The 60948-nt window shown below is 34.0% G+C and overlaps 3 protein-coding genes and 1 pseudogene across 3 annotated transcripts in view; 2 read left to right on the plus strand and 2 right to left on the minus strand.

Moving 5' to 3' along the window:
- The window catches only part of LOC142617522 (putative pre-mRNA-splicing factor ATP-dependent RNA helicase DEAH2), a 2478-nt gene extending 1766 nt beyond the window's left edge, over nucleotides 1-712 (plus strand). Inside the window, exon 1 of the mRNA XM_075790412.1 lies at nucleotides 1-712. This exon is cut by the window's left edge and continues 1766 nt beyond it. Coding sequence (XP_075646527.1) covers nucleotides 1-382 — 382 coding nt within the window. The 3' untranslated portion in view covers nucleotides 383-712.
- Nucleotides 713-4435: 3723 nt separating this feature from the next.
- On the plus strand, nucleotides 4436-6992 carry LOC142617537 (putative pre-mRNA-splicing factor ATP-dependent RNA helicase DEAH2). Its single transcript, XM_075790435.1, has one exon. The coding sequence runs from the start codon at nucleotides 4436-4438 to the stop codon at nucleotides 6581-6583; it is 2148 nt and encodes a 715-aa protein (XP_075646550.1). The 3' UTR covers nucleotides 6584-6992.
- A 4366-nt stretch (nucleotides 6993-11358) lies between these two features.
- Nucleotides 11359-47767, minus strand: LOC142614507 (uncharacterized). The gene is made up of 12 exons (XM_075787032.1): nucleotides 47617-47767; nucleotides 25191-25242; nucleotides 17751-17905; nucleotides 17310-17487; nucleotides 15886-16419; nucleotides 14283-15512; nucleotides 13865-14189; nucleotides 13462-13720; nucleotides 13153-13369; nucleotides 12600-12964; nucleotides 12107-12241; nucleotides 11359-11422 (listed from the first exon to the last, which is right to left on the minus strand). Exons 3-12 carry the CDS (start codon nucleotides 17858-17860, stop codon nucleotides 11359-11361), a joined length of 3417 nt encoding a protein of 1138 aa, XP_075643147.1. The 5' UTR covers nucleotides 17861-17905; nucleotides 25191-25242; nucleotides 47617-47767.
- Nucleotides 47768-50777: 3010 nt separating this feature from the next.
- On the minus strand, nucleotides 50778-52694 carry LOC142616226 (putative ATP-dependent helicase C29A10.10c; annotated as a pseudogene).
- Between the last annotated feature and the right edge of the window lie 8254 nt (nucleotides 52695-60948).

A 60948-nucleotide genomic window follows, 5' to 3' on the forward strand; every position in this document is an offset into this window, starting at 1 on the left:
GGCCAGGTTTAACCTCAGGTTGTGCAGCACTGATTTCAACAGCCGTGATTACTACATCAACATAAGGAAGGCTATGGTAGCAGGATATTTCATGCAGGTAGCTCACCTGGAACGTACTGGACACTACTTGACAGTGAAGGACAACCAAGTGGTGCACTTGCATCCATCGAATTGCTTGGATCACAAGCCGGAGTGGGTCATTTATAATGAAGATGTTCAAACAAATAGTAATTACATTCGGACGGTGACATATATTCGTGGTGAATGGATAATTGATATAGCACCACATTATTATGACCTGACGAACTTCCCCCTGTGTGAGGCTAAGCGTGTTCTTGAGAAGCTTTACAAGAAGCGGAAGAAGGAGAGCAGGAACTGTTGAAAGAAAATATGAAGCAAAGATCACGGCAAGGTTTTATTGTTGGAAAGTGCAATGAAGAGGCAAGCACTGATGCTGCAACTAGGAAATGCTGTGAGAAAGTAAACATGAGAGAAGCAGCCTTGGCAAGTGCAGAATTGTTAGAAGTAATTCCATGAACAATTCATACACTGACTTGGAGTTTTGTTGGCAGGTGGATTAGAATTAGAGATTAGTTATAGCTTTAAGTCCAAGTGTGTTAATTGAGTAGGATTAGTTTCTTATAACAGATTTTCCCTCCAAAACAGGGAGTTAGTTACATAGTTTTTTTGCTTACATCATGTATATATATTAGCCAATCCTTTATTTATATTAGCCATTGTGTAACTCTCAGGAGGGCCAGCTTGGCAGTGAAATCGGTGGAAATTTGGCAATGTATCATAAAATAGTGCAAGTTTTAGTGAACTATAATTTTCTATAGTTTTAGTGATACTATCTAATTGAAATACTTTCTAATGCTTACGATATCTAAAATATAGAATTGCAGCATAGGGAAGATGCCATTGCACACAATTTTGGCCAGTATTATATCAGCCTCTTAACTTGTTAGGATTATGCACAAGACAATCTTGAAAGCTGTTCCAGAATTTGCATTTCTTGTGTCCCATTTCTTAGAGTTTTCATTATTTCAAAAAAAAAAAATGAGAATAAGAAATAGGAACAAATGTGCATAGACTGTAGTTAAAATCTGCATGAAATGTATAACTTGTAAGAAGCATTTCAGGCTGGTGATGGTTATAACCTTCCTTTGAGGCATCACTGCTGCCAAAAGCCTGCATCCAAATAGAACAAGAAGTGAGAATTATAAATGTCTCCAAGAAAGCTAGAATCCAAGATATAATTTGGATTGTAATTAAATTAAAATTTTTATCTATTATAGGATAAGATAAAAACAAAAAATCATATTTATTTATTTATTTTTAAATCTATAAAAAATTTTGCAAGCGCAACCACAGTTTCTAAGCTCAAATTTTATTATATAATAATATATGATTTCTCAAATGAAAAGGCTCTTTTGGGGGGGTGGGGGAGTTTTTAAATGTTAATGTGACAGTAAGTTAGGTAGCTATATCTTTCTCAAAAAAAAAAAAAAAAAACTTACGTAACCATAAGGCATAATAAAAAGTGGTCAATAAAAAATCAAATGTTTCGACTTTTAGTTACTACTAGTGTTATAGCTATGCAATGCACAACTTAATAGAAAGAGAAATGATATATTCACAACATTTTCACAACAAATTCTAAGTGGCAGGTTGTTACTGGTTGTTGTTATTGGGGCAAAAAAGTAATCTTAGTGTTAAGTTCAAATTTAAACCAATAGCAACTAACCACCTGTGATTTGTTGTGAAAATATTGTAGATGTAGCATCTCTCTAATAGAAAAGTATATGTAAATTAAACAAATTATTTCAATAATATAATTAAATTACTTATTTTAAAAAATTAAATTAAAAATTTTGAACTTATAAAGGAGATTTTGACTCTCTGATAGTAATACTACACACAATTAAGGACAAATTTAATACACTGAGATGATGATTATATGTGACTAAAAATGATTACTTTAAGAAAGACAAAATGTTAGAATGGAATAACTAATCATATAATGAATATACAACAATTTTCATTAAAGAAAAAATTATAAGTAGAGTTAATAGAGAAAAAAAATTATTTAAATGGGAATTGAATGGTTGTCCTTAAGAGTGAGAATTATATCTAAATTTACCTTATTTTTCCAAGAGGGTAATTGAAAGTTTAGAATAAAAAAAATAACCAAAAAAAAAAAAAGAGAGTCTAACAACATACATAACATTTAGAAAAAGAAAAGGAAAATAAGCATGATTGAAACTAACTCCTGAAAGTCAATAGAGGATTTGGCCTGAGATTTATTCCTTGTACTCTAAATCTCCTCTGGGCTAATGTTAAACAAAATAGCATCATAAACACATAAGCTCTTGTTGTGTCTTATTGCATGATTGCACATCTTGTAAAGTTGCTTGATTGCATCTTGTGAAGTCGTTTATTTTCTATTAGCTTATATATATGGTAGATAAATATACATAATAGATTACCCATTTACTCTAATTAGGAATTACTATTATACTATAACTCACTCACAATGAAGATCGGTTTTATCTCAATAATCAAATAGATATAAGTATATAACTCTCCAACTCATGCACATGTCTAACTCTTCCTAACTATGCACATTGGTTTTTTTTTTTTTACTTTAAAATTTCGTGAGATAGCATTAGCAAGTATGTAAAAAATTGTTGTTATTTTTATTTAAAAATTAGTGTTAAAGCAATAGTTGATAAGAACAAATAAGAAGTTGTTTTTATCTATAAATTAATGTGTGTAAGTGTGAAGCTAAAATCTAAATATAAAAAATAAGTAGCATGTGAAGAGAAAATCCAAAAAAAAGGAAAAAAAGTAACGTTGCTGTTTATTTTTACGTGTAGTAATATAATTTAAGTAAAAAAAAATAGTAAAAAATATATTTATAATAAAAGGATTAGAATTCTATATTCGTATGATAGTTTTAAATTTTCATTTCTATAATATCAACTTTGTAACATTTGACGTGTTTTGTCTGTAGCTTAATAAGATCGCCATCATTTTTAATGGTGAAATAAGTATATATCTATTAGGAACATTATATATAGCGTTTAGGTTAATAGAGCTATAGAAGTCTAATGTTATAAGAAGTATTCGTTAAAAAAAAAAAGTAAAAAATAGATTAATAAATTAAGTAAAAAAATAGTAAAAAATAAATTCATAATAAAAAGATTAGAATTTGCATTATAATCCAATTAAAATTTTTATAAACTTAGAAATTATAAGAGAAAAAGATAAGAACAAAATATATATATATATATATATATATCTATTTTTTTTTTAAATTTAAAAAATTTTCTGCAGTTTGGCAACTTGGCGTAACCACAACTTCTAAGCCTAACTTTTATTATATAATATATGAAACGATATAATATATAGATATAGATTTAGATATAGATAAGACAATATATCATCAATTATGTTTGTTGACCATTTTATAAACGTGTTGTTTCCATTGAATCTATATGTTATAATTTTTTTTTTTTTGTTAATCCATATGTTATAATTGAAGTGTTTTATATGTTGTGGTTTATATGAAGACATACCAAGATTGAAATCCTTTAATGAAATTTATTCTTAATGAAATTAGGATTTTGTTTTCAAGGGTTTCTAGCATTATTAGGATTTTGGAACTTAGGGCCCATTTGAATAGGGCTTATTGCTGAAAACTGAAAACACTGTAACAAAATAATTTTTAAATATGTGAATAGTACCGTAGGACTCATTTTTAATAAAAAATTTCAAAAAGTGAAGTTTGTGGGTCCCTTGAACAGTACACGGGACCCACAGATATACTGAAAAATGATGAAAAGTCAACAAAGTGTAGCTACTGTTCATGAACAGTAACATGAATAGTAGCATTTGTCCCCCTGACCCGTGCAGCAACAGAAGAAGAAAAAAAGAGAGTAAAAAACGCAAAACACTCAAAACGTTAGACGCCTTCAGCTATCCAAACTCAGCCTTTAATCTTGAACCCTTGATTTATAAATTTTAATTTATTAAATCAAAAGGTATTTTTTATGGAAAATAATAAATTATTCTTACTATTAAAATCCTGTTTATCCACGTAGAAAAAGGAATCCCAATATGATTTGGATTGGAAGTTAATTAGTGGATTGAACCGTACGGTCATGTTTTTATTTTTTGAGCAAAGAACGATTAAGTCGGTTACTCTATCTCTCACCGTAAGTCGGTCATGTTCTTATATATACCACAAGGCGAAGTTGCGAAATAGAAGTAGATACATACTTTCATTCCTATAGGATAACTCTCTCTCACTCTCACCCTAAGTTCTCTCGCTCTAAAATCTCATAGCTAGGGTTTTTTTTTTTTGGCTTCGAATTCGAATCGGAGCAATAGAGTTCTGTGCGGTCCGTACTGTTAGGATTAGTGTTTATTGATGGGAATGGAGAGGAAGAGGAAGGTGAGCTTGTTGGACGTGGTGGACAAGTCGAAGATCACCAAAATAAACAGCGGCGGCTTCTCGTCCTCTGGGATCAATAGCTGGACGGGGAGGCCGTACTCGCAGAGATACTATGAGATTTTGGTGAAGCGGAGAGACTTGCCTGTTTGGCACCAAAAAGAAGAGTTCTGGCAAGTTTTCAAGTCTAACCAGACTGTCATCCTAGTCAGCGAGACTGGTAGTGGCAAAACCACTCAGATTCCTCAGTTCGTTTTGGAAGCGATCGATATAAAAACAACTCCAAATAAGCGCAAGAAGATGATGGTTGCGTGCACTCAGCCTCGTAGGGTGGCCGCTATGTCTGTTTCTCGCCGTGTTGCCGAAGAGATGGACGTACCTATCGGAGAAGAGGTTGGTTATAGCATCCGTTTCGAAGACTGCAGCAGTGCAAGAACAGTTTTGAAGTATTTAACAGATGGTATGCTTTTAAGAGAAGCAATGACAGATCCGCTTTTGGAACGCTACAAGGTCATAATTCTTGATGAGGCTCACGAAAGAACGTTGGCAACTGATGTTCTGTTTGGACTTCTGAAGCAAGTGTCGAAAAATAGACCTGACCTGAAGCTAGTTGTAATGAGTGCTACTCTTGAGGCTGAAAAATTTCAGAGTTATTTTGATGCACCACTTATGAAAGTTCCTGGGAGGCTTCATCCGGTGGAAATATTTTACACTGAAGAGCCTGAAAGTGACTACCTGGATGCAGCAATCCAAACAGTTGTGCAAATTCATACGAGGGAAACTCCTGGAGATGTACTTGTGTTCCTCACTGGCGAGGAGGAGATAGAAGATGCATGTCGAAAAATAACGAAAAAAGTAGCAAAGATGGGTGACAAGGTGGGACCTGTCAAAGTAGTGCCTTTGTATTCTTCTCTTTCTCCGGCTATGCAGCAGAAGATATTTGAACCGGCTCCGCCTCCCGTGAAAGAGGGTGGTCCTGCTGGAAGGAAGATTGTGGTGTCAACAAACATTGCCGAAACTTCTTTGACCATTGATGGTATAGTGTATGTAGTTGACCCTGGGTTTGCAAAACAAAAAGTTTATAACCCACGAGTGCGTGTAGAATCGTTGTTGGTATCCCCAATCTCTAAGGCTAGTGCACACCAGAGATCAGGGCGTGCTGGAAGAACTCAGCCTGGAAAATGCTTTAGACTTTACACCGAGAAAAGTTTCCAGAATGATCTTCAACCACAGACCTATCCAGAAATGTTGAGATCAAACCTTGCAAATACGGTTCTTACTTTGAAGAAAATGGGGATAAATGATCTAGTGCATTTTGATTTTATGGATGCCCCTGCTCCAGAGACATTGATGCGGGCTTTAGAGGCTTTGAATTACCTGGGAGCGATAGATGATGATGGAAATCTGACAAAGCTTGGCGAAATTATGAGTGAATTTCCATTGGATCCTCAGATGTCAAAGATGCTCGTAGTTAGCCCTGAGTTCAACTGTTCAAACGAAATTCTATCAATTTCTGCCATGCTTTCAGTACCCAATTGCTTTGTCAGGCCTAGGGAGGCTAAGAAAGCTGCTGATGAAGCAAAAGCTAGGTTTGAGCACATCGATGGAGATCACCTCACGCTGTTGAATGTATACCATGCATACAAGCAAAACAACGAGGACCCATTATGGTGCTATGAGAACTTCGTCAACCAAAGGGTGTTGAAGGCTGCTGATAATGTTAGACAACAGCTCGTGCGTATCATGGCCAGGTTTAACCTCAGGTTGTGCAGCACTGATTTCAACAGCCGTGATTACTACATCAACATAAGGAAGGCTATGGTAGCAGGATATTTCATGCAGGTAGCTCACCTGGAACGTACTGGACACTACTTGACAGTGAAGGACAACCAAGTGGTGCACTTGCATCCATCGAATTGCTTGGATCACAAGCCGGAGTGGGTCATTTATGATGAAGATGTTCAAACAAATAGTAATTACATTCGGACGGTGACAGATATTCGTGGTGAATGGATAATTGATATAGCACCACATTATTATGATCTGATGAACTTCCCCCTGTGTGAGGCTAAGCGTGTTCTTGAGAAGCTTTACAAGAAGCGGAAGAAGGAGAGCAGGAACTGTTGAAAGAAAATATGAAGCAAAGATCACGGCAAGGTTTTATTGTTGGAAAGTGCAATGAAGAGGCAAGCATTGATGCTGCAACTAGGAAATGCAGTGAGCAAGTAAACATGATAGAAACAGCCTTGGCAAGTGCAGAATTGTAAGAAGTAATTCCATGAACAATTCATACACTGACTTGGAGTTTTGTTGGCAGGTGGATTAGAATTAGAGATTAGTTATAGCTTTAAGTCCAAGTGTGTTAATTGAGTAGGATTAGTTTCTTATAACAGATTTTCCCTCCAAAACAGGGAGTTAGTTACATAGTTTTTTTTCTTACATCATGTATATATATATTAGCCAATTCTTTCGTTATATTAGCCATTGTGTAACTCTCAGGAGGGCCAGCTTGGCAGTGAAATCGGTGGAAATTTGGCAATGTATCATAAACTAGTGCTAGTTTTAGTGAAGTATAATTTTCTATTGTATTGATTATCTTAATTTATTCTGGATTTGATGGTTTCAAAAGAAAAAAAAAAGCCTGATTGGGGTTCTTGTTTTTTTTTTTTTTAAAGAATGATTGGGGTTCAAAGTTTTCTAGTTGACAACAAAGATTCATTCAACAACTAATGAACACAACTAACTAGTACCAGCAACAGATATAAATTTACTTTCTAGTTGAAAGTAATTTTATTTTCTTATTTACGAGGGCCTTTGATAGTTGCCTGTAGCAATTGTTCAAACAGATTTTTTTCAAGGGCCATTGATAGTTTTGTTTTCTAGGTGTAAAATTCAAGTCATTCAAGTTGAACCTGAAAAAAAATTGCAGAGGACAGTGATACTACCTAATTGAAATACTTTCTAATGCCTACGATATTTAAAATATAGAATTGCAGCATAGGGAAGATGCCATTGAACACAATTTTGGCCAGTATTTTATCAGCCTCATAACTTGTTAGGATTATGCACAAGATAATCTTGAAAGCTGTTCTAGAATTTGCATTTCTTGTGTCCCATTTCTTAGAGTTTTTCATTACTTCAGAACAAGAAACGAGAATAAGAAATAGGAACAAATGTGCATGGACTGTAGTTAAGATCTGCATGAAATGTATAATTGGGGTTCTCAGTTTTCTAGTTGAGAGCAAAGATTCATTCAACAACTAATGAACACAACTAACTAGTACCAGCAACATGCGCAAGTCTTTTACGTCATCCTTATCCTTAATTTAACACCTCAACGTCATATGGAAGTTCTAGATAAAAATTAAATCACATCTTCCACAATTAAGGAAAAAGGTGACTAAAAGCTAATTGACAAGCGTGAATTCAAATAAATGCATACCCAGTGAGACTTTTGTGTTTGCAGCAATTCACCTTATTCAATGTGTAATTCTCAAATAAGACATCAAGATGATTTGCCAGTATTGGCATTTCAGATAATAGCAAAATGTCCTAGACCTTCAAAATCTGAATGTAATATGAATTCTCCTCAAGTATGTCAATCGTTCAAAGAAGATTTAGCAACCCATTGACCTTGTACTGCTCAAATAATCGGAAAAAAGTTCCATGATGGTAAAAGCGTTTTTTCATTCTGAGAGATTGATGCCAACTATTTGCAAGATTTTCCAACAAAGTAAGCACCTTTTTGCAAATCTCAGCATTTTTCACTCTCGACATTGCTTTCAAAAAATCATTGCTGAAACTAAATAAAAGAAGATAAAAGGAAAGAGTAAGAGTGAGATCAAAGTAGAAAGTTTGGGGATATGAAAAGGTAAAGAAAAGGAGAAATGTTGGAGAAAGTGTAAATGTTAAAAAAAATTAGTACAATTTGATGAACACAATTTTCTTTTATTTGAATTTAAGTAAAATATTACATTTTTTAATTTTTTAAGACAAAAAGAGAGAAAATATAAATAATTTAATGATAAGAAGGATGTGGTTGAATTTCAATATTGAGTAAAATAGAAGAGAAGAAAAAAATAAGACAAATTAAAAGATATAACAACAAACACTAAACTATCCAAATTATGCTATGTAATGGAATATTATTTTATTTTTATCTGCTATCTTTAATTTTTTATAATGTAATCAGATAAAATTTAACAATCGAAGAGCGAAATAATAATAATAATAACTTAAAACACAAAGCTATATCATATCAACTTAAATTTAGAGTTTTTAAAAATACAAAAATTTATCAACCTAAAGTGGAGATGCAATAAAAAATAATAATCCACCAAAACATTGTGAGAGAAAGAGAGAGAACCTTTTTGTGAGAGAAAACTATGCAAAGAATGGAAAAGAGTGACAAATTTATAGTAAGGGGGAAGGGATAAGAAGAGATAAATAAAAGAAGACGAAGGGAAAGATGAATAACAATATTAAAGTAGAGGGTTGTGGGGATATGAAAAGGTAATGGAAGAAGAAAGGTTGAAGAAAGTGTAAATATTTAAAAAATAAGTGAATGTAAAAAAAAATTATAGGAAAATTGGAAATAAAAAAGAAATATATATAAATGTTAAAACCGACAAAGATGAATATGTAAAGTCAATAATCTATTTATATATATATATATATATATATATATATATATATATATATATATATATATATATATTGTAGGATTATTGGGCCCAATAATTTATAAAGGATGGCCCAAAGTATCTCTTGGGCTAAAAGCCCAATCCGAGGACATCAAATAATCTAGAGGTGTGTGAATGTACCTCGTAAAGAAAATGCTATGTAAAGATGTGATAACGTATGAATAATTATGTCCGAAGAAGGCTTTGTCCTCGGATAGTAAAGCCGAGGTAATAGAAAGAGAGGTTTAATATCCCCAGGCTATGTTATAGAAATTTCTATGGCTACGGGAAGACACAGTACACGTGGAGGACAATAGAAATGGCGGTGGAATATCTAAGGTAAAGCTGCTACCACCGCCCACACATTAAAGACTCTGCAATTGATATACTGACTGCATTAATGGAGAAATGAGACCTGAGCATGAGGTTTGGAACTTGATCCCTGACCCTAGAGGACTTAAGGGAAATTTGATGAGACAAGTATCTAAAACCAGCGTTATAACCATGAGGTGGAAGATGAGAAGGGGAGGAAGAGGAAGTATAAATAAGAGAAGTGACCTTCGGAAGAGGGGAGACTTTTTCTTTGAAAAGAGAAAGAATAGTATATGATAATCTGACGATCCACAATTGTAATCAACCTTAAGAAGCAATATTATAAACTATCCTCGGATTGTATCTGAGGAGAAGCTTTTATTCATATTCTTACAGATAACTCCTTATTTGTGCCATTGGGCCCAAAACCCGTTCTTTCTTTATTATTTAAACCACCTTTGAAATCTAGATTTTAAGCCCACTTTCTACAAATTTATTGTAAAAAGGTCTTTCAAGCCCTTTCCCTTTTGATTGTGGATCGGGAGTTCGAACTGTGTCCTTACAGATATATATTAAAAATAGAAATAAATAATAAATAATAATTGTGTGGCGAATGATGTGGCGATGATGTGGCATGACAGGAGCTTAACAACAATTAATGTCACACTTTGGCTTTTAGTAATATATAATATAGATATAGATATAGATATAGATTATTACCTTTCAAATATATGAACAGAATTTGAGGCTTCCTAAAATAATTTTTATTATGTACAAGATGAAGACCACAAATTTTTTTTTTTTTCTAAAAGGGGCTTGCGAGCATGTGATTGTGCCAAACATAAAATCTCCTAAGTCACAATTTTATTTATATAAAAAAAAAAGGTGTGCACTACACAGATGCTCTAGCTAGGATGGGAGCTAAGCACCAGATGGACTTTGTTTTGCTTGATTCCCTGCATCTAGGGGTTGTGGATATTTTAATTCTGACTTAAGCTTTGTAAGAGGAGATAACCCACTTATCTTGTGAGAACATGATTTAGTTATAAAATTTCAACTTTACATAAGCCATAGTTGAAGAGGAAGAATAAGTATATGGCACTGAAGTTGGATACGGAGAAGGTATATTGTTAAAATGGAGTAGTCTTTCCTTGTTTAGGTTCTACAATGTGGCTTTTTCTTAAAGAATAAGAAGAGTCGGATGAACTTGAATAGAATTTAACTTTAATTCATTTATCCAGTTAAGCATTGAAAGTAATTTTATTTTCTTACTTACAAGGACCTTTGATAGTTTCCGGTAGCAATTGTTCGAACAGATATTTTCAAGGGCCTTTGATAGTTTTGTTTTCTGGGTGTAAAATTTAAGTCATTCAGGTTGAACCTGAAGAAAATATTGCAGAGGACAGTGATACTACCTAATTGAAATACTTTCTAATGCTTACGATATTTAAAATATAGAATTGCAGCATTGAGTTTTTCATTACTTAAGACAAAGAAATGAGAATAAGAAAGAAGAACAAATGTATGTGCATAGACTGTAGTTAAGATCTGCATGAAACGTATAACTTGTAAGAAGCATTTCAGGCTGGTGATGGTTATAACCTTCCTCTGAGGCATCACTGCCGCTAAAAGCCTGCATCCAAATAGAACAAGAAGTGAGAATTATAGATGTCTCCAAGAAAGCAGGAATCCAAGATATTAAAAGTTAAAGATTGAAGGCACTCATTCTCAAAATTTCAAACTTCATTTTAAATTCCATTACTAACGGAATGATTGATTAGTAAATATTTGTTTAAAGTTAAAGATAAAAGGCTCTTAACATTTTCAAACTTCTTTTTTAATTCCAATATTGACAGAATGATTAATTAGTAAATATATGTTAAAAATAAAGAATGTAAACCTACCTCATTACTTGTTAGGCAACTTTCTTTGCCATTTCCTAACAACACCTCTCCCCATAGTAGAGTTATTTCTGAATATCATTCATAGGAGAAACCGTTAGTCCTTCAAACCAGCCTTCAATTAAATATGCATATCTTGTCTTCATAGGAAGGAAAGTAACAAAAAAATGACACAAAGTTCTGATTATGCATATTGAAACCTCAAAATATCATTTGCAAAATAGGGATATAAAGAGAAAAAATTATAATGTTGCACACCAAAGTAGTAGTAGTAATAATAACAATAGTAATCACTGATGATATTTAGATTTGTCACAAATTTGGAATTATATTGATAATGAGAAAGCTATTATGAAAAGTATTTAGTGAATCTAATACTGTGTAACCTAGAGAATTTCCAATTGGCCAAGTTCCACAAAACAAGTTAAAGGAAAGAAAACCCCTAGTATTTAAACATATGTAAGTCCTCTGTAGGGATATCTGCAAATACCAGCATGACACACGGATATGATGTGTCATGATATATATAGTAAAGGGGGATTATGGGACTATAATTAAATCCACTAGCAATTGTTGGTCACAATATTTTCGGTGTCATTATTTTGGCAAGTAGCAGAGCTAGTTCACATTACTCCAACAGCATGGTAACTCCCATTTGATAATCTAATGCATACTCTTTGTTTTAATTTGTTTAAGCTATTCTTAAGAAAAGTTGACTAATTAATAATATTTGAAAATTTGAAATTGTTACTTACATATCAGTTGTAGATGATGATTCTGAATCATCCCTCAGGCTGAGTGAAGCCAATGGTTCTGACAGTGACAGCAGAGGATCAACTTCAGGACAACTACGCAAGTCAATTGACCATCTCATTGGAACAACTAAACACCTATAGCAAATAAAATGTTGAGTGAGGGTCAACATATCCGACTATACATCTTAATAGTTAGATACTTTTTTTTTTCCAAGTTTGAGGAAAGCAACATAAAAGTTTTGATTTTATTCTTTCCCGCACCCTGCAAGCCCAAGGCACATATTCTGTAACAGTGCCTTTGCTTCCACTTTTTACAAGTCTTCAATGTCGCTTGGAGGTGAGTTGGATGTGTTGCTTTCCCATAGGTCAAAGATCCAATGGATTGTAGAGAAGGGGGGGAAAAGTTCACCATTTAGCTTCAGAAACAACAGTTAAAAAAAAAAAATTTGACTAAAAGCTAATTGACAAATCATAAATTCAGATAAATGCATACCCGTTGAGAGATTTGTATTTGCATTGACTCATCTTATCCACAGTATAATTCTCAAATAAGACATCAAGATGATTTGTTACTCTTGGTATTTCAGATAATGGCAAAATATCCCAGACCTTCAAAATTTGAATGTAATATGAATTTTCCTTGAGGATGTCTACTGTCCAAACAAGATTCAGCAACCCATTGACCTTGTACTGCTCTAATAATTGGGAAGAAGTTCCCCGATTAAAAAAGAGGTTTTTCTTCCTGTGTGATTGACGCCATCCATTTGCTAGATTTTCCAATAAAGTAAGCACTTGTTTACAAGTCTTAGCATTTTTCACTCTCGACATGGATTTCAAAAAATCATTGCTGAAAGAGACCTATAAAAAAACAAAAACAAAAATGAAGTAAGACACCAATTGATTAATGTTTGAACCTAATCACAACACTAACATTAATAATCTAGGAATATGGAATTCAAATCCTAATATTCAAGAAGCAGATAATAACAAAGACAACGGTTGATGTATCATTTGAAATATGAGGAGAAAACTTTGAATCAGCATACCTTCCATTTGGCCTCTTTGAACAGAAAGGAATCCATGTTGAGTAAAATGTGTATTTGGTTATGCTCAACCAAGGCAACTGTAATAGCCTGAGCCAAGCTCTTGTTTGCATCAGCATTGTAGAAACGCCCCCTTTTCTTGGCATCAATGACTAATTCATTCCAAATAGTGCAACTTTTAGTTAAAGTTGCTTCATTTCCCAATATCCAAAGGCAATGCCTGTAGAGTAAAACCGTGCCTATTAATTGCAAAAACTATCAAAGCCCCAAAATATGTTTGAGCTGCCCATAGTCAAGTCTATAATGTGTTACCTTGCACGGGTTAGTGCCACATTTGCTCTTTGATGATTTTCAAGAAAACCAACTACTCCATTCATATTACATCTGACAGTTGAGATAATTATCACATCCTCCTCACCACCCTGGAAACCATCAACAGAGCGAACACTAATCGAGAAGTCATCATTAGAATCAGCACTGTAGTTTTTCACCTTCTCTCCAATTGCATCGACTTGTGCCTTGTATGGTGAGATGATACCAACTTTAACTTTCTTCTTTGTGCGAACGGATTCTTTAGCAATGGCAAGAGAAACAAGTAAAAAAGAGAGTTATTGAACTCATTAAATTATCTACCATCAAGCTAACCATAATTAACATTCCTAGCATAACATTTCAGCAAAATTGAGACTACGATTAGTTGTAAATTTAGACACACCTTTGAAAAGGCTTGCAACTATCTCAGACGCTACAGCAACCTCAACCATATTTTTGAGACTATGGCTGTAATCAAACTCCTCTTTTCCATGTGCGACATTAATGAAAGAGTAGGAGCCAAACATATTTCCCTGAAGGAAACGCATCTCATACCTTCTTTCTTTGACATTGGGGCCATCCAAAATCTGATTTTCATAGAACACCCTATTTGGAAATAAGCTTATGGATGGATGCATCCTATGCTGGACATTAAGAAGGATTTTATTTTTTCCTAGCAATACCAGTCTTTGGAACAAACTTCTTCCAAATTCAGCTTCCTCAGAAACCTAATAAAAGCAAATTTTAAAGATACATAAACTCTATTAATAATTTTTAAAGACTAACAAACATCCAGAAAGTCATAATAATAAAACTCAAACCTTGCTTTTAACCATCGCAGGAAGTTGCCGCTCATCCCCAATGAGAATAGCGAGGCGGAGGCCAGGAAGTTGTAAAGGAATGGTGGATTCACATTCCTTAAGCTGAGCAGCTTCATCTATAACCAGTACTTCCCATTGAGTCTTTACTTCATGCAATTTAGCAGAGCTAGATACAGTGCAGAAACATAGACAAGAATTTTCTAGGCAGAATTTTTTAATCTCCCACTCATCTCTAAAGTCTGGAACAGGGAATTTTTTTGGAATTGTTCCAAGTATCCGAAGGCAATTTCCTCTCACAAAACTATATTTCATCAAGTGACCAAATCTTTGATCATTTTCTTCAGAGACTTGCTCTGATTCTTTGTCGGTAACAGTAACATTACTCAACAATGTTTCTTGAGATGTGAGCAAATCAAGAGCTAACTTCATCTTCTTTACCACTTCTAATGAAATAAAAGAAGTCGGTAAGTGTGTACACAAATTTACATTACAATATTTCAAACGCTGTAAAATGCAATTGAATCTCCATTGAACAAATTCCTCAAACGATAAATGACTATCACATTTGTCAACCACCTGTCCTTTGTTTTTCTTGTTTTTGTTTTCATTTAGGGCTTTAACAATAACATTCCTCACATTTTTCTTGCTCTTCTTGTCTTCAGTTTTCTCCTCCTCATTTTCTATCCTTATGTCATTCAAGTACAAATTGTATTGCCGTCTAGGGTCCTCCAGCAAACATTTCATTGATGTTAAACTACCTTTCCAGCCGGATGATGAAACAAGGCATTCATGTAGTATGCTAACTCGATTATCAAGGAATATATTGAGGAGGTTATGGCAATCCAGAATCTTCATTCGCTTCCCATTTCCAAATAAAACCACATCTCCAAGCCCATAAGTATCATATTCAAGTGATCCTATCACATTCTTTAGAAGCCGCTGTGTCACTTCCAAAACAGCAGTATTAGTTGGGGCACATGTAAGTGTTTTGCATTTCATTCTAAGCAGAGAGAATAAGAGCACACCAACTGTCTTGGTTTTCCCAGTCCCCGGGGGGCCCCATATTAGTTTGACAGTATTCTGATGATTGCATTCCCTAGTTACCAAGCAGCTAAGAACTGCATCTTTTTGGGAGCCATTTAAATCAGAAGAGCAAATTCTGGACCTAATAGCTGCAAAGGCAGCGCTGCAATCTTCTTCGATAAGGCAGGCAGTACAATTTGTAGCATCCTACATGATGTAAATAAAGGAGTTCAAAAAACATTATTGCCAATAATAATAGCGAGGCCAAAGTAACTGTTGTCCCAAAATTTTAGTTCATGAAATTTTTTTCCCTAAAGTTTGAAGTGATCGCTTTTGTTCCCAAAAAAATTTGAAGTGGTCAATTTTATTCCTTAACAAACTTAAAGTAACCACTTTTAGTCCCTATGTAGTGATTCCGCGTTAGTTTTTAATTTGGACACATCATCTAAAGGACTAAAAGTGATCACTTTGAACTTAGGAATTAAAATTGCTCATATGCTAAAGTTTAGGGACCAACAACAGTGAATTTAAGCCTAATATTAATATGCCATATGAAATAAGAAATTACCAAAATTCTTACCGTAGAACTAGATTGTAGCACATTCTGAATGATGTTTAAGTTCCCACCTTCCAACTTAGAGTTCAAGGCCCTCCATATCCGAATATTTGTGGTCATATTTATCAAGGGAACTACATAAAGAGTCTTGTTCTTGTCATGCTCAAACAAGATAGGCTTTGACGATAATATTGTCAGAAATATTTCGTGTCTCACGCTCAGAACAAAAGCAACAAGATAGGACCTGTTTGGTCTTTCTAAATCATCAATGCATTTTGGTCTTACATCTGTTATGGCAATGATGTCTCTAACTTCAGGTTCATATCTCGCACCATGATTCTCAAAAAATTTCACACTTTCAAGTGTAACATGGTAAAGGAGGTCTTTGGGTGGTTCACATTTCACAGTTTGCCTAACAGAAAATATTGCACGTGTATGTGGTTGTGATATTGTTGACATGCTTGACAACAAGTCAGCATGAGTTTCTACAACAAGTGGATCACAGAATGATGTCAAGTACTCTGTGGTCGAGGAGAATGTCTCCGGGATCTTTCTCACCTAAGTGAATAATTTTAATCAGAGGAAACATAAGCACATGTAGAAATGTGATAAACATTACATGATATGAAATAATTGCAGCACTATATCTCCTTATGAAAATTTACATACAGAATAAATAGGTAACCACATCCAAGAGTTTCAATCAATTTTGTATCATATTAGTTAAATCAAATCATAATAATCCAACGATTTGGTATGTCTAACAGTTAGATGTCATACTATTTAGTCATAGCACGCTCTCCTTCCCTATCATTATTTACTTGACAAGATATAAGGAACTAAATACAAACTTTGAATAAAAATGACCTATTTTGCTCTTAGACTTAGTTGTACTTTATACTCCACCAATATTAATATGCAAAAAGGGAATGACTAGTAATATTAAATATTAATACAACTAACTCCTCAAAGATTATTAACTAGAAAAGGTTTTAGAGCCACCTGTCTGACCAAAATATGCAATGATTTAGCAACACAAAAAAAGTAAGAAAAAATAAAATACGGTCAATTTAATTTTAGATTAACTTCATTTTTTTTTTTTTTAAACAATTCTGTTTAATATACAAATCTACTTCTGGTCAGAGGTGTTATTCCTTCTATCATAAACATTTGGCTAAACAATAGATTTTAATAATAAATCTAGGAACAAAACATTTTTACAACTTTATTTTCATAATTGCTCACAAAAGAAGTGGTGGTAGCGGTGGTTCTCAGTAAAAGTGATATACCTTTGACAGGGTACATTAGTAATTATTGATTTTTTTTTTTTTTTTTAAAGAAATCAATATTACCCTTCCACCTGAAAACATTATTCATATCATAATCCACATGTGTTGAAACTTATTTTAATTAGACAGAGGAGGGTGAGTGCTTCATGGTGGACAAACCTGGCGTTTGTGAAGATCTTCATTGAGAACATCCTTGAGAGACCAAGAGAATACCAAATCTACTAAGTTTCTACCCGGAATTTCTTCCTTCTTCACCTCAGTCTTCTCCACCATTGCCTCCATAATTTTAGTTTCAGTCTTCTCCACCATTGACTCCAGAATTTTAGTTTCTTTTTCACTTCAGTACAGTCAATCATTATCAAAAATAACAAAATAATGATCATCACAAATAGTGGCATGCACTCACAAGCTGAAATCGTGAAATCGTACACACGATTTCATAGGCTATGTATAACTAGCTATGCCTATGTGCAACAATAATTAGCTTCAATCATAATGACTCATGTATTATTTATTCTATCATCCACATGCGTTGACATTTGGCTAAAAAAAAACAATTGCATAAAAGTAATATTCATATGATAATCCACATCCACAAACCTGTTATTATTAAAGAGCACATTGAGAACACCCTTGATAGACCAAGATAGCAAACCTATTAAGCTTCTATCCTGACTTTCATCCTTCTTCAACTCGGTTTTCCCAGTCATTTTCGCTTCTGTATAGTCAGTCTATGTGCCAAAATCCCAAATGCCCTTTAAATACAGAACAATGAAGGAATAAGCATGAAAGAACCAGCTTGGAATAAGATACGAAAATAGTATAAATACCATTTCACGTCCATGATGAAAGTAAGAAAAAGTGAGACTATCCAAAAAAAAAAACTATTGGCTTAATAAGAGAGTCTATTGTAATATGGTATCCTTAGTCTTGGTCAAAAAAATAAAGAAACAAAGAAATACACAAAATCATGTAAGAAAATGTTAAAAGAATGACCGAAGTCATATTCAAATGATAGAAAATATGTAGAAGAAGAGGTTTACTTCAAGTTAAATGAAAGTAGTTACCTACCTTTACTTTCCTGCCTACCTTCCTTGAATAATGGCATTTTTTATTCTATTCATAGGACTATATGCATGCATTGCAATATCTTTAATACTTGTTTGATATATACATTTCCAATTACTTAACCTTTTTTTCCAGGAAAAAGCATAAAAGAGAACAACAATGTGAAGAAGAAGAAGAAGAAGAAGATGATGATGATGATGATACTGAGACTGTTTTTACTTTATATTAGTAATTTATTGAACAATGTCTACTACCTGGTCCTATATAGGAATGAAAGGTCTGGCAGGTTCACCAAAATCAACGGACGTATGCCCTTTGGTCTTCAAAATCTTGTCCTTTCATATACTTTTTATGTGATATAAATGGGAAAAAACTTAGGTGCTCTGGGAGCAATGCTCCCTCCTCTCACATGAGGGGTGGGTCTCATGGTGGGACCCACGTGTGAGGCCCACCCCTCATGTGAGAGGAGGGAGCATTGCTCCCGGAGCACGTAAGAATTATCCGATACAAACGAGTCAATTCGAGGAGAGAGGTACCATTCACGCTCTCCCACGAGTGGGAAGAGAGAGAGAGGGGTTTGTTTTGGTTTGATTTGAGGTATGCAAATCTAAATTGACCGACACAAATTGAGGAACAAAACAAAGGATTTTGTTACAAGAACCCCAAAACAAATCTTTATTTTAAACGAAGACAAGTTTTTATATAGTTACACAGACAATCATTAGTTGACATTAGTTTATACTAATGTATAACATGTGCATAAACAAGGTACAAGTAAAAATAATTACAATTATATTTATACATACATACATATATATATATATATATATATATATATATATATATATATATATATATATATATATATATATATATATATATAGATTCAAATTATATCTAGCGTAAGAGTTCACTTTTTTTAAGCCATAGACATATAGATGAGTTTTACTTTCTTTTTTTTTTGGATATACACATAGGTTTACTTCTTCTTTTTGGGATTTTTGATGGTTTATTTACATTAAACTCTTCGTCTGTTGCATAACATTAACTCACTTAAAAGAAAATTTTTAAAAAAAAAAAACTTAAATAGGACACATGATGCAAAATTAGACAACAATTAGAATCTAATTTAAAATCTAATTGTATTTTTTCTTGACTTTGGTTATATATATATATATAGTACCTACCATATATAAAGTGTAAACTATAAGAAAAAAATTGTGACAAATGTTATCTACTTTCTTCCAATGTGGCAAATGTTAGACATTTTTGCCTACAATGAATACTGTAAACGATATACTATTCATGTAAACTAATAAATTTCCTTTACTCAAAAAAAAAAAAATCCTAAACGCACATAACCCTTAAACACACACAGGCAACTTTTGCCTTTTGCACTTTTCCAACATTAGAGTTTTTATAAGACACACACCTACTCACTTGAACTCACTTCACATAGTAGGCTCATATGAACACCTCAATCCTCACTTTACAATACACTTAACATCAAAATTTTACTTTTATATCACTTCATTTAAATATTCTTTCTTTAATTTTTTTTTTATAACTTTGTGGAATGAGAAGATGTAACCCTCAAGGAATAAACTTTTTTTTAATCACTTTTTGCTACAATAAACTTTAGTTAGTTTGTATAAATTTTTAAGTTTACCACCACCACCAATGTAGCATGCTTTTTAAGTGCTAAAATAGCATTTTAGCTATTTTAGCACCACCAATGTGAATACTCTAAGGCTTTGTTAGGAAAAGGAAGAAGAGAGGAGAAGAAAAAGAAAATTTTAGTGACATTACATTTTTCCTTGTTTGGTTGGCGTTAGAGGAAGGAAAAATAGAGAAAATAGAGAGTAACTTTTCATTTGGGCCCACATTTGTCATCCACTCCAATTGGGAGGGAGGAAAGGAGGAGAAAGCTAATTAAAAAAAGCGTCAAGTTTTAGGGCCACCGCTAATGATATATAAAATTTCAATTTTGTCCATCACCTTTCATATACACTCTTTATGTTAATGGGGTTATTTAAGTAAAATACATACCTAGATTAAACATCTTTTATTTTCCCTTCCCCACTCTTTCCAAACATGCAAAAGAGAAACATTTTATTTTCCATTCTTTTCCCTTAATCCTTTCTCTTCTTTTCACTTCTCTCAGTTACAACCAAACATGGTGTAAACACACTCACTTTTGTATGGACACTTGGACACTCATGCTAGGAATTGGTGCTTACGCATTCACACACCAAATGAGCACCACACCCCTTATTTATATACATGGTTCAAGTTGGTTTTAGGGGTTAAAATATGGAAGGATGGAAAACTCCTTTATTTAGTTGAGAAAAAAAATGCGACGATAGAAAATTGTATATATAGAAATTTACTCTTATGCTCCTATTATATTAAAGAGAATAATGGTATATAAGAATAAAATTAAAACTAATGTGGAGGAATGAGAGGAGCAAATGGGTAAATTCACATCTAAGCCCTCTTTCTTCCCCATTTTCTCCCCAATTTGGAAAGAAAAAAAAAGCACTCCAAAATGGTGGGCTCAAGGAAAAAATACTTTATCCCTACCAAAATCAACCCCCCAACCAAATAAGGTCACTATTCAAATTTCCTCCTATTTTCCCCTCCCCTTTTTCTTCCTCCCATAAGCACCCTAACCAAACAAAACCTTAAAGTCACCTACCTTAAATGTTCTGGTACATTCTTTTACTAACAATAATTATCTTTCACCAAACTTCTAGACAACTTAGAAATTTGTGGCTAAACTTTAATTATGTAAGGAGGCTTCTAAAGGAAAAAGGAGAAACAAAAAATATTATGACAAATTTGATATTGCACACTCTGTACACACTCTCTTTTTAAATCATTTTTTAAAACACGATTTTACTTAAAATTGTGAAATCATGTTTTAAAGACAAAGTTTCAGTTCATGTGGCAATGTGTTTATAATGAGATGTGTAATAAAGAGTGTGCATTGACAATCATTACACAATAACGAATGTAATATAGAGAATTCCAAATAAAGCAATAGTAACGAGAGAGAATATTTTGGTAAGAGAGGTAGTGTTGATTTCTAATAGTATGAACACGCAAGCAAAGTTGCATTTAAACTTCGCAAATCGCAACTGTGTGCGCCAAAAGTGATGTGGATGGGCCGACTTTCACTTGGGCTCACAACCTATTTATAATGTGGGTTTTGGATTTCCTACTTTGGGTAGTTCGTGATGTAGAGACTCGATATGGTTGTTTCTCTCTCCCAAGTATGCTATCTTCGCTGCTACCACCCTTCTTACTATTTTCCCTTTTTCTCTTTTCTCTTTCACTCTCTTTTCTCTTTCACCCTCCTTTCTCTTTCACTCCCCTTTCCCTTTGACTCCCCTTTCCCCCCTCTCCTAAGTCCCCTTTTTTTCCTAAGTTTCTCATATTTATAGCCTTATGGTTGGCGGTGAGTTATGATTACTCTAGCCGTTAGTGGTATTGATGGTCCAGTGTTATCGTTGCAAAGTGGGTGTTTTAGTTGGGAGTGGGATGCAGTAAGAATGGCATTGAGAATAGCTCCCCACCTCAGAATGAATGTTCAGCAGTGTATAAAGGTGGTACCTTGTAATCGGGATACTACGTTTCGACCAATCACGCTTTTGCCCGAGATGCGTTTTGCCAAACAATTCCCAAGCTACGAACAATGATGATGTGTGTGTATGACAATGGCTTGCTCAATGGCTTGTGGGTTCAGCAAAACAGTATGAGGCCTGGCCTCATGGTTCCACCCGATTTGGGACCAGGTTTCCAGATAAGAAGGTTGGGCCCATGGGTCGTGCGTCAGGTTTGAGTTCTAGGCCAAAGGTCCAAATAGGCCTGGGGAAGCTCGTAACGTACAGCAACTATGAGAGCTTTCTCAATTGGTTCATGTCTTTAACTCAACTTGTTAGTTTTTTAAAAAAAAATTAAAATATTGTTTCATTTTATTAGTTAATTGATTTTTTTTTTAATTTGGAAATTTCTAAGAATGTGGAGTTAATGGAAACTCACTAACAGAGAGACTTTAATTCAATAAGTTTGAAAATTAGAGGACTTAATTGAAAAAAAAAAAGTTGGAGGCCTTAAATGAATTATGATCAAATTTAGAGGTTAGAGTTTACATTTTTACCTTTATTTATTTTTTATCACCACACTTTATTTTATTATATGAGGATTTAAAAGTCAATCTATAAAACATGGTATATGTTATCTTTCCTTCTCTATAGGAAAAAAACAAAGTAAATATACCCTCTGTTTTTTCTTTGCTGACACTTTTTTCCCTACAATCAAACATAGGTGCATTCGGTTACATTTTCTTTGTTTTAAAAATGATTTACGAATTAAAATGTTTTCAACTATAAACTTTTTAGGGAAAACATTTTATTTTCGTGTATTTGATTATATTTCAAAAAATGCTTTGAAAATTATTTTATGGCATTTGATGCAACATGAAATAAAATTAAAGAAATCCTTTTCATTTTTTATTTTAGGAAAATAAAAATTTTGTTTACATTTAAAAAAAAAAATACTTGTTAATATTAATACATTACAAATAAATTAACCTTTGAAGAATATTTTTTTTATAAGATATACATATTGAAAAATATTGTTATATCATTAACACATATACCTTTAAAACATATACTTGCACTTATTACATTATCCTGGTTAAAACATATGCCCGATAACACTTAAAATAAGCATAATATTACCATCATTCAAGTTACATATACAATATCAATTCACAATCACTATTCATAAACTTCTACTAAATATAACACAAAATAAAAGAATAAATTGGTCTAATAGTATCTCCTAGATAAATTGAATTGAGATAGGTGTATGGGATCGTTCAGCTCAATTGCAATTTATTACGTTCAAAATCTTCGCATACAAAATATTTGAATAGAAATAGTTTAATCAAAATATGTGTTCATCAGTAATGGACTCTACATAATCATGCTATATTACATAAATAACCTATAAATTTGAATTATTTTTAGTTACGCAAAAAAAAAAAGGCTCATAAATATAAAATCATTCAAACTCTCTCTTCCTCTAATTTTATAAATAAAGTTAGATATATGATCATATTTTTTTATGATTTATTAATATTAGACTACTTGTTTTTAACACTGAAGTTACTCACTTGGTACAAAAATTTAAAAAAAAATTAAATTAGATGAGACACGTGGTTCAAAATTAAACTCTAATTGAAATCCAATTTTTACACTGAATTAACTCACTTGAAACAAAATTTTAAAAATTTAGATTAAATGGGACATGTGACTCAAAATTAGACTCTAATTAAATTTTAATTTGAAATCTAATTGGATTTTTCTCTTAGTTTTGGCTTTTAATATATATATATATATATATATATGTATGTATGTATGTATGTATGTATGGGATATAATAATTATTATATCCCATTTATAATGGGATATAGATGGGATATATTATTATATCCCATTTATATATATATATATATATATATATATATATATATATATATATATATATATATATAAATAAGTTGTAAAAAATAGCAAAATTGACTAAGAAATGTCTAAGGAAATTTGAACAACTTTCAAATGAATTTTAACGATTTTAATAAGGTTAATAGAAAATATGATAAGCTAGTATTTGATCTCTATCTTTTACATCATATTTTAATTTGGTCCATAACCTTTTAATTTTGTCAATTTGGTCCCTAACCTTTTAGTGTCGTTTCAATTTAGTCTCTGCCATTATTTCTTAAATAGAAATTCTGATGTGACAAATGGCCAAAATAAAAAGTTATTTTATTGCCACATCAAAGTAAATTATTTTTTTTATTTTAGTCATTTGCCACATTAATAATTTCTATCCAAGAGATAATGGCAATGACAAAATTAATACGACACTGAAAGGTTAGGAACCAAATTGAGAAAATTAAAAGGCTAGAGATCAAATTGAAATATCGTATAAAAGATATGAACTAAATACATAGTTTACCCTAGAAAATAATAAATCATAAGCAAATATAAAAAAGTTGTGTTAATTAATCAAGTAGAAACTGATTTGTTTATAACCTTAGTCTACAACTACAAAGGTTAGACCCTTTTGTAGTTGTACTTTGATTATGTAATGTATTATAAACCCAGTTTAGAACACTAAATATTATTATTTTCGTGTATGTTCTAATAAGTATTATTGTTTACTCAAAAAAAGAAGAAGTAGAAACTGATTTAATCTATGATAAGCCCATTTTAAAATTAAATTCATAAATAGCGCATTTACGTGTAAAAGTACAATTCCTAAATCATAAATAAATTTATCTAAAAATAAACATTGATTGAAAGAAATGTGATATAATAAAATAAAAACTTTTAATGCACTAAAAGAAAAATAAATATAATAGCTAGTCTTAATGGTTATCATGTTGGACAGAATCTGGGAGGTGGGCTGTCTATTGTTGAATTGGATGGTTCGTTACCATTTTAAAAACCATAGTTAGTTTGGAGATCTTGGGGATTATTATGATCCTTTTATTTTTAGGGATATTTTGGTCATTATGATAATTATGGGAATATTTTAGTCATTTTGAAGATTTTAGGTGCTCTTTGGTCTCTTTGGAGATTTTGGTTTTCTTTTTTAAAGGTTTCAAATGATATTTTGGTCATTTCAAAAATCTAGGGATTATTTGGGAGGTTGAGGGATATTGTTGTCATTTTAGAGATTTTAGAAGATATTTTGGTCTTAGATATCTTGGGAGAACTAATCTTATATTTCAAGAATATGATTCTAATGATCAAAGATAAAAAGAATCTAGGGTAAATTCCAAATAACTACTCTAAGGTTTAGGCTAATACCAACTAAGTCCAAGAATTTTCAAAACTAACAACTTAGTCCCTAAAAGATAACTTTATCCATAAATAGCTAAACACTGATGCCTACCTCTTCTAACTCTCTTCTCTTCCGCTCCTCTCTCTCCCCTAAACTTGGTCACCTGCAAAACCCATAAGCCTTCACTAGTGTTAGGAACTCCATTTTCAAACAATATACCTAAAATCTCATTTTTCAAACTCACTCCCAAATCATCCGAACCTAACAAGTAAAGAAAATTTAGAGAGAGAGGAACAAGAGAGAAGAGAGGGAGATCAATTGGGTTTGAGAGAGAGAGAGAGGGACAAGAGAAGAGAGTCGGAGAGAAGAGAAAGGGAAGAGATAAAAAACAATGTTTAGCTATTTAGGGACAAAGTTGTCTTTTAGGGACTAAGTTGGTTAGTTTTGAGAAGTCATGGACCTAATTGCTATTAGCCCAAACCTCAGGGTATTTGTTTGGAATTTACCCAAGAAAATAACAATCCAAACAATCTAAGACCCTGCAAACCAAATACTACCCAAGATTCATGTTACAATAAAATCAACAAAGCCAAGGAGATAACACCTTAACATAAGATAGAGAGACACAACTTAAACTAAAAGTTTATTATTTGTTTGGACCCAAATATACTGTGTTAACTCCTTTAATGATTTTATTTTTCTTTCACGGTAAGACATTTATTTTCCTTTCATTAGTATATATTTAAAGGTCATTCTCTAGGGAAATTTCTACCCAATCCATTATATCTTCATGAATTTAGCAAATGTAAACTTATATAGAACCGATATTCATGAAGTATTGATTTTTTGGGTTATATATTTCTTTTTTATCTGTCTATGGTGTTTGGATCATGTTTCAATGAATGAACCAATACCATTGGTTCATGATGCCATTGTTGATGTTGTTAGCATGTTGTTTTAGTTTATATTTCTGCGTGTTAAATATAACAACTTGATTTTTGGGGAGAATATTGTGTGATTTTTAATTGATATATTTTGATTTTATTTATTTTCCCCTAAAATTTCAATTATGATGGTAGTAGATTCAAAGCATACATGTGTAATTTCTTCATGTTCATTTTTCCTGTAAAGTCTATGATAGGAAATATTTTAACTAAGAAATTCTCTATCTCCTTTTTCCCTTTAGGATAAAAGTATCCTTCACGTTTGTAGCATCCTTCGGGATAAGGATGTCCTTCAAGTTAAAGATCCCCCTTCAGGTCAAATGCCTACAAGGGCACCTTCCATTTCTTCCATCGGGTATGGAATCACCCGTCGAACCATCCAATACCGATGGTGGATTACACTTAGCCCCACGCCATTTGTGTGTTCTCCACTTGTGCATCCCTATATGGAAAGAATTTGCACACCAAATCCACAAATCCTTCTACATATTCGTATCCCCCAGTATAGGAAGAAAAGGCCTAAGATCTCAGAACATTAACTCCATATCTTCCCTACAAGGAAAGATCCTGCATTCATGGGATTTTGGTAAACTTTACTTCGCTACAGTCTCCTCTTCTCCAAAGTACATAAAAAATTTCCTAGTTCTTACACTTTTGAGTTATTGGAGATTCTTCTATCGCTGACTTAACCTTCAGAGGGTCTATGGCCAGTACCTTACCCGTGCTCTCTGTTGGTTCTTCATCTCTTATTCTTCAAGTACCCAAATTGGCGCGCATATGGATGATTAATTCACTGAAGATTTTTGTGCAGCATCAGTTCATGGGATCTTGGTCAACTCTACACCGTAATATAAGCACCAAGTCTCCTCTTCTCTAAGGTACGTAAGAAATTTCCTAGCTCTTACACTTTTGAATTATTGGAGATTCTTCTATCACTGACTTAACATTTGGAGGGTGTTTGATCGGCACCCTGCCAATAACCTCTATTGGTTCTTCATCTCTTATTCTCCAAGTACCCTAATTAGTGCGCATGTGGACGATTAGTTCACCGCCGATTTTTGTTCATCATTAATTCATGGGATCTTGGTTTGCTCTACACTGCAATATAAGCACTGAGTCTCCTCATCTCCAAGGTACATAAAAAAAATTTCCTAGCTCTTACACTTTTGAGTTATTAGAGATTCTTTTATCATTGACTTAACCTTCGAGGGTCTTTGGCCGGCACCCCACTAGTTCTCTCTATTGATTCTTCAACTTTTATTCTTCAAGTACCCTAATTAGTGCATTATTAGAATATGTGCCCTTTAAATCCTATTATATGATGCTATGTATGACATTATGTATGATATTATGTTATAGTTAATAAAGTTATTTAGTTATTATCTAAAATAATGGTAATATGAATATTTGTACATTATCATATGGTCCATGAGATGCATAGGATGTGATTTATGTGATTTAGTTACTGAAAATATAAATCACAAGTTCTTTGTAAACTCAGAATTTTAGCTCGTAATTGGTGATGAAATTGGACATTTCATCTACGAAGATTATAACATATCGACTAAGATGATTTGTCTTGATCATGGAAGTAAAGAATTCTAGTTGATATGTTTTAAGGGTTAAATTGAACTGAACCATTATAAGATTTATTAATCTACTAACAACTGTCAAATGAATAATAAATCTCACAACTTCTATTTACATGAACTCTCAATCCTGAGATAATAATGAACCTGATTATGAAGTGTAGGTTACTTTAATATATCAGGAGTGAGATCTAAAGTCACGATCAAAACCTCAGTATATTGAACAGCCGCATTTAATGTTGATGGAACATATATTCTCAAGATGAAATTCATAATCTCTTAACGAAGATATAAAATATTTCCTTAAGATAAGTTTAATGGATTTAGTTATTCAGAAAATTAGGTCTAACTACATTAGTAAGAAGTTACTAAAGTATATATTTATAAAATTAGATTTCATAAATATATGATGAATAACTTAAATAATTAAACTGTGTATCCAAGGATTAAGACGTAGTAATCTTCAAAGTCACAATCAATATTCATGACTTTGTATTACTACGAGTATTTTAATGAAGGGGTTGCATATATAATAAAATTTTGCAATTATATTTATATAGTGATATTAAATATAATTAATGGTAACTTTGGATTTGTCAAGAGTTGACAGATAAGCCCAAGGTTCATTGGAACTAGAGTCTTATTTGTTCCCTTTTGGTCCTATTCCAAGCCACATACTAAAGTCCAATTGGAATGGCTCAAAAGGCTAGTCCAATTAGATAATCAGTTAGATATAAGGAGAAAAACATACATAATTTTGTGTGGAATAAAAAAAATAGTATGTATGTGAATGTAAGTCATTATCTTATTCTCCCTTAAACACATATATGTAAACTGATTGAGAGACCACACTTCTTGGGCATAAGTGGAATTGGAGTAAAGATTAAAAGTGTTCCCGAGTACTTCTAATCTTTAGTTTTGAATTTCACCGCACCAAGGTATGCTCTTTTGTTCTTAAATTCTGAAATTTACATAGTACATGTTATCTATTGCGAATGAAGTAAATCCGTTGATTTTCCGCTACGTATGTTTTATGTGCGATACAAACTATGCTTTTCCCAATAATTGGTATGAGAGCGGTCTTGCATTTCAAATTTGTATAACATTTTTTGTGAGTTTTGGAATCAAAGATAGCAATTTCATGATGTTAGAAGATTCTACAATCAATTTTCTGATGGTTATTGAAATTATTGTTTGATAAAAACTAATATTGATGTTATGATGTTGTTTAAGTTTGATATTAAATTTGTTACATTGAACTTTAAGGCTATAGCATCAATGGAATTCAGTTTTGATCTCGATCTTTTTTTGATGTGATCAAGATACTATGTTTTGTTCAAGTGAAACATCAAAAACGGTTACCAGAAAATTTGAAAAATTTTAGTTTCACAAGTTTCGATCGATTGAGAATCACTTTCGATCCATCGAATGTTCTTTTTCGATCGATCAAGTAGCGATCAAGAATCGATCGAGTCAACCCGAGACTTTGTGATAAATTTTCTCAATTTTTCAATCGATCAAGAATTCCTTTCGATCGATCGAATATTCTTTTTCGATCAATCGAATAGGAATCGAGAACCGATCAAGTCATCCCGAAACTTTGAAATGGATTCAATGAAGATTTCGATCGATCGAGAAATACCTTTGACCGATCGAATGAACTGATTTTTGAAATTTTACTAAGTGTTAAAACATAGATGAAGTGCAAGGCTATGTGTGATGAGATTACACACTATTTCTAATTAAAAACTGTTTTTTCAAATATATAGTGGGAGAAAGATACAAAGGTTGGATCTCACGGCCTCTATTATCGATTCATAGTAGTGTAGGTAAGCACCTCGTCTTAGCGTATATGCCTTACGATCCCAAAGGAGGGTGTTTACTCCATAGTACTACAAGATTGAACTTACCCGTTTAAAATAGTGTGAACAAACACCTCGTCTTAGCGTATATGTCTCACGATCCCAAAAGAGGGTATTTTGTTTTATGGTACTACAAGTTTAAACACTATAAGGGAGATAAAATGTGGCTACACATGATTCTAGATAATGGTGTACACTAGACTAAGTGTAATGTTAACCTCCTAAAGGAACTATGTCATTATAACTTAAAGGCTAAAATTAATACGACATATTATTAGTGTTTGATAAGAGTTATCATGATAGCACTAATAATGTGAATGGTTTTCAATCAATCATGATGTTTATAATACTTGCTACCAAGAAATTATAGACATGGATTGGGTTGTCGTTGCATATTTTATGTTATGGTTTTATTAAGGTTCCATAATATATATTTATATGCTAAATTGATAATGTCTGGTTTACTTATTATATTCATGTTTATTATTTTCAAATTTAAATCATGGTATCTTTTAGCCCACTTATTGCTATTCTTAATAAAAAACAAACTGACTGGATCCAACTATGTTAACTAGAAAAGAAATTTGGACATTGTTCTTACTGCTGAAGAGCACAAATATGTTCTTAGTCAACATTATCCTAATTTTCCATCATCAGATGCTCCTCTTGAGGAAAAATAGTGATATAATCGTTGGAAAAAATCTAATGAGATTGCCAAGTGCTATATCCTAGCATCTATTTCAAATGTTCTACAGCATCAAATGTAGGATGTAGAACTAGCTTCAGACATAATGTTAAGTCTGAAGGAGATGTTTGATGAGCAAGGCTCTTCTACTAGGCAAGAAACTATGAGACATATTTATAATACCAAAAAAGCTGAAGGTACTTTAGTAAGGGAGCATTGTCTTAGGATGATCTCTCATTAGAATACACTGGAGGTTTTAGATGCTGATATTGATGGGGAATTCCGAGCGGATATGGTACTCCAATTACTACCAGAATCATTCAAAGAATTCAAACTTAATTATAATATGAACAAAAAAATTTATACATTGTCTGAATTAATGAATAAGTTGGTGGCGGCGGAAGGCATTCTTGGTACATTTAGTGTTGATACTAATATGGTTGAAGCTTATTCTTCTCAACCTAAGTCGAAAGGCAACGGAAAAAAGAAGAAGAAGAAGGACTTCACCAAGTAAAATGGTAAACAAATTGCCTTAGGAATTACCAACAAGGTAAAGAAAAAGGACTACGCCAAAGGAAAATGTTTCTATTGTGGCGAGAAAGGTCATTGGAAAAAGAATTGTATAAAATTCAAAGCTGCTAAGAATATGGGTATGAAAAGTTCATTCCTTTTTGAAACATGTTTGGTACAGAATCCCATGGATTCCTAGTGTGTAGATTCAAGTTGTACTAATCATATTTGCAATTCTTTACAGGGGTTTCAGGAGACCAGAAAGCTGAATGGAAGGGAAATGTTTCTTACTTTGGTTAATGGGAGCAAAATTCCAATTGTAGCCGTTGGAATATTTAATTTGTGTTTTGATTCTAGAGTTTTCATATTGGAAGACTGTTTGTATGTACCTAATATTCGTAGGAATTTAATTTCTGCAACTTATTTAGGTAGACATGAATATTATGTTATCCTGAAAGACAATGTTGTAATAAAGAAGGATGAAGTGTTTATCTGTTTTAGCAATATTGTTGATAGTCTTTATATTTTAACTCATGATAAGCATGAATTATACAATTCTAAATTAGATTATAACTCTCATGTAAAATTATTAAAGAGAAAGTTTCCTTCCACTAATGATTCATATCTTTGGCACCTACGTTTGGGTCATATTAATTCAAACAAAATTCAAAGACTAATCAAAAATGGACTCTTAGAGCCATTGGACTTTGATGGATTTCCAGTTTGTGAATCTTATTTGGAGGGTAAAATGACCAAAAGACCTTTTAATGCAAAAGGTAGAAGAGCCCAATGTTTGCTTGAATCAGTTCATACAGATGTATGTGGTCTTATGTCAACCCAAGCAAAATGAGGTTATGAGTACTTTATCACTTTTACGGATGATTACTCAAGATATAGTTATGTGTACCTAATGAGAAGGAAGTCTGAAACCTTTGAAAAGTTCAAAGAGTTTAGGGCTGAATTTGAGAATCAATTAGGTAAATGCATAAAAGCCATTCGATCTGATCAAGGTGATAAATATCTTCTTGGGGATTTCAAGGATTACTTAACTCAAAATGGGATTGTATCTCAATTGACTACACCTAGAACTCCCCAAAAAAATGGTGTAGTAGAGAGAAGGAACAAGACTCTTTTGAAAATTGTTAGGTCTATGATGAGTTACTCAACTTTACCAATTTCCTTTTGGGGATATGCCCTAAAAACTGCAATGCATATTTTAAATTTAGTTCCATCAAAATCAGTTCCCAACACAACTAAGGAATTGTGGAGTGGGCATAAGCCTAGTATGAGATACCTCCACATTTGGAGATATCCAGCAAATGTGTTGAAAGGAAAGTCTGATAAGTTGGAAGCAAAAACAGAAATATGCATGTTTTTAGGGTATTCAAACGAAACTAAAGATTATTTATTCTATAATCATAAAGATAACAAAGTATTTGTTAGCACAAATGCTAAATTTTTGGAGGATAATTATGTGAATAATTTTAATCCTAGAAGTAAAGTTGTCTTGCCTGAAATAAATGAACCTGTAATTGAACAACCAATGAATGAAATAAGGGATGATGTGACTGTATTAGATACACCACAAGATTCTACTCATGAGATGACTAATACATAGGTACCTCGTTGTCGTGGGAGAATTGTTCGGCCAGCTATAAGATTTATAGGTCTAGGAGAAACTTATGAAGCTATCTTAAAAATTGTTGAATCTGATCCTTACACTTATGAAGAGGCAATGAAAGATATAGATGCACATCATTAGGTCAAAGCTATGAAATCTAAATTGGATTCAATGTATTCCAATCAAGTATAGGACCTTGTAAAGGTGCCTAATGGCATTAAACATATTGGTTGCAAATAGGTTTACAAGAAGAAGAGAGGGATAGATGAAAAGGTTGAAACCTTTAAAGTAAAGCTAGTGACGAAACAGTATACACAAAAAGAATGTATTGACTATAAGGAAACTTTTTCGCTAATAATCATGCTTAAATCTAGGAATGGCAACGTGTCGGGTTCGGGCCGGGTTTTTGCATACCCGGACCCGACCCGCGGGCCAATACCCGAAACCCGGACCCGGCCCGAATAATAATCGGGTTTTTTCTCGGGGCCCAGACCCGCCCCGCCGGGCCCCGCGGGCCCCGTTTAACTTATTGGGCCCAAATTTAGCCCAACCAAAAAAAAAAAAATTTAAGCCGCGAGGCCAACCAAATTTAGCCCAACCAATCTTTTTTCCCTGTTCTGAAAAAATTTCCTCAACAACCACAACCCAGATCATAAACAATAATCACAAACCAAAACATGACAAAATTGAACAAAACCAAATCAAACCCAGCTGAGCTTTTCAAAAGGCAAAAACAATCATTACCTCAAATCTGTGCTGAGGCTGCAAAACGAAGTAAATGGGAAGTAAGCATGATTGCCATTTTCATTTTGCCAACAATTGAGATAACTTCGGCCCATCTCCAAAAAAAGAACATGCAGTGATCATCCAATCACGATTTTTTGCATATATCATTAAGGAAACATATATATCAACTCTCAATTCATACTCAAATTCAATCAAACAAAACAATTGAATTCCTGATAAGAGTCTATTCATTTCACATGTTCAACAATATAAACACTCCAACAAGTCATTAGTAAACCAACATAAAGTACCAACAAATATGAAACTTGTGAGACGAATCATTATCAATTACACCGTACCAGAATATATAGAATTCAATTCAAAACCAATGCAACCCATTTAAATACCAAAATGACCAAAAAAAAAATCCACCACAAAAGCATTAGAACAAAAAGCCAATCCAACAGAATTAATACACCAATCAGGTTCAGCTACACAAATCAAAAATGGGCATACCACCCAAAACCAAATTCAGCTGAATCATTTAACAAATCCATCAGATTCAGCTACACCAAATGGGCATCACAACAAAACCCAAATTTGAACCCAATGAATCAATCGAGGAAACAATAAGATTCAGCTACACAAATCAACCTGACAAAGAATCCACAGGCGGGCCGCGAGGCGAGGCGAGGCGAGGCCGCGAGGCCGCGAGGCGAGGCGAGGCGAGGCGAGAGCTGCGGGCTGAGGCGAGAGGGCTGTGTGCTGAGGCAAGAGGGCGGCTGGCTGTGAGTGTGAGAGAGGCGAGAGGGCAGGGGCGCAGGGCTGAGTGTGAGAGGCGGCTGGTCACTGGTGTGAGTGTGAGAGAGTAGAGAGTAGAGATTAGGGTTTCCCATACAAAATCAGAAAATATATATATAAGGGGTATTTTAGTAATTTCATATACCGGGTATTTATCCGGGTCGGGTTCCGGGTCGGGTCTGGATTTTTTTGATAAAACTCGGACCCGACCCGGACCCGCTTCGGGTTTTTTTTTTAAAATCCATACCTGACCCTATTCTTTATCGGACCGGGTAAAACCCGGCCCATTAGGGTCGGGCTAGACCGGGTATCCGCGGGTCGGATTTAAATTGCCATCCCTACTTAAATCTAGTAGAATTCTCTTGTCCATTGCTGCTTATTATGATTATGAGATTTGGCAAATGGATGTCAATACTACATTTCTTAATGGCAATCTTGAAGAAAAAATCTATATGATGCAACCGGAAGGTTTCATACCAAAGAACCAAGAACATATGGTATGCAAGTTTAAAATGTCCAATTATCGTCTTAAGCAGGCATCTAGATCATAAAAAATCAGATTTGATCAACCAATCAAATCATTTGGTTTTGAACAAAATCTTGATAAATCATGTGTACAAAAGACATCGAGTTAAAGAATGTCCTTAGAGCTTTATATTGATGATATTCTACTCATTGAAAATGATGTAGGGGTTATGTCATCAATAAAGTAGTAATGTTCCTAGTGCTTTGCCGAGATCTAAATAATAGAATGTTAGGCTTATCACAAGCTGGATATATAGATAAGGTTCTAAAACGGTTTAGCATGCAAAACTCCAAAAAATGATTACTTCCTTTTAGACATGGATTTCCTCTGTTTGATGGCCAAAGGCCTAAGACTCTTGAGGAACAAAATATGATGAGACAAGTTCCCTATGCTTCTGCAATGGGAACTCTCATGTATGCCATGCTATGTACTAGTCTAGATATCTGTTATTTAGTTATGTTATTCATTTGGTATGGCAGCCAATATCAATCAAATCTAGGACTTAAACATTGGCAAGCTGTAAAGCACATTCTCAAGTATCTAAGAAGAACGAGAGATTATATGCTTATTTACCGATGTAAGGATTTGATACTTATTGGTTATACAGATTCAAATTTTCAATTAGATCTTGATTTCAGAAAGTCCACTTCAAGTTGTGTGTTCACCTTGGAAGGTGGAGCCATAAGTTGAAGGAGTGTTAAGCAATCTTGTATTGCAGACTCCACCATGGAAGCTGAATATGTTGCTACTTGTGAAGCGGCAAAGGAAGCTGTTTGCCTTAAGAAATTCTTTTACGATCTTAGTATTGTAAGAATTGAGTAAGTTCCTATCACATTGTTCTGTGACAATAGTGGAGTGGTTGCACAATCCAAAGATCCAAGGAATCACAAGAAATGAGAGCACATTGAAAGAAAGTACCACATCATTCACGACATTGTTGCTCGAGGAGATGAAATAGTAGCAAAGATTGATAGTGCAAATAATCTAGCAGATCCCTTTACTAAAATCTTGCCCCAAAGGACTTTTGAATCACATTTGGAGAGAATGAGAGTTAAATTAGTGCACAATAGTCTTTAGGGCAAGTGGGAGATTGTTAGGATATGTGCCCTTTAAATCCTATTGTATGATGTTATGTACGACATTATGTATGATATCATATTATGACTAATAAAATTGTTTAATTATTATCTAAAATAATGGTAACATGAATATTTGGACATTATCATATAGTCCATAAGATGCATAGTATGTGATTTAGTCACAGAAGATATAAATCACAAGTTCTTTGTAAATTCAGAATTTTAGTTCGTAGTCGGTGACGAAATTGGATATTTCATCTGTGAAGATTATAACATATCAACTAACATGATTTATCTTGATCATGGAAGTGGAGACTTCTAGTTGATATGTTGATATATTTTAAGAATTAAGACATATTGAACTGGACCGCTGTAAAATTTACTATTCTACTAACAACTGTTAAATGAATAATAAATCTTACGACTTCTATGTACATGAACTCTCAATCCTGAGAGAATAATGAACCTGATCATGAAGTGTAAGTTGCTTTGATATATCAAGAGTGAGATCTAAAGTCACGATCAAAACTTCAGTATGTTGAGCAACCGCATTTAATGTTGATGGAACATATATTCTCAAGATGGAATTCATAATCTCCTAACGGAAATATAAAATATTCCCTTGAGATAAGTTTAATGGGTTTGGTTATTCAAAATGTTAGATCTAACTATTTTAGTAAGAAATTACTAAAGTATATATTTATAAAATTGGATTTCATAAATATCTGATGAATAACTTAATGGATTAAACCGGGTACTCAAGGAATAAGATGTAGTAATCTTCAAAGTGGCAGTCAACATTCATAAATTTGTATTACTATGAATATTTTAATGAAGGGGTTACATGTATAATAAAGTCTTGTGATATAATTTATTAATAAGGCCTAGAGTGCAATTATATTTATATAGTGGTATTAAATATAATTAATGGTAACTTTGAACTTGTCAAGAGTTGACAGATAAGCCCAACGCCCATTAAAGCTAGAGTCTTATTTGTTCCCTTTTAGTCCCACTGCAAGCCACATACTAAAGCCCAATTGGAATGGTCCAAAAGGCTAGTCCAATTAGATAATCAATTAGATATAAGGAGAGAAACATACAGAATTTTGTGTGGAATAAAAAAAATGGCATGTATGTGAATGTAAGTTATTATCTTATTCTCCCTTGAATACATACGTGTAAATTGATTGAGAGATCACACTTCTTGGGCATAAGTGGAATTGAAGTGAAGATTAAAAGTGTTCTCGAGTGCTTCTAATATTTGGTTTTGAATTTCACCACACCAAGATATACTCTCTTATTCTTAAATTCTGAAATTTACATAGTATATGTTATCTATTGCAAATGAAGTAGATCTATTGATTTTCCACTGCGTATGTTTTATATGTAATACAATCTACGCTTTTCCCAACACGCGTATGTGGGCAATTAATTCACTAACAATTTTTGTGCATTATCAGTTGGCACCGTCTATGGGAACGAGTAATTGGCCATATCACTGCTTCTAAGACAAAGAATTGCATGGTCCAGACACGATCAATGACTACCACCAATCCAAAGTTCGGAACCCCTCCAATGCCTTGTAGAGGCAAGTACAGAGCCTTGCAGCGGCCATTGAGCGACTTACCCAGCAAAATCAAGAGCTCAAACATCAGATGAACCTGGTGAATAAGCATCGTGCCCAGAACAATAATCAACATGAAGAACAACAAAACGACGAGCACAACGATAGTCACCTTCCAATAGGAGATCAACATGAAAGGGAAGATCAAGAAGAAAGCAATGTCGCCAGCAGGTGCAACCGATGGAAGGATGCTAACTGTTTGTCAAAATTGGAGAGCAACGCAATGGGCATGGCACTAGATATGCAGATGATGAAAGATAAGATGAACATGATGATAAATGCCATGAGGGGGTGAGTGTCCACCAACTTGGATGAACTAGTCCACCATACTGACTCTCCCTTTATGGTACATGTCACATCTTGTCCCCTTTTGCCTAAATTTTGTATGCCTTAGGTGGAGGCATACGACAGGATGAAAGATCCACTTGATCACCTATTGTCATTTAAAACTCTAACGCACCTACAGGGAGTACCCGACAAGATAATGTGCAGAGCATTTTCAACCACACTCAAAGGGCCGGCTAGGGTGTGGTTTAGCAAGATCACTCCAAACTTTGTCTCAACCTTTAAGGACTTGAGTGGGTACTTCATCATGCACTTCATTGGCAAACAAAGCTACAAGAGGTCCTCGACATGTTTCTTGAACATCAAGCAACAAGAATATGAGAGCCTGAGATCGTATGCGACTCGATTCAATAAGGAAGCCCTTTTGATTAGCGAAGCCAACGACAAGGTCTTGGTCATGGCCTTTACTAATGGACTCCAATATGTGGAATTCCTTTTCTCTATCTACAAGAATGACCTGAAGACAATGACAGACATGATATATAGAGCTACTAAGTATATGAATGCTAAAGATGCCATGATAGCCCGAGTGGGCAGATTGAAGAAAAGGGAAAGATAGGACAACCCTCGTCCGGATGGTGGAAGGAAATCAGACGAGTGACAAAAGGGAAGATAGGAGGTCAACCTCCTTCCCAAAGGATGACCAATTTCACCCCACTGAACACCCTGCTCAAGCAAGTTTTCATGCAAATAAGCGACAACTCAACACTCAGGTGGCCAGGCAAGTTGAAAAGTGATCCTAACAAGTGCTCAAGGGATAAGTATTGTCGCTTCCATTGGGACCATAGGCGTAACACCTCTGAATGCTATGATTTGAAGTAGAAGATATAAGCTCTCTTCAAACAAGGAAAGCTACAACAATTCGTCGAATGAAGGAGAGTTGAAAGGAACCCCCCTAGAGATCTAGAGCCCAATGATAGGGCAGAAGAACGCCTGAGAGCTCTGCTCAAAGAAATAAGGGTGATCGAAGGAGGAACCACAATGCCTAGGTCTTCTAAAAACACAAGAAAGACTTACCTCCGCATGGTGCAGAATGTACAAATCGTCGGTCGCCTCCCTAAGCTATCAAGGGTAAAGAATATGCCCATTACCTTCTAAAGAAGATGCCTGATAGCTCCATCACTCACACAACGATGCGTTGGTCATCACCCTATTCGTAGCTGATTATACCACCTTAAAGGTGTTGGTGGACAATGGGAGCTCAGCCGACATACTCTATTATCCCACCTTCAAGCAGATGAGAATTGATAAGAAACAGCTCCTACCATTAAACACGCCACTCATGGGGTTTGGCAAAACCAAGGTGTTCCCCGTTGAGTCAGTCGCATTGCCAGTCACCATTAACACCTACCCATAGTAGATTACATTTTTGGTTGTTGGCTGCTCTTCAGCTTACAATGCCATCATTGGACGACCTACGCTCAACACATGGAGAGCAGCCACCTCCACCTACCATCTGCTTGTTAAGTTCCCGACTGAATACAGGATAGGAGAAGCGCACGGGGATCAGATGGCAGCATGTGAATGCTACATAGCCATGCTGGAAATGGATGATCATTTATAGACCTTGAATATCAAAGTACGACAAGTGATAGTGGAACCAATAAAGGAATTGGAAGACATTTCTTTAGAAAAAAGTCACCTAGATAGAATCACCTATATCAGCACCCAAGCGGACTCTTCGATCTGTCGAGAGCTCAAATTCTTCATGAAAAACAACTTGGACGCCTTCGCCTATAGCCATGAGGACATGCCAGAAATTGATCAAAGTATCATGGTCCATCAGCTCAATGTCTCCTTATCCTTCCCTCCTGTCTGATAGAAAAAGAGAGTTTTCACCCATAAGAGGGACAAAGCCATAACAAAAGAAGTTCGCAAGCTACTGGATGCAAGATTCATCAGGAAAGTATACTAACCCCGACTAGTTAGCTAACATAGTGATGGTCAAAAAGGTCAATGGTAAATGGAGGATGTGTGTAGATTTCACCAATCTGAACAGGGCTTGCCCGAAAGACAGCTACCCATTTCCACGGATTGACCTTTTGGTAAACTCGATGGCTGGGCACCAGTTGTTAAACTTCATGCCCTCATCCTCACCAAGGCCTAAAATGAGATGGACAAGAGGATTAGGCTTGTTAAAAATTTTATATATATATATATATATATATATATATATATATATATATATATATGTATGTATGTATGTATATAAATAAATATAAGGGAACAAAGGGAGCCAAACTCACCCTTGTCAAGTTAAGGAGACCCAAGTCACCAAAGGCCTCAGTTTCATGCTCTGAGCACTCATCAAGGTCCACATCCCTGACGAATTTACGGGCACTACCCACAGTAAACCCCTTGTTTCTCACCATCAGGGGGGTAGGAGGATTGGCGTTGGGACCTTGAGATGTCATAAGACCTTTGCCTATGCCATGACGGGGAGATTGCATTTTTTGGACCATCTTTGCTTGCTCCAGATGGTCCACTGTATCAAAAGTGTTCTTGTTCGGATGACCTCTGTTGCTCAAGGGTTTCCTCTTTTGACCTACTTTTGCCGGAGGAGCTGACGACCCCCCAGATTGTGGAGCTCGGAGAGTAGCCGCTTTTCTTATCTCCGTTTGCTTTTTTCTTTCTAGCATCCAGCTCTAAGAAAACACAACAATGATAATGCCGAGTTAGTTGAGAAAACTGACGAATAAAGTAGACATATAAAGAAACTTACAGTTTGAGATTGAGCATCCAAACGCCTAGCCTTGTTTGTCGATTCAGGTCACTCATAAAAAACTTGGAGATTGTCAAGTGTGAAAAGATCTTTCCACCCTTATCGTTTGATAGGGATCTCAAGAGTATGATTAATAAAGTTTTCTTGCTAAGGTGATATCGTCAAATAGGTTTAGGCTACAGAAATGAAAACAAATAAATTAGGAATAGAATAAAACCGATGGAACAAACAAGGAAGACAACCTGATGACTCACCAGACTTGTCCATTATTGCCTAGGTATTATCGTAACCTTCACCTATAATTTCCCACTTGTTAGGTTTACACACCCAGTTGGAACCTTGAACAAAGAAATACTTGTTTTTCCAATTGTGATTGGAATCAGGCATATCATATACCAATTCCAATGACACTTAGCAACACATGAAATTATAAAAGTCTTGTGACGCAAAAATTTGTTGGGGCTTGTAACAATATAAGAACTTGTCGAGAGAAAGACCACGATGACCTCCACTCATCCGGTCCCACAACACTTTGGCCCAAGAAATATCCTCCATGCGTTGGGAGATATTTGGCAGACGGATATACCCAGGTAATTCGCTAGTCGACGATGGATCTCATTGAGAGGCAGCCTAGTAAAAAACAATGTCCTCAGCCTCTCCCGAATAACACTTCTCCCCTCTAAGAGCCCTTTGTATGGGGACATCGTCGGGAATTTGGAAGCAAGGACAGAGCCTTCTAAAAGACCTCTTTCATCATTTTAGGGGGAAAATCGTTCACCGCCAAGATCCTAGGGAGGACGAACTCCCTAAAACTTGCCCTGATGGACTGGCCACTTCCTCATCCTCCTCGGATGGATTAGCCGATGGCTCCCTTTCAAAACCAACTAGGTAGTTGGCCATGGATTCGTTTCCCTACAAGGAAACCTCGTTGTCGCCCGACTCTAGACAAACAGACGAAGAATATTCATTCGTCACTTAACCATCATTTGACATCCTCCCACCTACAAGCGACAAATGAAAACTAAGAAACTACTCGTTGGACAACCAAACATTGGACCAACAACCACTCCAACAGTAAGTAAATAAACAGAAAGGTTCAAAGAATAAAGACTTACCCAATAGAGGTGACGATTGAAGAATGATGGACAAATCATTGAAACGGGTGGCTTCAAAAGCAACAAACAATCCCAAAAACTGACGAGAAAATGAGAGCTCCACACGATGTCAAAAAGCAAAAAGAATTAACAATAAGGTCAGTTAGTGCATTGAGCTATTATAGGGCGAACAGGTACAAGAAATGAAGCGATTGTTCGTGTCACCCAATTAGGAAATGCCACATGTCACTTGTGCACCATAAAAAGACTCTTTTGCCCTCATAAATGGCACGGGCTCGAGGCAAGCCACTAATGGATCATGTCATCCCGACGTATTTAGCAACCCGTCAGTTATCTCGATGAATACGGAATAAGGGGTAGCTAATAGGGAATATTTTAAGTAAGAAATTATCTATCTCATTTAGCCCTTTAGGATAAAAGTATCCTTCGGGTTTGTAGCATCCTTCAAGATAAGGATGCCCTTCAAGTTGGAGATCCCCCTTTCGGGTCAGATGCCAATGAGAGCACCTTCCATTTCTTCTATCAGGTATGGAATCACTTGTCAAGCTATCCAATACCAACGGTGGGTTACACTTAGCCCACACTATTTGCATGCTCTCCACTTATGCGTCCCTATATAAAAAGAACTTGCACATCATGTCCAAAGATCCTTCTACATATTTGTATCCCCCTAGTATGAGAAGAAAAGCCCTAAGATCTCAGAACATTAACTCCATATCTTCCCTACAAGGAAAGCTCATACGTTCATGGGATCTTAGTCAGCTTTACATCGCTATATAAGTACTGAGTCTCCTCTTCTCCAAGGTACAAACAAAATTTCCTAGCTCTTACACTTTTGAGTTATTGGAGATTCTTCTATCACTGACTTAACATTTGGAGGGTCTTTGGCTGGCACCCTACTAGTGCTATCTATTGGTTCTTCATCTCTTATTCCTTTAGGTACCCTAATTGGCGCACGTGTGGACAATCAATTCACTGGCGATTTTTGTGCATCATCAGTCTAATTTTTATTTCATCATCACCATTATCAATTCATCAATATTTTTTCTCAAATTTGAGTTTTGACTTTGTATATATATACCAATTTCTCTTCCCTTTTGGTTTCAACAAACATAATGAGTTTTGGTTTCAAGCTAAATCTCAAGTTGGGATTTCCAATTCATTTTCATTCCCTCACCAACTCACCTTCCAGGCTTTCTTCATCTTATGGTGGTTTTTTATTGTCTCAATATAAATAAAAAGAAAATAAATTAATTTTTCAACGATGCACACTTAGTGCTTTAAATTTAGTTTATATATATGCCACCTCATAATTTTGCAATTCATATATAGGGTCTATTTGGGATTCGCTTATTTTGTTGAAATTGAAATTTTTTTGCTGAAAGTACTATAGATAAAGGTAAAAGTTAACTGAAATAATACAGTAAAACCTATGAATAGTACCAAAAAGTGCAATGAGACCCATGAATAGTAGCAAAAATAAGCTGAATAGTAAAATAAGTTGGCAAAATTAATTTTTACCAAACGAACACTTAAGCCTAACAAAGTATGAACAGAGTAGAGCAGAGCGGAGTGCAGAATTGACTTTACAAGTTGACCAACTTAAAACAGTTTTAATGGAGATTGAAATTTGGAGTTTACTCTATGAGCATGGGTGCGTTTCCAGATTCGCTGGATTCGGGTGCGGGTGTGAGTGCGAGTGCGAGTGCGGTAAGATGCAGCGATTAAAAAATTATTTAAAAAATTTTTATTTTTATTTTTAAGGATAATTACACTTTGCCCACATGTGGTTTGCCTCTAATTCTATGTGCCTACCCGTGGTTTAAGTCTTGACACTTTGCCCACCTGTGGTACCCACCGTTATTCTGCCGTAACCCACCTCTTCTTCAGCCGTTACTCTAACACGTTTTCTTTCAAAATCAAAACACAAAACAGATCAAAAAGTTAAGGTTTTTTTATTATTTAACTTCTACAAGAACATATGCCTAGAAAAATTACAATTAACAATCTGGCCAATAAGAATATACTCAAAAAGTAAGATTAAGCAAGCAGGATACAACATGTTGAAATGAAATAAATCACAGTAATCAAATTTTACCGCAAATTCATTTACACCACACAATTTAGCAGCCAACTCTTTCAAACTACAATGTAACTAAGATAGAATATAGGTACTGTTCAATTAGCACACTGAAAGCGATTTTTCTTTGTAAAAAGAAAAACCAAACATTGCTCCTAAAACCAATTAAAAGTACATACAAAGTGCCAACCAACCGTTGTACAAAAACGTATCTCCAAGATCACGAAAATTACAACGAACCCAATTCAAAATTGCAACTTTCCATAACATTAAAGCATAACAATTTGAACTTTATCAGTTTAACTACTCTAAAACCAATTGAAGCAGTAAATAAACAAATTAGCCTCATATTCAAATCAAGAAAAAAAACCCACTGATCCTGAAACTTCACAACAATCCAAAAAGAAAAAAATCATCAACAATCTATAACTAAAAAAAATCTAAACTTTGAAAAGAAGAGGGAGGGAGGGAGGGAGGGAGAGAGAGATCTAAGCGAGAAAGCCAATCTAGCCCTATATACCAGCGAAGTCACGGCCACGATCATAGTCACGGTCGCGATCGTAGTCATGATGGTGCTCTGAAGATTTCCTCTTGACCGGGCGTGGAGCGTCTGGTGATCTCTCGAATCAGTGACGCTGGGGATGGTGCTCCAAGTCTGGCAGTGGGGAGGAGGAATAGCAGTAGTGGAGAGGCGGATGAGGCGCTACTGCTTGGTGAACGCCGATCACCGCCAGCTTTGTCCTTCTAACGACACTTGATCTTCACCGGCCTTCTCCCCCTCTCTCTCTCTCTCTCTGCTGCGTTCTTTCTCCCTCTCTCTCTCTCTTTTATTATAAATATCATATAATCTTTGGTCTCCGAGGAATGAATGGTTATGATATAAGAAAGGAAAATATGATATTTATAATGGTTGACTTGGGTTTGATTTTCTGGGCATATGTTTTAAGCAATCAAAAACCATAACTTTTTGATTAGTTTTGTGTTTTGATTTTGAAAGAAAACGTGTTAGAGTAACGGTTGAGGGAGAGGTGGGTTACGGCAGAGTAACGGTGGGAACCACAAGTGGACAAAGTGTCAAAACTTAAACCACGGGTAGGCACATAGAATTAGAGGCAAATCACAGGTGGGCAAAGTGTAATTATTTCTTATTTTTAATATATTGCTAAGAAAACCGTTTCACATTATATAAACATATACCAAATAAAAAATCAATATTACTGGTTTTTTATTTTATTTTATTTATATACATATATTTCTTATATAATTTATTGAAAATATTAAAATTATAAGTCTATGTTTCAACTAGTATATCAATATTATGCCTAAATATCTGCCTAAATTACAATTATCACTTTTTAGAATATTAAAAGTTTAAAACAGTAATATAATATGTACGTAGATAGGGGTGTTTTGGTTCGGTTTCGGTAGGTTTTTTTTTAATTGGCCAACCGAAACCGAAATTTTCAGTTTCCAAAGTTGTCAACCGAAACCGACTGAAATAGTTGAAACACTGTCGGTTTCGGTTTGTTTCAGTTTTTGGTCTGTTTTTCGATCAGTGTTCGGTTTCAGTCAACATCACAGATTCACAGTCACAAAAAGAAAAAATAAAAATAAAAAAAAAAAAAAAAAACCTCAACATCACATGGGGTTATCAATTTTTCAAGAAGAAAATAACAACTCAAAATCACAATCACAGATTCACTGAAAATAGTATTGATTCATTATTAAACAAAACCCAAAATACAAAAAAGAGAGAGGGTTATCGAGAAATGTCACCGTGAGAAACTGAGAATGAAAAGATCAAGCCGATGTAGGGAGGCCGGCATGTGGAGGTGGCGACAAAGGCTGATTCGTCTAGAGGCGGCGGCAAAGATATGTGACTCATAGAGAAGAGAGAGGCACGGCCATGGGACTCAGAGAAAGGGAAAAAATGAGGAGGCACTGAACTACTGAAGCGAGAAGGGTAGAGACTAGAGAGAGACAGAGAAAATTGGGGGAGGGGGCGGCTTGAAGGTCCATGAGACTCAGAGAAAGTAAAAAAAAAAAAGGAAGAGGCGATGAACTGCTGAAGTGAGAAAGGTAGAGAGAGACAGAGAACATTAGGGAAGGGGGCAGCTAAAGAAAGGAAGAGAAAAGAATAGGGGGGTATTTGAAGGTCCATGAGACTACTAGGGTTTTAAAAAAGAAAAAAGAAAAAAAGAGGCGATGAACTGCTGAAGTGAGAAGGGTAGAGAGAGATAGAGAACATTGGGGAAGGGGGCGGCTAAAGAAAGGAAGAGAAAAGAATAGGGGGGTATTTATATAAACTACTAGGGTTTTAAAAAATAAAATTGCAAAAAAAAGCGCCCATGCGAAGGCTCGACCTAGGGATCAGTTAGGCAACACATAGGGACTATACCACTAAGCCACTATTGATTTATGTCTTAAAGCTACACACACACACACACACACACACACACACACACACACACACACACACACACACACACATATATATATATATATATATTCGGTTCAGTTCGGTTGGTTTCGGGGTGAAAAAATCCAGCACCGAAACCGAACCGAAATATTTTGGTTTTCTAAAATTCAAACCGAAATCGAACCGAAAAATTGAACTCGGTTCGGTCGGTTTCGGCCGATTTTTTCAGCTCGTCAATTTTTTGCACACCACTAGTACGTAGATAATGAAAAAATAATAATAATAATAATAATAATAATAATAATAAAGCCACAAGTTAAAAAATCTTTAAAAAAGAAAGAAATAAAGATAGTATATTTACGTTTGGGGGAAGGGTTAGACTTAAGGTCTGTTTGGGTACAGCTAAAAACTGAAACTGAAAAACACTGTAGTAAAATAATTTTTTAATGGGTTAAAAACATTGTTTACGCTTAAAATCACTGTTTATTGGCCTAAAATCACTGTTCATGGCCAATGAACAGTGACAAGTGCGCGTCCAGCAAAAAAAAAAAAAAAAAAATCATGAAACGCAGACGTTGGGCTGATACGCCCAATCCAAACCCATCCTTAATAAAAAAGTTGGAGAGTTTCAAAGTTCAAACTCTCTTTGCTACTTTCCAATGCTTTGTCACATGACTACTAACTAAGCTCACAAAACTAAAAAGAAAGAAAAAAGAGAAACAAAGCAAAGAAACTAAGAGCAGGAGATGAAAGTCAGAAGACTCAAAAAAACAAAGAACAAAAGAGTAAAAAGGAAACAGAGAAGAAGAAGCTTGATCTACGATTTTGCGTTGTCTGTGATGAGCTGGGATTGTTCTTCAGGAAACCAGAACGAGGTGGTGAGTGTATCGGGAACGAAAAAAAAATGGGACACGGCTTTAACAAAATTTGAAGCTCTTTACAAAATTGTATCACAATAAATCAGGTCACAAAAGCTTCTACCTCGCTACTTTAAAAAAAAAAAAAAGTAAATAGATAATTGTTGCCATTCCTTTGTACCCAATAAGTATGCAGTCCTTATTAGAGCGAATGAGAAAAAAAATAAAAAAGAAGAAGAATGATGACCAGTTGTTTCAGCTCATTTAGAGCCCCAACGGCTTTAACACCTCACTAAAATGTGTTGTTATAAGGTAGCCCCCAAATGGGCCAAATGGCATCTTATTATTTTAAGCTGACTATCACATTCTACCATTTGAATAGTTTTCTTGGAACATGTTGTGTTAATTCTGAGAATTTACCCAGTTTGACAGTCTTCTTCCCTATCTCTGATCTACCTATGAATTTCTATCTTTATATTCTCTTGTGCAATTTCTATCTCTAATCTACCTATGAATTTTTACCTTCATATTCTTTTGTACAATTATTGCAGTGAATTAGTACTAAACAGAAAAATGTTAATAGAATGCAATGGGAATTGGATAGCTTAGTGCCATATTTCTATGTTCTGGTCTTTTGCATGAAGGTTGCATAATATTAGACAAAGCTTGATTTTGGATATAATATCTGTTTTAGTTTTGATCCTGAGTAGGTAGATAGATAACACAAAAGAAAATTCAAACAAATTGGAGATTTTGGCATTATAGACACAATATTCAAACAAATTGGAGATTTTGGCATTATAGACACAATTTCAATGATCTCTAGACGTTAACTGCATCTATTAAATAAAGTCAAAAAATCATATAGCTAATGAACATAGAGAGATTGCTCTGATATCAATTGATTAAATAAAATTCAAAATTTTAAGCATGAATGTATCCCAAATACTTTGCTATTAAACTTCGGATCTGTCTTACATCATTAGCATATGTAAAAAAAATAAATAAATGCAATAAACATGTATACCATACCCGAAAGCTGAACACTCGAGCGCTGTTGCTGGATTTTGAGGTTCCCGTCCTTTCTAATCATATCCCATTTGTTTCTTATTCTCTAAAGATATGGACTGCTGAAATGAAGAGAAATGAAGAATGAATGCTATGACTTATTTAATACGAGTTAGGTGAGATGTATATTCTTATATGTTAGAAGATGAGATGTAGTCATCATTGAATTTGGATCTCTTCTTTTTTCTTTTTCTTTTTTTCTGTTTCTTTTTAATGATGAAAACAATTCGTGTAATATAATATACTTCATGACTCATAAAGCTGAGCTGTAGTCAACAATTGTGAGCAGCCTAAAACAGAAAATTTAGATAAACAGTAGCTTAATGATTAAAGTACACATCTTAGATATTAATTAATTGATCAAGCCTTACCTAACAACAAATCATCCTTTATTAATCATGAAAATATTTTGGACCTACTAATGCTTTAATTTTGTTTTAGAATATTTTGAATATATGTTAAAAATGAAGAATCGATATTCTATTCCCATGAAGAATGTAAACCTACCTCATTCCTCATTAGGCAACTTTCTTAGCCATTTCCTAACAACACCTCTCCCCATAGTGGAGTTATTTCTGAATGTCATTCACAGGAGAAACAATTATTCCTTCATACTAGCCTTCAATAAAACATGCATGTCTTGTCTTCAAAGGAAGGAAAGTAACAAAAAAAAATGACACATAAAGTTCTGATTATGCATCTTGAAACCTCAAAATATCATTTGCAAAATAGGGTTATAAAGGGAAAAAAATTAAAATGTTGCACACCGAGGTGGTAGATTTGTCATAAATTTGGAGTTATATTGATAATGACAAAGCTATTATGAAAAGTATTTAGTAAATCTAATACTGTACAATCTAGGGAATTTCCACTTGGCCAAGTTCCACAAACAAGTTAAGGGAAAGAAAACCCCGAATATTTAAATATATGTAAGTCCTCTATAGGGATATCTTCAAATACCAACATGACACATGGATTTGATGTGTCATGATATATATAGTATTGGGGGATTATGGGACTAAAATTAAATCCACTAGCAATTGTTGGTCACAATATTTTTAGTATCATGATTTTGGCAAGTAGCAGAGCTAGTTCACCTAAAGCAAAACAGAACTTTCTGAATATGTTTCTAATTGACACCTTACTCCAACAGCATGGTAACTCCCATTTGATAATCTAATGCATACTCTTTTTTAAATTTTGTTTAAGCTATTCTTAAGAAAAATTGACTAATAAATAATAGTTGAAAAATTGAAATTGTTACTTACATATAAGTTGTAGATGATGATTCTAAATAATCCCTCTGACTAAGTGAAGCCAATGGTTCTGGTAGTGACAGCAGAGGATCAGCTTCAAGACAACTACATGAGTCAATTGACCATCTCATTGGAACAAATAAACACCTATAGTAAATAAAATGTTTAGTTAGGGTTCCACGATGAACATCTTAATAGTCAGCTACTTTCTTTTTCCAAGTTTGAGTAAGTCCACATAAAAGTTTTGATTTTCTTCTTTCCCGCACCCTGCAGGCCCAAGGCACATATTCTGTAACAATGCCTTTGCTTAAATAGTAATTATAAATAGATGAAGACTCTTGAACAGCCTTCTTTAAGTATAATTGACAGATTCCTTAGTTTAGGCAAACTTCATTGTACCATGTTGCCTCCAACCAGAAACTCTAACTAGAATAGCATATAAGTGAATGTTTCCACTTTTTACAAGTCTTCAATGTCTCCTTGGTTGTGAGTTGGATGTGTTTCTTTCCCATAGGTCAAAGGTCCAATGGATTGTAGAGAAGGGGGGAAAAATTCACCATTTAGCTTCAGAAACAACATTTTTTATTTTAAAAAAAAGTTGACTAGAAGCTAATTGACAAATCATAAATTCAGACAAATGCTTACCCATTGAGAGATTTGTATTTGCATTGCAGTAAAGTTCCTCTTCTCATGCCTCAGTGACCACCAATCTGTCATAGCATAAGTGCAAATAAATGATTACACATCTGTAAGCTGTCTTCATCCTATGTTGACCACTGCATGGATATTGGCAACGTTGCAGATGGAAAATTTGCTGGACTGTATATTCAGGCGACACAGAAGTTCATGGCATGTTTTGATGAAACCAAAAATCCATTATACTATCAGGGCAGACCATATTTCACATGACCAAGGTAGAGACTGCATGCAGGGGCCATGGGACTTGCAGCAGTCAGAGTCTTTGCATTTAGGATTCTCTCAACTGAAATTATTTGGTACAAGAAAGACAAAGAATTCAGTCCAAATGAAGAAAGCAAACAGTTTTCAATCTGTGTTTCTTTCCCATAGGTCAAAGGTCCAATGGATTGTAGAGAAGGGGGGGGGGGAATTCACCATTTAGCTTCAGAAACATCATTTTATATATATATAAAGAAAAAAAAAAGTTGATTAGAAGCTAATTGACAAATCATAAATTCAGACAAATGCATACCCGTTGAGAGATTTGTATTTGCATTGACTCACCTTATCCACTATATAATTCTCAAATAAGACATCAAGATGATTTGCTACTCTTGGTATTTCAGATAATGGCAAAATATCCCAAACCTTCAAAATTTGAATGTAATATGAATTTTCCTTGAGGATGTCAGCAGTCCAAACAAGATTCAGACACCCATTGAGCTTGTACTGCTCTAATAATTGGGAAGAAGTTCCCTGATAAAAAAAGAGGTTTTTATTCTTGTGTGATTGACGCCAACCATTTGCTAGATTTTCCAATAAAGTAAGCACTTGTTTACAAGTCTCAGCATTTTTCACTCTCGACAGGGAATTCAAAAATTTCATTGCTGAAAGAGACCTATAAAAAACAAAAACAAAAATGAAGTATGTGTCAAGTGATTAATGTTTGAACCCAATCACAACACTAACATTAATAATCTAGGAATATGGAATTCAAATCCTAATATTAAAGAAGCAGATTATAACAAAGAAAATGGTTGATGTATCACTAGAAATATGAAGAGAAAACTTTGGATCAGCATACCTTCCATTTGGCCTTTCTAAACAGAAAGGAATCCATGTTGAGTAAAATGTGTATTTAGTTATGCTCAACCAAGGCAACCATAATAGCCTGAGCCAAGCTCGTCTACATCAGCATTGTAGACTCCCCTTTTTCTTCGCATCAATGACTAATTCCTTCAAAATAGTACAACTTTTAGTTAAAGTTGCTTCATTTCCCAATATCCAAAGGCAATGCCTGTAGAGTAAAACCATGCCCATAGTCAAGTCTATAATGTGTTACCTTGCACGGGTTAGTGCCACATTTGCTCTTTGATGATTTTCAAGAAAACCAACAACTCCATTCATATTACATCCAACAATTGAGATAATTATTACATCCTCCTCACCAACCTGGAAACCATCAACAAAGCGAACACTAATTGAGAAGTCATCATTAGAATCAGCACTGTAGTTTTTCACCTTCTCTCCAATTGCATAGACTTGTGCCTTGTATGGTGAGATAATACCAACTTTAACCTTTTTTTTTGTGCAAACAGATTCTTTAGCAGTGGCAGGAGAAACAAATAAGAAAGAGAGTTATTAAACTCATTAAATTATCTATAACCAAGCTAACCATAATTAACATTCCTAGCATAACATTTCAGCAAAATTGAGACTACGATTAGTTGTAAATTTAGACATAACTTTGAAAATGATTGCAACTATCTCAGATGCTACAGCAACCACAACCATATTTTTGAGACTATGGCTGTAATCAAATTCCCCTTTCCCATGTGCAACATTAATGAAAGAGTAGGAGCCAAACATATTTCGCTGGAGGAATCACCTCTCATACCTTCTTTCTTTGACATTGGGGCCATCCAAAATCTGATTTTCATAGAACATCCTATTTGGAAACAAGGTTATGGATGGATGCATCCTATCCTGGACATTGAGAAGGTTTTTATTTTTTCCAAGCAATACCAGCCTTTGGAACAAACTTCTTCCAAATTCTGCTTCCTCAGAAACCTAATAATTGAAAATTTTAAAGATACATAAACTCTATTAATAATTTGTAAAGACAGACGAACATCTAGAGAGTCATAATAATAAAACTCGAACCTTGCTTTTAACCATCGCAGGAAGTTGCTGCTCATCCCCAATGAGAATAGCGAGGCAGAGGCCAAGAAGTTGTAAAGGAATGGTGGATTCACATTCCTTAAGCAGAGTTTGATACAGTGCAGAAATATAGACATGAATTTTCTAGGCAGAATTTTTTAATCGCCCACTCATCTCTAAAATCTGGAACAGGGAATTTTTTTGGAATTGTTCTAAGTATCCGAAGGCAATCTCCTCTCACAAAACTATATTTCATCAAGTGACCAAATCTTTGATCATTTGCTTCAGAGACTTGCTCTAATTCTTCGTCAGCAATAGAAACATTACTCTTAACAATTTTTCTAGAGATGTGAGCAAATCAAGAGCTAACTTCATCTTCTTTACCACTTCTAATGAAATGAAAGAAGTCGATAAGTGTGTACACAAATTTACATTACAATACTTCAAACGCTGTAAAATGCAATTGAATCCCCTTTGAACAAATTCCTCAAACGATAAATGACTATCACATTTGTCAACTACCTGTCCTTCGTTTTTCTTATTTTTGTTTTCATTTAAGGCTTTAATAATAACATTCCTCACATTTTTCTTGCTCTTCTTTCCTTCAATTTTCTCCTCCTCATTTTCTATCATGCTTCTGTCATTCAACTACAAATTGTATTGCCATCTAGGGTCCTCCAGCAAACATATCATTGATGTTAAACTACCTTTCCAACCAGATGATGAAACAAGGCATTTATGTAGTATGCTAACTCGATTATCAAGGAATATACCAAGGAAATTATGGCAATCCAGAATCTTCATTCGCTTCCCATTTCCAAATAAAACCACATCTCCAAGCCCATAAGTATCATATTCAAGTGACTCTGTCACGTTCTTTAGAAGCCTCTGTGTCACTTCCAAAACAGCAGTATTAGTTGGGGCACATGTAAGTGTTTTGCATTTCATTCTAAGCAGAGAATAAGAGCACACCAATTGTCTTGGTTTTCCCAGTTCCCAGAGGGCCCCATATTAGTTTGACAGTATTCTGATGATTGCATTCCCTAGTTACCAAGCAGCTAAGAACTGCATCTTCTTGGGAATCATTTAAATCAGAAGAGCAGATTCTGGAACTAATAGCTGCAAAGGCAGCACTGCAATTTTCTTCAATAAGGAAGGTAGTACAATTTGTAGCATCCTACATAATATAAATAAAGGGAGGTCAAAAAAAATTATTGCTAATTAAAATAGCAAGGCTACAATAACTGTTGTCCCAAAACTTGAGTTTAAGACCAATTTTAGTCCCTAAAGTTTGAAGTGATCACTTTTAGTCCCGAAAAAATTTGAAGTGGACAATTTTAGTCCTTAACAAGCTTAAAGTGACCGCTTTTAGTCCCTATGGAGTGATGTCATGTTAGTTTTTAATTTGGACACATCATCTAAAGGACTAAAAGTGATCACTTTAAACTTTAGGAATTAAAATTGCTAATGTGCTAAAGTTTAGGGACCAACCACAGCGAATTTATGCCTAATATTAATATGCCATATGAAATAAGCAATCACCAAAATTCTTACCATAGAACTAGATTGCAGGACATTCTGAATGATGTTTAAGTTCCCACCTTCCAACTTAGAGTTCAAGGCCCCCCATTTACGAATATTCGCGGTCATGTTTATCAAGGGAACTGCATAAAGAGTCTATCTCTTTTTGTTCTTGTCACGTTCAAACAAGATAGGCTTTGAGGATAATATTGTCAGCTATCTTTTGTATCTCACGCTCAGAACAAAAGCAACAAGATAGGACCTGTTTGGTTTTTCTAAGTCATCAATGCATTTTGGTCTTACATCTGTTATGGCAATGATGTCTCTAACTTCAAGTTCATATCTAACACCATGAATCTCAAATTTTTTCAAACTTTCAAGTGTAACATGGTAAAAGAGGTCTTTGGGTGGTTTACATTTCATAGATTGCCCAACAGAAAATATTGCATGCATAGGTGCTTGGGATACTGTTGACATGCTTCACAACAAGTCAGCATGAGTTTCTTCAACAAGTGGACCACAGAATGAGGTCAAGTACTCTGTGGTTGAGGAGAATGTCTCTGGGATCTTTCTTACCTAAGTGAAAAATTTTAATCAGAGGAAAGATAAGCACATGTAGAAATGTGATAAACATTACATGATATATAAATAATTGCAGCACTATATCTCTTTATTAAAAATGGTAACATACAGAACAAATAGGTTATGAAAATTTTGTATCAAATTAGTTAAATCAAATCATAATAATTCAACTATTTGGTAAGGCTAAAAGCTTGATGTCATACTATTTAGTCATAGCGCGTTCTCCTTTCCTATCAAGATTTACATGACAAGATATAAGGAACTAAATACAAAATTTGAATAAAAATGACCTATCTCGCTCTTAGACTTAGTGTTCTACTTTATTCTCCACCAACTATAATATGTCATTTTAGTCTTCTTTTTTCTTTTTTTCTTTTCATTTAAAACTTTAATTACTTTATAAGGAAAAAAGTCATTTAGTATTGGCCTCTCTCATGCTGTTTTAAATCCTAATTTCAGCTACTGAGCAACAAGGGAATGGCTAGTAGGGTCAGTGTAATTTTAGACTAACTTTATTTTTTATTAAAATAAAAAATAAAAAACACTGTTTAATATACAAATCTACTTCTAGTCAGAGGTATTATTCCTTCTGTTCTACATATTTGGCTATACAATGGATTTTATGAATAAATCTAGGAACAAAACATTTTTTAAAACTTTATTTTCAGAATTGCTCGTAACATGTGTTGTGATTACTGCATAATAAAAGTGGTGTCAATGGTAAATCTCGGTAAAAGTGATATACCTATAACAGGGCACATTAGTAATTATTGATTTTTTTTTTAAGAAATCAATATTACCCTTCCACCTGAAAACATTATTCATATCATATTAATCCACTTGTGTTGAAACTTATTTTAATTAGAAAGAGGAGGGTGAGAGCTTCATGGTGGACAAGCCTGGTGTTTATGAAGATCTTCATTGAAAACATCCTTGAGAGACCAAGAGAATACCCAATCTACTAAGCTTGTACCCTGAATTTCTTCCTTCTCCATCTCAGTCTTCTCCACCATTGACTCCATCATTTTAGTTTCTTGTTCGCTTCAGTACAGTCAATCATTGTCAAAAATAATAGAGTAATGATTTTCACAAATAGTGTGCATGTACACGGGTTGAAATCGTGAAATCGTATACACCATTTCACAGGCTGTGTAACTAGCTATGTGCAACAATAATTGGCAAAAATAATAATGACTCCATATATTATTCATTCTATCATCCACATGCGTTGACATTTTAAAAACAATTGCATAAAACTATAAAAGTAATATTCATATTATAATCTACATGTGTTTACAAACCTGTTATTATTAAAGAGCACATTGAGAACACCCTTGATAGACAAAGACAGCAAACCTATTAAGCTTCTACCCGAACTTTCATCCTTCTTCAACTCGGTTTTCTCAATCATTTTCGCTTCTGTATAGTCAGTCTATGTGCCAAAATCCCAAATGCCCTTTATATACAGAACAATAAAGGTTCAATAAGCATGAAGGAACCAGCTTGGAAGAAAATAAGGAAATAGTAAATACCATTTCACGTCCATGATGAAAGTAAGAAAAATTGAGACTACCCAAAAAAAAAAACTATTTGCTTAATAAGAGAGTCTATTGTAATTTGGCATACTTAGCCTTGGTTATAAAAAAATAAAAACAAATAAATGCACAAGGCATGTAAGAAAATGTTAAAAGAATGACCGAAGTCATATTCAAACGGTAGAAAATATGTAAAATAACTAAAGAAGAGGTTTACTTCAAGTCAAATGAAAACAGTTACTTACCGTTACTTTCCTGCCTACCTTTCTTGAATAATGGTATTTTTTTTCCGTCCATACGACAATACACATGCATTGCAATATCTTTTATACTTGTTTGATATATAAATTTCCAATTACTTAACCATTTCCAGGAAAAAGCATAAAAGAGATTAACAACAATGTGAAGAAGAAGAAGAAGAAGATGAGACTGAGGCTATTTTTACCTTACATTAGTAATTTATTGATCAATGTCTCAGGTTCACCAAGATCAACGGACGTACGCCTTTTGGTCTTCAAAATCTTGTCTTTTTATCTAATTTTTATGTGGTACAAACGAGTCAAATTCGAAAAGAAAGAGGTACCATTCACACTTATGACTTACCCATGAGTGGGAAGAGAGAGAGAGAGAGAGAGAGGTTTGTTTTGGTTTGGTTTGAGGCAAGGCCGCAAGAGTATTACTTTTACGGAGTAGGTTTGCACCCGTGGTATGCAAATCTAAAATGAACGACACAAAGTGAAGAACAAAACAAAGGATTTTGTTACAAGGACCCTAAAACAAATCTTTATTTAAACAAAGACCAGAAGCTTTTATATAGATAAACAATTATTAGTTGACATTAGTTTATACTAATGTACAACATATGTATATGCATACAATGCACACTTTAAACAATAATATTCATGTAAACTAATAATTTTCCTAAGCACACATAACCCTTAAACACACACATGCAACTTTTGCCTTTTACACTTTTCCAACACTAGAGTTTTTACTTTTTATAAGACACATACTTGCTCACTTAAACTCACTTAGTAAATACCTTTGAACATCTCACTTTACAATACACTCAATATCAAAAATTTTATTTTTATATCACTTCATTTAATTATTCTTTCTTTATTCTTTTTTATCACTTTGTGTGATAAGAATGAGAACATGTGACGCCCATGGAATAAACTAATTTTGTTTATTACTTTTTGCTACAATAATCTATAGCCAGTTTGTATAAAATTTGAAGCTTACCACCACCAGTGTAGCATGCTTTTTAGTGTTTTGTGTGCTAACCAATGTGAACGCTCTAAGGCTTTGTTTGGAAAGGGAAGAAGAGAAGATAAGAAAAAAGAAATGTTAGTGGCATGACATTTTTCCTTGTTTGGTTTTGTTTGGTTGGCACTAGAGGAAGGAAAAGAAGAGAAAACTAAGAGAATAGCTTCCATCCAAGCTGACATTTCTCATCCACCCCAGTTGGGCGGAAATAAGGAGAAAGCCAGTTAAAACCAAGTGTAAGTTTTGGGCCCACCACTAATGATATATAAAATTTTAATTTTTTCCTTCACTTTTCACAAAAACTCTTTATTTTACTGAGGTTATTTATATAATAACTAATAGTCGAAATGTTTAATTTTTTGTTGACCACACCTCATTGCGCCACATGGTTACATAAATTAATACCACATCTATGATTAAAAACACAACAATTACATCTTTTCATTTAAACGTTCATCTTTAAAAAAATTATAATAAAAAAAAAACTGCCTATTATTATAAACTAGAGACACAACTCTTGGGGCAGTAGTTATAAATAAAACATCACTTCTTTTTTATACTTTTCTCACTGAACGTTCTTCTTTCCCTTCTCTCTCTCTCTCTATCTAAAATTTAGTATTTGCAACAGGCCTTCTCTTTTTTATAACACCAGCCAGCAAAGTTCCAAAACAAGTTTAAAGGTCAGATACCTCTCCTCAAATGTATAGTAAATAAAAAGTGGGTTAAGGTAGCACAATATTTGTATCATAAACTCAAAGGATTTGCGTTAATATTACTTTCGGTGGTGATATTGATTTTGATATTGGGATTCCATAGTAACGTAATTGGTTTATTCTTTTCTAACATTATTCCTTTCAAACAACAACTGTAGACAATCTCACAGTGCAACAATAAAACAAATACAGTAAATAGAGTTTGTAAGGAAGACAAATTGTAGAAAGTTGTTATATATTGTTGCTATTAGTCTTTGATATACAGAAGTATATATGAAACTATCAAATTGGTTTTGAGTTACCATCTTGTGGATTCTTTGGGCGACTCATATGTATTTATTTATTGCGTGAAACCCTCTGATTGATTTATTGGCTATATGTATTTGGTGGGAATACATATCTAAGTTGGAAGCCATTAATTCTTTTATTTCGTGAAACCACGAACGGTTTGATGACCCAAGCCTTGTACCGATTCGGGTTAATGGCGTAAATGAAAGAAACAGGCTTCATTATAAACCATGGTGGCTCCAAGATTTTTTTCTAGAGGAGGTCAATAATGGCAGAGCCAGAAATTTATTGCTTGGGGGTAGGCACGAGTAAAAATATAAGATGATTTTTTTTAATGATTTTTCTGTATAGAGAACTTACACGTTATATACAATACAACTATATTATATAATAGTTTAAAAAATTATTAACAGTTTAAAGGTTGTTAAGACAACAATCATTGGATGCATTTACAAATAGAATTTAAATAACTAATCATACATTTTTATCAAATTAATAATAACTTATTATATTTATAAGTTACATCAATTGAATAAAAAAAATAGAATAAATAAGAATAGTAACATAGTTAGGAGTAGGGCTAGGAGTAAGTGTGAAACTAAGAAAATAATACTCTGCTAATAAACTTCTGCTTTTGAAGTGTGTGGTTTTATAAATATACACATGATCACTCTCTTGGAATTGGAGTAAGCGGTAAAAGATTTCTTGGACTTGGAAATGTGTAGAGCACATATCAAACTACTTGATTGGACATAGAGAAAAACCAAGAATCATGTTCAAGCTTATTTCATTTGGGTTAACAAAAAATTTAAAGTCTAGGTGTTCAAATTTTTATTGTGGGAGTCAAAAAAAAAAATCTTTTAAATTATATATAATCTTTTTTTGGACCAGGTCAGGGGGTTCATTTCCCCTCAGCTGGTCTTGGAGCCACCCCTAGCCCCTAATTATAAAAGGTATGATTCTTGACTTTATGTGCAAGATTGTGATGGCAGGAATTAAAGGCATGCAATCTATGATATATATATGTGTATGTGTGTGACATCTTTTGTTAAATACATTCGCTATGTATTTGGCAATACATGGATACGTTATGAGAGATTGCATGGATGTAAATGACAGTTAAACATGTCATTAAAGCTAATACCATAGCTTTGGCCTTTTATTATGTGCAAAGGTGTATAGGTTTAATGAATAAAGAAAATTTGGTCAATATAGTAGAGTCAAATATTTTGAATCTATTTTATTAGACTCAATTTTGGTGTGGCTGCCACTTTTGTTATTGGTTAGCCTTTTTACTAATTCATCAAGGGACTCGTTATTAATTGATAATTAAAATAGCATTCTGAGAGCTATTGTTAATAATTTCAAAAAATTGGAGCATAAGCCCAATATTTGGATGCGTCAAATTTGAAAAAATATATATAAAAAATGGGTGATTCCATACTGATGGAGCTTGTATAACATAAAAAGCGAAACGTTAGACTTTTTGTTGATCACTCCTTATTGCAACATGTGGCTATATAAATTTATGCCATATATATATATATATATATATATATATATATATATATATTTAAAAACACTGTACAATTGTGCATTTTCATTTTTTAATAGGCACATTTTTTATCAATAGACACATTTTTATTCAATATGCACATTTTAGGTCAATAGACATTTTTTCATTCAATAGAAACATTTTCGGTCAATAGGCACATTTTAGTATATCCAATATGAAGGGTTATGATTTTTCAATAGGCAACTATTGGTATATTTAATTTGAATGGTTATGACTTTTTAATAAACATCTTTTGGTATATATATTACAGCCTATCTTATATATACTTATATACACAACAAAATAAAACTAGAGACGCAATATTCTATCTCTTATTTATTCCCACAAAAAAACTAATAAATAAAACAACATTCTTTTCTTTTGTCTAACTAATAACATTTTGAACTATTTCTTTTAATATATTTTTTTTAATTTCATGCATTTTTGCTTACTACTCCAACTCAAAAATGATTTTTTTTTTCTCCTGAAACTCATCCAATAGCTATTCCTGTACATCGCACGGGTTAGCAACTAGTTTAAATAAAAATACATACATACCTAGATTAAACATCTTTTCTTTTCCCTTTCCTCACTCTTTCTAAACATGCAAGAGAGAAGCATTTTCTTTTCCATTCTTTTGCTTCAATCTTTTCATTTCTCTCAGTTACAACCAAACATATTGTAAAAACACTCAATTTTGTAAGGACACTTGAACACTCACACTAGGAATTTGTGCTTATGCTTCATAAACCAAATTAGCACCACACCCCGTATTTCTACATGGTTCAAGTTGGTTCTAGGGGTGAAAAAGTGGAAGGATGGAAAACACTTTTATTTGGCTTAGTAGAAAAATACGATGATAGGAAATGGCATATGTAAAAATTTACTCTCCTACTCCTATTACATTAAAAAAAAAAAAGTTCATAGAAGGGAAAAAAAAACCAAATGTTATAAATTAAAAAAAAAAAATTTAAAAACTACTATGGAGGAATGAGAGAGGCAAATGGGTAAACTCCCATCTAAGCCCTCTTTCTCCTCCATTTTCTCCCCAATTCGGTAAGAAAACAAAATGCTCAAAAATGGCAGGCCCAAGGAAAAAATACTCAATCCCCACCAAAATCAACCCCAGCCAAACAAGGGCAATATTCAAAATTCCCTATACTTTCCCCTCCTATTTTCTTCCCCCATAATTACCCTAACCAAATGAGGTCTTAAAATTGCCTACCTTAGATGTTCTAGTACATTCTTTTACTAACAATAATTATCTTTCACCAAGCTTCTAAACAGCTTAGAAATGTGTCTGAACTTTAATTATGCAGGGAGGCTTCTAGAGATAAAATGAGAAACGTGCAATCTTATTACACACTCACTATTACACACTTCATACACAATCTCTTTTGAAATTATTTTAAAAAAAATACAATTTTAGTTAAATTATGAAATCGCGTGTTTAAAAACATGATTTTAGTCCATGCGACAATGTGTGTACAGTGAGATGTGTAATAAGGAGTGTATGTCAACTATTATTACTCAATGAGGAATGTTTTGTAGAGAATTCCAAATAAAGCAATAGAAAGAAAATTTTGTAACGAGAGAATTTTCTAGAAAGAGATGCGGTGTTGTTTCTAATAGTTTCAACATGCAAGCATAGTTGCATTTAAACATAGTTTACTTTTTTTTAATTATTATTTTAAAAATATTGTTTACTTTTATTAGTTAACTTAATTTTTTTTAATTAG

The sequence above is a fragment of the Castanea sativa genome, chromosome 11 (genome assembly GCF_040712315.1).
Source record: "Castanea sativa cultivar Marrone di Chiusa Pesio chromosome 11, ASM4071231v1".
NCBI lineage: Eukaryota > Viridiplantae > Streptophyta > Magnoliopsida > Fagales > Fagaceae > Castanea > Castanea sativa.

Coding starts and splice junctions, on each gene's coding strand:
- LOC142617537 (XM_075790435.1), top strand. CDS start 4,436: ATGGGAATGGAGAGGAAGAGGAAGGTGAGCTTGTTGGACGTGGTGGAC.
- LOC142614507 (XM_075787032.1), bottom strand. CDS start 17,860: ATGACTGGGAAAACCGAGTTGAAGAAGGATGAAAGTCAGGATAGAAGC. Junction 14,190..14,282: donor CTGCGATGGTTAAAAGCAAG/GTTTGAGTTTTA, acceptor TGCTTTTATTAG/GTTTCTGAGGAAGCTGAATT. Junction 12,242..12,599: donor AAATACAAATCTCTCAACGG/GTATGCATTTAT, acceptor TATTTGCTATAG/GTGTTTAGTTGTTCCAATGA.